This window comes from Notamacropus eugenii, chromosome 4 (assembly GCF_028372415.1).
Source record: "Notamacropus eugenii isolate mMacEug1 chromosome 4, mMacEug1.pri_v2, whole genome shotgun sequence".
NCBI lineage: Eukaryota > Metazoa > Chordata > Mammalia > Diprotodontia > Macropodidae > Notamacropus > Notamacropus eugenii.
The window spans coordinates 7,159,074-7,231,162 of NC_092875.1; the positions used below are offsets into that span (position 1 = coordinate 7,159,074).

The following is a 72,089-nucleotide window of genomic DNA, read 5'->3' on the forward strand; positions in this document are numbered from 1 at the left end:
GCAAAACTGAGTATAATACTTCAGGGCAACAAAATTCATTCAATGAAATAGAGGACTTTCAAGCATTCTTGTTAAAACTATCAGAGCTCATTTGAAAAACTGACTTTCAAACACAAGAGTCAAGAGAATCATGAAAAGGTAAACAATAAATAGAAATCATAAGGGACATACTAAAGTAGAACTGTTTACATTCCTACATGGAAAGATGATATTTGTAACTCTTGAGAATTTTCTCAGTATTAAGGTAGGTAGAGTGATTATCTACATATAGAGAGAGGGCACAGGGGAGTTGAATAGGTGGAGATTATATGTAAAAACAAAAAATTAAGGGTTGAGAAATTAATATATTGGGAGGAGAAAGGGAGAAATAGAATGGGGAAAATTATCTCGCATAAAAGAGGAAAGAAAAAGCTTTTTCAATGGAGGGAAAGAAAGAGGAGGTGAGAGGTAAAGAGTGTACCTTACTCATCACATTTGACTTAAGGAGGGAATAACATGCATACTCAAATTGTTATGAAAATCTATCTTCCACTACAGGAAAGTGGGAGGGAAGGGGATAAGCAGGAGGCTGGGGGTATGATAGAAGGGAAGGCAAATGGGAGGAGGGAGTAATTACAAGTAAACAGTTTTGAGGAGGGATAGGGCCAAAAGGGAACAGAATTAATGGGGGGGGGCAGAATAGGATGGAGCAAAATTTAGTTAGTATTTCACAATATGACTATTACGGAAGTGTTTTGCCCAACTACATATTTATAACCTATATTGAATTGCATGTCTCCTCAGTGTAGATAGGTGAGAAGGGAGTAAGGGAGAAAAGTTGGACCTCAAAGTTTTAAAAACTAGTGTTAAAATTGTTCTTACATGCAACTGGGAAATAAGATATACAACCAATGGGTTATAGAAATCTATCTTGCTCTACAAGAAAATAGTGGGCATGGGGATAAGAGAAGGGAGGGCTGTGATAGAAGGGAGGGCAGATTGGGGAAAATGGTAATGAGAATACCTGCTGCTGTCTTCGGGTGGGGAGAGGGGAGATTTGGGAAGAAAATTTGGAACTCAAAATTTTGTGGAAGTGTCCGATGAAAACTAAAAATAAATTAATTAATTTTTAAAAAGAAAACAATTCTTTGAGGTGGAGTTAAGATGGCAGTGTAGAAATACAGATCTGCTCAAGCTCTCCCCACAAAGCCCTTAAAATGTCTGTAAAAAATAACTCTAAACAAATTCTAGAGCATCAGAAGTCACAAAATGACAGAATGAAACAGATTTCCAGCCCAAAACAGCCTGGAAGGCAGACAGGAAAGGTCGATTGCACTGGGGTTGAAGCAAAGCATAGTCCAATGTGGGCTGCCTGGCACAGACAGGAGTGGAGAAGGCTTCAGGGCTCTGAATCATAGGCAACTGCTGCAATTTCCATATATCTCAATCCACAAATGCCAAAGACAACTTCAAACATCAGTGAGAAAGGTCTTTCAACTAGATGAGAGGAGAGTATGGTGGATCCTAGCCCCAGCCCCAGGGCAGCAGCAGCCACTGCTCAATCAACAGCTGCTTCTTGAGCTCTCAGCCTACAGATCCTAGGGGAATCAAGCTACTGATCTGGATCTCAGTCCTGAATGGCAGTCCTGGGGTGAGGACAAAAGCTGGTCTGGCAGAGCTGGTGGTGGCTGTAGACAGGGTATCCTATTCACAGTTTCAGGGTGGAAAAGAGTGCTTGTTGCTGCTCACAGACAACAGCACAAGCCAAAAGAGGACTAAACACCTGTCCCTTGACTATGTCACTTTGAAGTAACTGAAAACTTACAGGTCCCTAGAGGTATCTCAGAGAACAGTTGCACAAAACCTCTGAAGCCTGACGCAGTATACTTTTCACTTGACAAAGTTTTCAAAAGTCAAGTAATTGGCTAGGGATGTGCCCCAAAAGATGGAAAATGAGGCTATAGAATGTTAGTTTTTGATGAAAATGTATTTTCTTCTTTCCTTTCAGATGGGGAAGATCAAAGCATACAAATGGAGGAAGACAGCAAGATCAAGGCTCCTACATCCAAAGCCTCCAAAAAATATGAATTGGTCTTGGGCTATGGCAGTGTTCGAAAAAATTTTGGACATCAAGTAAGAGAGGTGAAGGAAAAACTGGGAAGAGAAATGAGAGTGATGCAAGAAAATCATGAAAGATGAGTTAACAGCTTGGAAAGGGAGACCTAAAAAAATGCTGAAGAAATTAACAACTTTAAAAATAGGTTAACTCAAATGGAAGAAAGAGATCCTAAAAGTCAATGAGGAGAAAAATTCTTTAAAAAGCAGAATAGAACAAATGGTAAAGGAGGTACAAAAGCTAATTGAAGAAAATATTTCTTTAAAAATTAGAATGGAGTGGATGGAAGCTAATGACTCTATGGGAAATCAAGGAATTTTAAAACAAAACCAAAGCAATGAAAAAATAGAGACAATGTGAAATATCTCATTGGAAAAAAAACTGACCTGGAAAATAGATTCAAGAGAGACAATTTAAAAATTATGGGACTACCTGAAGTCATGATCAAAAAAAGAGCCTAGACATCATCTTTCAAGAAATCATCAAGGGAAACTGCCCTGATATTCTAGAACCAGAGTACTAGAACCAAAATGAATATTGAAAGAATTCACTGATCACCTCCTGAAAGAGATCCAAAAAGAAAAACTCTTAGGAATATTGGAGCCAAATTCTAGAGTTCTCAGGTCAAGAACAAAATATTGCAAGCAGCCAGAAAGGAACAATTCAAGTCTCATGGAAATATAATCAAGACAACACAGAATTTATGAGCTTCTACACTAATAGATCTAAGGACTTGGAATATGACATTCCAGAGGTCAGAGGAGCTAAGATGAAAAACAAGAATCACCTACCCAGCAAGTATCATACTTCAGGGGGAAAAAATGGTCATTCAGTGAAATAGATAACTTTCTAGCAATCTTGATGAAAAGAGCAGAGATGAATAGGAAATTTGACTTTCAAACACAAGAATCAAGAGAAGCATGAAAAGGTAAACAGGAAAGAGAAATTATGAGGGACTTACTAAAGTTGAACTGTTTACAGTCCTACACGGAAAGGTCATATTTGTAACTCTCGAGTCTTTTCTCAGTAGTAGGGAAGTTCGAGGTATTATATTCTAGACAGAGGGCATGGGATGAGTTGAATGTGAACGGATGATATCTAAAAAAATAAAATTAAGGGGTGAGAGAAATATATTGAGAGAAGGAAAAAAAGAAGAAATAGAATTGGGTAAATAATGTCTCATATAAAGGAGGCAATAAAAAGCTGTTACAACAGAAGGGAAGATGGGTGACGTGAGAGAGACTTAATGAACTTTACTCTATTCAGATTTGGCTGAAGGAGGGAATAATGCTTAATTCGTTTTGAAAATCCATTTTAAACTACAGGAAGGTGGGAGGAAGGGGATAAGTGGAAGGGTGGGGGAATGATTGTAGGGAGGGCAAATGGGAGGAGGAGGTAACTAGAAGTAAACACTTTTGAGGAGGGATAAGGTCAAACGAGGGAATAGAATAAATAGGTTGCAGGAGAGGATGCAGGAAAATATGGTTAGTCTTTCACAATATGACTATAATGGAAGTGTTTTACATGACTACCCATGTATAACCAACATTGAATTGCTTGCCTTCTCAGTAGGAATGGGTGGGGAGATGGGAAGAGAGAAAAGTTGGAACTCAAAGATTTAAAAACAAATGTTAAAAATTGCTTTAGGGGGAAGAGCCAAGATGGCAGAGTGTGAGCAACTACTCACCTAAGCTCTTAGACAAACTTCTTCAGATATCTCTAAAAAGATAATCTGACCAAATTTTGGAGGTCCAGAATCAAATAGGAGATAGACTGTGGCAGATTCACAGCCCAGGACAGACTGGAAGGTTCACGGGAAGGATCTGTTCCATGGGGGTGAGCCCACAGCCCACAGTGCAGCATGTCCAGCACAGTGGAGCTACAGGGCCCTGGGGAAACCTGAGACAGCAGTAGGTGGAACCAGTGGAGTGGCAGTCCAGTGTGAGAGACCAACAGAGCTGAGTGAGTGACCCCTGCTGAGTCCCAGATATCAGCCACAGCAGCTCCTGAGACAACATACCAAATCTTATGGGATACTGCAAAAGCAGTTCTTAAGGGAAGTTTTATATCTTTGAATGCCTACATAAATAAAGTAGAGAAAGAGGATATCAATGACTTGGGCATGCAACTGAAAAAGCTAGAGAAAGAACAAATTGAAAATCCCCAAATAAATACCAAATTAGAAATACTGAAAACCAAAGGAGATACTAATAAAATTGAAATTAACAAAACTATTGAATTAATAAATAAAACCAATAGTGGGTTTTCTGAGAAAACTAATAAAATTGATAAACCTTTGGTCAATTTGATTAAAAAAAGAAAGAAGAAACTCAAATTACTAATATCAAAAATGAAAGGGGTGAACTCACCTCCAGTGAGGAGAAAATTAAAACAATAATTAGAAATTACTTTGCCCAACTTTATGCCCACAAATTCGACAATCTAAATGAGATGGACCAGTATGTTTTTTCAAAAAAATTGTTTTTACATACAACTGAATAATAAGATAAGCAGTCAGTGTGGTACAGAAATCTATCTCGCCCTCCAAGAAAATAGAAGGGAAGTGGATAAGACAAGGTAGCGATAGAAGGGATGGAAGATTAGGGGGAAGAGGTAATCAGAATGCACCATGTCTTGAGGTGGACAAAGGGGATATATGGGGAGAAAATTTGAAACTCAAAGTCTTGTGGAAGTATCTGTTGAAAACTAAAAATAAATTAATTTTTCGAAAAAGAAAAAAAATGATAGGTAGAACAACCAAGCAGTAACCTTTTCTTAAGGATGGACTATTCAGTGCCAGGTGCTGAGGCTACAGTAACCAAGGTAATGCAGTCTATTTCCTCAAGGACCTTCTCTTAGATTGGAAGAGATAAGATGACCCTGAATATGAGAGATGCTCTCCTAGATTCTAAGAGGACCAGGGACATCACAGTGAATATCTTGACTTTAAGGAGCTTAGAATTTACGTGAGGCAGAGTTGTCTCACTCTCTATTCCAGTGGCAGGACACTTTTCTCTGACTCCACTTCACTTCTCTTGTGCTTTGCTGTCTCCTGAAACTTTCAGAGCTTCTCCATCTGAATTTCCTTCCACAGCCATTTTTTTCTGTCCCAGTCCTTCAGCTGGCTCCCATTTCAGAGCTATGCTATCCAAACAAAAGCACTTTCTCAGAACTGTGAACCAGGTCATGGAAGTTACATATGGAACTATGAACCAAGAGATGAATGTTCCCAGCACAGGTGTCCCATTGGCCAAGACCACTACGCCAGATCAGGCCAAGAGGAAATTAATGAGACATGACGTAATTATCCAGGACTAAACTCTGAGACTTTCTTGTGTAACCGTGGTACTCCTGTCATTTTTTGAGAAATGGAACTTCTGCATGTTCTGGTTCACCTGCCCCATCCTGGGGGATGGGAGGACTTTATCCCAATTGTATTAGTTAAGGTACTAATCTCCTGATCTGCAGTTAGCCTACCAAGCCTGAGAACTTAAGAGCTAGCACCAACTGATCTGTTCATCAATTAACAATGGTGTTCCTCAGAGCTGGAGAGAGGTGGTGCTTTCTTGGAGGCTAAGGGTTTCGCACAAGTCCTCAGAAATCTCCAATGAGCAAAACTCATGTGTCTGATGCTGGCCAGTCCTAGGTGGGATAGGGACTGCTCTTGGACCCAGGTTGAGGAAAAGGAACTGCCCCTTGGGTAGGGAATCTTTTTGCCAACTTTGGGCAGCTCAACGCATCCTTTCTTAGCAGGCTGCATGCCTCTGTTTGTACGTGAAGTTGGTCTCAGAGATTTGCTTCTGTTGATCCCTTGACCACTGTGGTTTGAAAGAGGTGGAGAGAGTGGAAGGATGGGGAAAGAGGGCACCCTCCCTACTGTTCTCAGTATTTCTCCCCATTTGATCAGGTCCAAGTGCAGCAAATGGTCACAAAGGCTGTGTTTCCCATGAAGACTCTCTGACTTTCTCTAGGCTTTCTCTCTCTTTTCTCTAGGCTTTCTTCCTAGTCAACACAGCTGTCTACTGCTGGCCAGAAGGGGAAGTACTCTCCATCTCAGGTCTCTTAGAAGTGTTTCTCAGTTTCAAATAAAAAATCATATGGTTTGTTCTTTCATTGGATTCATTTCTTCGATTTATTTCCAGCAAAGAAAACAATGCTTTGTGTGGATGATCAAATGGGACGACATTTTCCAAGTGGTGTTTCAAGGACCTCACCCCCCATTGCTATGTGTTCAGTTTGGGGCTTGAGAAGAGGAAAGAGAGGGAAGAACCAAATTACCTTGAGGTATGATAGAGTTCTAGTTTCAGGATAGGGGCAGTAGTCCTGGACAATTTCTGGAGATCACTTGTTAAACCTATTACTTTGCTCTTGGCTTTCAGTGCAGGAGATGAGTGGGTGCTTAATCATACTGAAATTGTTCTTTTCTTGTTTCTGGTAATGATTTATCCTTGATGAGGGTGTTTCAGAATTTCACTATAATATTCCTGTGGGTTTTCCTTGTGGGATCTCTTTCAGGTAGTGATAGGTGGATTTTTTCTATTGCTACTGTTCTCTCTTGTTCTAATGTTTCAGGAAAATTTTCTTTGTTTCTTGTTTTATTGTGTCAAATTTTTTTTTTTTTTGATCACAACATTCAGGTAGTCCAATTATTTTTATATTTTCTCTTTTTGATCTGTTCTTCAGATCAGTTGTTTTTCTTATGGGATATTTCAATTTTCTTCTATTTTTAATTCTATGTGTTTTATGTTATCATTGCTTTATCTTTTACTACTTCATTACATTCCCCTTGCCAAATTCTAATTATCAAAGACGTTTGGTTTCTTAAGATTCTGGTTCTCCTTTTCTAATTGTTTGACCTTCTTTTCATAATCTTGCTTTTTTAAGTTTGTTTTTATTTTTTTATTTTTAGTTTTTTCCTCAATTTCATTTGATTTTTAAAGTCTTCCTAAAATTTTTGTATGGACTCTTTGTGGGCAGGTGACCTTTCTATGCTACCCTTTGGGGGAGAGGAGCATTTCTTTGCTTTAGCTTCCTCCTCTGAAGAAGAACCCTAGTTTTCTCTGTCCCCATGGTAATTCCCTGTAGTTGGATTCTTTATCTGTTCCTTGCTCATTTTTTTTACTTGTGGTAGCAAAGTTTCTGGAATTACCTCAAGCCCTGGGGCATGTAGGATGTTGCTTCTGTATTCAGGTCCTCCTTCAGTTTTTTTCCTCTACCTTGGAACAGAAACCAAGACCTCCAGGCCCCTGTAAGTGGTCACAGCTAGCAGAGTCCCTGCCCCACTACATCCATACTCAGAGCATGTACTGGTTCCTTCTCATGCCCTGCCACATCTCCACAGCCCAGTTGGGTCTGGCCTTCCCTATCAGCAGAGGTTCCCTCACTCTTCTCTAGCTCAGACTCCCCTCACTGTACCAGGGATAAAAGTTCCTGGGGCTGGGGCTGAGGCAGCCTCTGAACCCAAGGCTTGCTGCTTGTTGTTTAAACAGACCTAGCCCGAAGATATTTATTCTTCACAGGAACCAAACTTCATGTGAGGATTTTTCTTCAGTTCTCTGAGTGTCCCAGGAGGATCACACTTCTACCTTGAGTATTTTGTATTTTTACCACTCTATGTTCAGCCCAAGGTGCTATTATCATCTCGTTTGGGGAGGAAATCTGGAGAGGCTGGAAGTTTCTCACCTCTTCCACCATCTTTCCAGAGAACAATAGCATTTTCCTAATTGTTATTTTACTTAACACAAGCTTACATTGATATGACTATTGATGATTTCAGTTTCTTCTCCTGAAAACTGGCTATCTGTATAGTAGGACAATTTTTTCAATTAAATAATGGTTCGTATTCTAATAAATTAGTATCTATTCCATGTATCTGGAAAATAATACTCTAATTCCATTTTCGGCAACCATGAACAGTCTCTCTAAACATTAATGTACATAAGGGTCCTTCTCTTCCTTCCACCGTACTTTTCCAACTGTTGTTGGAAAGAGAAATTTAAGAGGAAAAAAAGAGTTGTCCCCAGTTTTAAGGACCTTGCATGCAAAGGGGGAAGGCAATAAAAAAATGGACTTTTCTCCTGACTTTCCCTGGGGCTGCCATTGGCCCTGAGGCCATCAGAGGGAGACATTGGAAAGAATTTAGGGCTGAGTTGTGCAGGAAATGCCCCCTGGAGCTCTTGGCCCCTGTGCTTCTGGTCTCCCACTATGTGGCCTGTGGGAAGCTCAGCTGATGCTGCCTTCCAAGTCCCTCCCCCTGAGGTGGAGTCAGATGCAGAGCTGCCCCACCCAATGCCCACCTTGGCAGGGGACATTTCAGAATTCGCTTAGAACCCTGTTTGAACAACATTCCCAGACACTAACAATGTGCAGAATAATCGAAGCCATTGTTGAGCATTTACTCTCTGCCTGGAGACATGATGACCATCCAGCAGCCACAGAGTTGAACTAATTTGAGAAGGAGGCAACCTGCTAGGGTGAGGTCCTAAGGACTGGGTTAGGATTCCCAAAGCCTGTCCTGTCCTTTCACCAACATACAGAGTGTGTGTGTGCATCCTTCATTGCTGAAGAAGACCATGCCATCAGAGAAATAATGACATGAGTTGCACTTGATTTTGTTTTGAGTCAGAGAGGGCTGTGCAGGACATAAGCCTCACTTCTCCACAGCCATCTGAATTCAGTGACCAGATATTCATTAGAATGACTGAAGATGAAGTGACTGAAGATGAGCCGGGATGAGGCAATTGGGGTTAAGTGACTTACCCAAGGTCACACACTTAGTGTGTGTCAACTGTCTGAGGTGAGATTTGAACTCAGTTCCTCCTGACTCCTGCACCATTTAGCCTGCACAGCCCTCCCTCACGAAAACAAAGTCAAATTTGCAAATCATGTCATTATACAGAGTGTGAGAAATAGAGAAAGGAGTTCTGTTTCCATGGAGTCAAAACTATCAGTGATGAGAGTTGATCAGTTGTGACCTAGCAGTCAGATAAAGAAGGTCAGAAACTTGTGCAAGACAGCTTATGTGTTCACAAAGGTCATTAGTCCCTAAGGTTACTAAATAAAAACTGCAGGTGGCCCTGACCAATCAGAACACAGTTAGAGGCTTTCAGAAAAAGCCAAGGAGGCAGAACTTATTCAGCTTAAACCAGCAGAAGTTACTGGCAGGACCTGGGAGAACTCACCAATGTGGGGAAGGGACAGCATGACTGGGGAGAGATGGCCCATGGGGAGAAGGCCCCAGGGCATAGGGAAGGTCCAGAAGGAGAAAACAGTTCAGTTACAGTGACAAGGCACTGGCTTGTCAGACACAGGCCTAGGGATGAATGAACATGACTCCCAGAATGTCAGAGGAGGAAATGACCTCAGGGGTCCTAATGACCTTCTCTTGCCGGAAGAATGATCTGCACTGGCTGCCGCAAGAGCCCACAGGGTCATTCAGCCATCACCTCAGTCCCCTCTTTTAAGTGTCCAGAGCAGGAGCAGATTTGCATATGGGGGCCTCCTCCCAGCAGGGACTGGGCTGGTCTTAAGGGAGCCCTGTGGGAGCCCAGTCCCAGCTGGGGAGCCTCAGGACACAGAACTCTGGAAGGAACATTTACCATGGCTTGGATCTTTCTACTGTTCTCCCTCCTGACTGTCTATACAGGTGAGGCTGCTCAGGGACTCCTCCCTGTGGCTCAGGAACCATAATGTCTCAGGTCAGACCTACTCCTGCTCTGATCTCATGCTGAAGCTTCTTGAGGAGTCAGCATCCTCTTGGTGGAGAGAGGCCCGGGCCTCTGGCTAATCTCTCTTTTCCTTCCCTTGCAGGTTCTGGGGCCTCTTATGTGCTAACTCAGCCACCTTCCTTGTCCAAAAGCCTGGGAGAGACGGCCTCCATCTTCTGCACTGGGGATGGAATTAGTAGCTACTATGTACACTGGTACCAGCAGAAACATGGCCAGGCCCCTAAAACTGGTGATTTTTGAAAATAACTGCAGACCCTTGGGGATCCCTGACAGATTCTCTGGCTCCAAGTCAGGGAACACAGCCACTCTGAGCATCTCTGGGCTCCAGGGTGAGGACGAGTCTGATTATTACTGTCAGCTGTGGGATGATGATACTGATTCTCACAGTGACATAGACTGATGGGGAAGTGAGACAAAAGCCCTGCCAGGGCCGCTCACCCTGTGCCTTCCTTCCTAGGCTGCAGAGCGATGGCTGGTGAACACCAGACAGAACCAACTGGTTGCTCAGTTCCCTTCCTCCTCTTCTCCCTCCCTATTTTTCTGCCCGGGGGTGGGGCATTCCTCTTCCCTACCCCATCTCTCCCCAAGGAGACATGCAATTTTTATGGGCTCTACAAAAACATTCTTATTGAACACATTTTCACATTAGTCATGTTGCATAGAAAAATTAAAACCAATGGGAGAAACCATGAGGAGAACAAAACAACACAAAGCATTCCAGCAGAAAAGATTATCTCTTTCATTTTGCATTTTGATTCCAGAGTTCTTTTTCTGGATGGGGATGGTATTTTCCTCAAGAGTCCTTTGGGAATGTTTTCTGGGAAGGGCCAAGTTTATCACAAACAGTTCTCTCACACTGTGACTGTTACAATGTTACAATGTTATAGTGTTACAATGTTCCCCTGCTTCTTCTCCTTTCACTCAGCATCAGTTCATATAAGTCTTTTCAGGCCTCTCTGAAGTCTTCCTGTTCATTATTTCTTATAGCCCAATAGTATTCTACTACATTCATATAACACAACTTGCTCAGCCATTCCCCAGTTGTTGGGCATGCCCTAGATTTCTAATTCTTGGCCACCACAAAAAGAGCTGCTTTAACTATTTTCGTACATGTAGGTCCTTTTCCCATTTTTATGACCTCTTTGGGATACATTCCTAGAAATATAGCTGGGTCACTTTATAGCCCTTTGGGCATAGCTCCAAACTGCTCTCCACATCCAGTTGGATCAGCTCACAGCTACACCAACAATGAATTAGTGTTCCAACTCCCCCACATCTTGTCCAACATTTATCATCTCCTGGTTGTGTCATTTTAGCAAATCTGATAGGTAAGATGTGGTGCCTCAGAACTGTTTTGATTTGCATCACTCTAATCAATAGTAATTTAGAGAATTTTTTCATGGGATTATAGATAGCATTAACTTTTTTCCTCTGAAAACTGCCTGTTCATATCCTTTAACCAGTTATCAATTCAGGAATGACTTCTATTCTTGTAAATTTGACTCAATGCTTTACAGATTTGAGATATGAGACCTTTATCAGAGACACTAGTAAAAATTCTTTCCCATGTTTCTGCTTCCCTCCTAATTTTGGATGCATTGGCTTTATTGGTGCAAAAAGTTTTCAATTTAATGCAATCAAAATTATCCATTTTGCATTTCAGAATGTTCTCTGTCTCTTGATTGGTTATAAATTCCTCCATTTTCCATTAATTTGACAAATAATGCTTCCCCATTTGTATATAGTATCAGCATTTACACCCACTTTGTGTACCTATTTGGACTTTATGCAGGTATGTGGTGTCAGACATTGTTCTATGCCCTGTTTCTACCATCCTATTTTCTAGTTTTCCCAGGAGCTTTTGACAAACAGTGAGTTCTCATCTGAGATACTGGGGTCCTTGGGTTTATCAAACAGTAGACTGCTCTTGTCGTTGACTTCTGTGTCTTGTGTACCTAACCTGTTCCTCTGATCTACCCTCTACTTCTTAGCTGGCACCATATGGTTCTGATGATTGCTACTTTGTAATATAATTTGAAATCTAGTGTGACTAGACCACCTTCTCTAGCATTTCTTTTCATTAATTCCCTCCATATTCTGGTCCATTTATTGTTTCAGATGAGTTTTGACATTATATTTTCTAGCTCATGAAAATAATTTGTTTGGGTTTTTGATTGTCATGGGATTGAATAAGTAAATCAATTTAGGTGCAATTTTCATTTTTATTTTATTATCTTGGCATACCCACAAGCAACTGATGTTTTTCCAGCTATTTAGATCTGACTTTATTTGTGGGGAAAGTGTTTTGCAGTTGTGCTCATATACTCCTTGGGCTTGTTTTGGCAGGTAGACTGCCAGATATTTTATGGTGTCTACCGTAACTTTAAATGGCATTTCTCTTTCTCTGTCTTTCCAATGGGTTTTATTAGTAATATACAGAAATGCAGATGATTTGTGTGGGTTCATTTTGCATCCTGGAACTTTGCTAAAGGTGTTTATTATTTCCTCTGAAAAGGGATGTTCCCCCTTGGCTCTTTCTGAGTCTGGTTATAAGGTGGAGATGACATCTAATTAGGTCCTTGCTTTTCATCTACATGGCATGTTTCCATAATCAAAAAAGACAGTTTAAGAAGTAAGCAGAAAGCACAATTGTAGTTTTCAGTTAATTGGGTGAATACGTATTCTGGTATCAGCTTGTGAAAGATAAAGTCCCTGAAATGGAACTTTCTTTCTGAATGTAACGGGAATGGTTAGGTAAGGAAAGAAAACCAAGGTATAAATGTGAGGTTGGATCATTGTCCCATAGAACAAGACTGGGAGTCAGAGTTAGCTGTCATTGTATGGAATTGTTGAGGTTAGGGGTACTTGGGACCCCAAAATAACATGCTGAGTCCTGCTCCAATGAATTCACCCAAGCCTTCTTTTAGCCAAAGAAGGAAAAAGCTTGTGGAGATTTCTCAATATTGGGTGGATTTTTTGGGGATCTGAGCATTTGCAATGCTAAAACAAGATGTCACTTTCTCACAGATGGATTCTGGGGAAGGAGTCTGGGGTGGCCCCAGGCAGTCTGGAGGTTCCAGGAATGGTCTTGATGAGAGTGGCCAGTAACCTGGGGTTCGGACTGATAGGATTAAGAGTGGGAAGTAGAACAGAGATTTGGGCATGGTGATAGAGAAAAGCTCATGGGCATCAGGACAGCCAGTTCAGATGGGGAAAAACAAGGAGTTTTTAAGATGAGATTTTCCAGGGACCTTTTAGACAATGGGACTAAAACTCCATTGGATTAGGGACAAAAGTCCTAACTTGGAATAAAGTCTTTACATGTTACAGAGAGCAATTGGGTAAATACAATTGACTGAACCAAGTTACTGAGACTAAATCAGAGATGCTTTTACTTTGAGGAAAAGAATTTCAGTCTAAATTTCTTAGAGGCAGGTAACCTATGGTAATATTTTACATTAATGGAGAACTTAGATGTTTGTTTTGATCTGACTTCATTTCATGAACATAAGCTGAAATTAGTGTTTGAACTTATATGTGTAGCTCATTCTTTCAGATCAAGTAGGATTAGAAAAGGATAGAGTAGTTTGGGAAACAGGTGTAAATCTATCAGAGCAATAACTTAGGGGTTTGATGGTACATTTCATTTTGTGATTGTTATTTAATCAAGAACTAGAGCATGGATAGAAAGGCATGGAAGCTACTTAAGACTTGCTGCAAACGAAGTTCCTTAGCCAATGTTAGAATATAGTCATATATGAAACTGATTATTGGAGCTTGGTATTTTAAGATTTTATAGGACGATTAACTGATTGTTCTGCTGAGTCTGCCTCCAGGTATGGATAGCAAGAAAGGCAGTCTGAGACACTGATTCATGATGCCCCTAAACCTGTGAGATGCTGGTATGAATTGCAAAAAAAGTGATCTCATGGGAAAGTTAGGAAAGCAGCTATTCAGCCTAGGCTGTGGTAGGATTCTCCTGACTCAATTTCCCCACTGATACCTGGCAGACTTGAAGCCTGGCTGAATATCAAATGACAATCTACTCCTTCCTGGAATTGACATGAAGTTAAGGGGATGCTGTTTCCCTGAAATGTCCCTACTCTTAGTGGCAAATTCCTATAATCAAAAGTTTTGTAAGATTAATACCAGATAGATTAAATAATAGACTGTTGGTAGGGGAACATCTGAGGTTGAGTCTAAAATTAAGTTATTAGTTTTAGAATTTCACACTTAACAAAAATAAGTTAGGGCCTTTAATTCTTAATAATAGTACAGAAACAATTCAGGCAAGGGCTCGTGAGGTTTACATGCATATTCATTATTATCTTTGTCTCAGGTGGTAAATGTTAAAATAAAAATGTTTTGTGGTCTATATTGTAAATGCTTTAAAAAAAGCATCGCATGACCAGAAGCTGGAATTGCTTTATGATGTGATATGTACTGTGTTAAAAATTATTATTTATATACAACACCCATTCCTATTAAAAACACTGGAGAACATAGGAATAAAGGGAACTTTCCATAAAATAATAAGCAATATCTATCTAAAACCTTCAGCAAGCATTATATGTAATGGGGATAAGCTAGATACATTCCCAGTAAGATCAGGGGTGAAACAAGGATGTCCATTATCACCACTATTATTCAATATGGTACTAGAAATGTTAGCTGTAGCAATTAGAGAAGATAAAGATATTGAAGGAATAAGAATAGCCAAAGAAGAAACTAAGTTATCACTCTTTGCAGATGATATGATGATTTACTTAGAGAATCCCAGAGATTCTAGTAAAAAACTACTTGAAATGATAGACAACTTTGGTAAAGTTGCAGGTTACAAAATAAACCCACACAAATCTTCTGCATTCCTATATATTAGCAACAAAGTCTAACAGCAAAAGATAGAAAGAGAAATCCCATTTAAAGCTAGGGTAGACACTTTAAAAGACTTGGGAGTTTACCTGCCAAAACAAACCCAGGGACTATATGAACACAATTACAAGACACTTTTTGCACAAATAAAGTCAGATTTAAGAAAGTGGAAAAACATCAGTTGCTCATGGGTAGGCCATGCTAATCTAATAAAAATGACAATTCTTCCTGAATTAATTTACTTATTCAGTGCCATACCAATTAAACTATAAGACAATATTTTCTAGAGCTGGATAAAATAATATCAAAATTCATTTGCAAAAACAAAAGGTCCAGAATATCAAAGGGACTAATGAAAAGAAATGCTTGGGAAGGTGGCCTAGTGCTACCAGACCTCAAATTGTACTATAAAGCAGCAATTATCAAAACCACTTGGTATTGGCTAAGAAACAGAGAGGTAGACAAGTGGAATAGACTTGGCACTCAAGACACAGTAGGCAAGGAATATAGCAACCTCCTGTTTGATAAACCCAAGGACCCCAGCTTCTGTGATAAGAACTCACTGTTTGACAAAAATTGCTGGGAAAACTGGATAACAGTGTGGCGGAAATTAGTCATAGACCCATGCCTGACACCGTACACAAGAATAAAGTCCAAATGGGTACATGATTTAGGTATAAAGATTGATACCATGAATAAACTGGAGAAGCAAGGAATAGTGCATTTATCAGATTTATGGAGAAGGGAAGAATTTTTTACTAAAGAAGAGATAGAAAGCATTATGAAATGAAAAATGGATAATTTTGATTACATTAAACTGAGAAGTTTTTGCACAACCAAACCCAATGCAACCAAAATCCGGAGGGATGTAGTAAATTGGGAAAGAATTTTTATGGCTAAGCTTGGGGATAAAGGCCTCATTTCTAGAATATATAGAGAACTGACTCAAATGTATAATCATACAAGTCATTCCCCAATTGATAAATGGTCAAAGGATATGAACAGGCAATTTTCCGAAGAAGAAATTAAAGATATCTATAATCATATGAAAAAATGCTCTAAATCACTTTTGATTAGAGAGATGCAAATCAAAACAACTCTGAGGTACCACATCACACCTATAAGATTGGCAAACATGACAGAACAAGAAAACGATAAATGCTGGAGAGGATGTGGGAGAGTTGGAACACTAATTCATTGTTGGTGGAGCTGTGAGCGCATCCAACCATTCTGGAGAGCAATTTGGAACTATGCCCAAAGGGCTACAAAAATATGCATACCCTTTGACCTAGCAATATCGCTACTAGGACTGTAACCCCAAGAGATCATAAAAATGGGAAAGGGTCCCACATGTACAAAAATCTTTATAGCAGCACTCTTTGTAGTTGCCAAAAACTGGAAGTCAAGGTGATGTCCATCAATTGGGGAATGGCTGAATAAATTATGGTATATGAATGTAATGGAGTACTACTGTGCCATAAGAAATGATGAACAAGAAGACTTCAGAGAGGCCTGGAAGGACTGCTTTGATCTAATGCTGAGTGAAAGGAGGAGAACCAGGAGAACTTTGCGCACAGCAATGACCACAGTGTGTGAGAGTTTTTTCTGGTAGACTTGGAATTTTGTAATAACACAAGAACTTTTTTTTTTATTAAATTTTTAATTTTGGGTTACAAATTTTCTCCCCTTTTTTCCCCCTTCCCCCCCCCAGACCCAAGTTTTCTAATTGCCCCTGTGACCTATCTGCTCTCTCCTCTATCCTCCCTCCCTGCCCTTGTCTCTGTCTTCTCTTTTGTCCTGTAGGGCCGGATAGCTTTCTTGACCCCTTAACCTGTGTTTCTTGTTACCCAGGGGTAAGAACATTACATTTGGTCCTAACACTTTGAGTTCCAACTTCTTTAGCTCCCTCCCTCTCTACCCCTTCCCCTTGGAAGACAGGCAGTCCAATATAGGCCATATCTGTTTAGTTTTGCAAATGATTTCCATACTAGTTGTGTTGTATAAGACTAACTATATTTCCCTCCATCCTGTCCTGTCCCCCATTACTTCTATTTTCTTATGGTCCTTTCCCTCCCCGTGAGTGTCGACCTCGTATTGCATTCTCCTCCCCATGCCCTCCCCTCTATCCTCCCCCCCTTCCTGCTTGTGCCCCTGTCCCCCACTCTCTTATGAGATAGGTTTTCCTATCAGAATGAGTGTGCATTATATTCTTTCCTTTAGTGGAATGTGATGAGAGTAGATCTCATGTTTTTCTCTTGCCTCCCCTCTTTATCCCACCACTAATAAGTCTTTTGCTTGCCTCTTTTATGAGAGATAATTTGCCCCATATAACTTCTCCCTTTCTCCTCCCAATATTTCTCTCTCACTGCTTGATTTCATTTTTTTTTTTTTTAGTATATGATCCCATCCTCTTCAATTCACTCTGTGCACTCTGTCTCTCTGTATGTGTACGTGTGTGCATGTGTGTGTGTGTGTACTCCCACCCAGTGCTCAGATACTGAAATGTTTCAAGAGTTATAAATATTGTCTTTCCATGTAGGAATGTAAACAGTTCAACTTTAGTAAGTCCCTTATGATTTCGCTCCGCTGTTCGCCTTCCTATGGTTCTCTTCATTCTTGTGTTAGAAAGTCAAATTTTCTTTCCAGCTCTGGTCTTTTCATCAGGAAAATTTGAAAGTCTTCTATTTCATTGAAGGACCATTTTTTCTCCTGAAGTATTATACTCCGTTTTGCTGGGTAGGTGATTCTTGGCTTCAGTCCTAGTTCCTTTGACCTCTGGAATATCCTATTCCATTCCCTTCTATCCCTCAATGTAGAAGGTGCCAGACCCTGTACTATCCTGATTGTATTTCCACAATACTTGAATTGTTTCTTTCTAGCTGCTTGCAATATCTTCTCCTTCACCTGGGAACTCTGGAATTTGGCCACAATGCTCCTAGGAGTTTCTCTTCTTGGATCTCTTTCATGCGGTGTTCTGCGGATTCCTTGAATATTTATTTTGCCTTCTGGTTCTAGAATCTCAAGGCAGTTTTCCTTGATAATTTTGTGGAGGATGATGTCTAGGCTCTTCTTTTGATCATGGTTTTCAGGTAGACCCAGAATTTTTACATTGTCTCTCCTGATTCTATTTTCCAGGTCAGTTGCTTTTCCAATAAGATATTTCACATTATCTTCCATTTTTCGAATCTGCGCGGTATGTTCTGAGATATCTGTCTTTCTCGAAAAGTCCAAAGCTTCCATCTGTACCAGTAAAGATTTGAGAGATCTATTTTCTTCAGTAAGCTTTTGAATTCTCCTTTTCCATTTGGTTAATTCTGCTTTTGAAAGCATTCTTCTCCTCATTGGCCCCTTGCACCTCCCTTGCCAGCTGAGTTAGGCTAGTTCTCAAGGTGCCAATTTCTTCAAGATTTTTTTGGTTCTCCTTTAGCAGGGAGCAGATCTGTTTTTCATGCTTCTCCCTTATCCCTCTCATTTCCCTTCCCAGTCTTTCCTCCACCTCTCTAACTTGATTTTCAAAATTCCTCTTGAGCTCTTCCATGGCCCGAGCCCATTAGGTGGGCTGGGGCACAGAGTCCTCGATTTCTGTGTCTTTGCCTGATGGCAAGCCTTGTTCCTCCCCATCAGAAAGGAAGGGAGGAAATGATTTTTCTCCTATAAAGTACCCTTCAATAATTTTATTTCTTTTCCCGTTTCTTGGCATTGTCTCCCCCTAGTGGCCTGACCTCTGAATGTTCTCCTCACATCCACCTCGCCTCCTGGTCCTCCCAGCCAGCGTTTGGGGACTGAGATTCAAATGCTGCTTCCTGCCTTAGGATTTTTGGCGGGGTCAGGGCTGTTATTCAGTGTTAAATTAGGCTCAGGTGCTGAGGTCAGGGGCAGGGTCGCCTCTCTGGCTCAATTCCCTCAGGGGGTTTATACACAGACCTTCCACAATGGATCCAGGCTCCCGCTCGTTTGGGGAGCCCCCGCCCGCAGCCTCCTCTTGGCCCCCACCTCCCGGGGGGGGGGGCCGAGCTATGGGGCACCACGCTCCCCTCTCAACCCGCCAAAGAGACTCTCTCACCTACCCCCATCAGTCACCTGTTGGTGGGGGGCCCATGCAGCTGCTGAAGATCCCGCCTCCGGATCCCTCTCAGAACTTTGTCTCTCGGAGCCGTGGCCGCCGTCGCCGCCGCAGGTCCGGGCTGGGCACCATGTCTGCAGCGCAACGGACCTTTTGCGAGAGGTTTGCAGGTCCCTCTGTGGGTGGGGGGACGTGCGTGGCCGCTGGATCTCTTTCCCACGGTGTCGCTGCCCCGGCAGGGCTGCTCTCCTCTTCCCGCCCTGGTGCCCAGTCCCCGGCACGAAGGTCCCCCCGTGAGAGGTTTGCAGGTCTCTCTGGAACAGAAATCTCCCTCGCTCCAATATTCCGTGGTCTCTGGGTGCAGAATTCGCCCTGGGTTGGTCCCCTCTGCCGTTCTGTGGTTTGTGTGTTCGGAGCTATCTGTATGAGCGTCTTTCTACTTCGCCATCTTGGCTCCGCCCCAACACAAGAACTTATTAAAAAAAAATCCCAGTGGTGGTTTTCTAAGGCAAAATCCCTTCCACACTCAGAGAAAGAAATATGGAAGTCATTCACAGAATGTAGCAGATCATGTTTGTGTGTATGTGTGTTTTTGTGTATCATGTTTTGATTTGTTAAATGATTCCTTCCATTCATTTTAGTTTGACTACATAGCATGACTATAGTGAAAATGTACTCAATAGGAAAGTATATGCAGAACCTATACAGAATTGTATGTGGTCATGGGGAGGGAGGGGGGTAGTGCAGGATAGGTATGGCGGGGATAAAATCTTAATTTTATAGCAGTGACTGTTAAACATTAATAAATAATAATAATAAAATAAAATTTAAAAAATGATTATTTATTGCATTTATGTAAGTACTGGAGCCTGTTATTGAATGCTTAGTGAAATATCATCCTCCTGATGTGGGAAATGAACAGTGAATTAATGTAAAATGTAAAAACTGGGTTCTAATGTGAATTTCTTAAACAAGACAATTGGCTAAAGTTCAAATTTTGATTTTGTATGAGTGATAAGTTTATAAACCCTAGGGATGGTCATCTAAAATTGTATCAAGGTCAGTTTTGTAGGAGCATGAACACCTGAATTTCAACAAAACGATAAAGGAAAGAAGATGCAGAGATGCTGTGCTGAAGACGACTTGCACGAGCATCCAGACCAGAAAACTGCATCAGATGATGCTCCTCCCCAAACTGTTGTATTAGATGGAACTTCTAAATGGACAATTCATTAATTTTCCTGTTCCTTTTGAATCTCTCTATCTGTACTTATGAAAGGGAACTGACCCCTTGCAATTTGTCAGTGTGGATCAGCTTTGCTCCCTTCCCATATTTAAATAAAGGAGAGATAGATGAAGGGGAAAATTCACAGGGGAAAGAATGTGAGGAGGTGTTTATTGATTGGATTTAGGTGTGGAAACAGAAATTTTAATAAAGAAAAAAGGGGGATTTTGTGGCAGACAAGAAAGTCCTGTTTTCCATATTCCTAGGTGACAGAGGTTGTGACCCAGCATAGACAGGGGAGAGGTCAGAAACTAATGTGCATGCCCAAGTTGCTGTGTGAAGAAAAGCCTATCAGAGATGAGAACATGGAGTCACAAGGCAAAGGGACATTATTGTGGAAGACCCAAAGTTCAGAAGACAGTATAAGAACTCAATCTTTCTGCATTTGTTGTATTCGTCCTGTAACCTTAGTGGGGAGGCTAACTGTCCATTCAGGGGGAATAGATGTAAAGAGTAATAAAAGTTTTCCTGATTTCAGAACGGGCATTGTTCTTTATTCAAGATGAGCATGTTTCTCACTGTGGGGGCTTGTTAAAGGGGCTCACTTCTAACTCTATTTATTCCTCTCTCTTTAGGAATTTTGTCTTTTCCCCAGTCCCCGAAGTCACTTAACTCTGAAATCTTGTCCAGCACCTCAGGAAGAGGGTGCCCTATTTCTCTAATTTTTAGTGCTTATTGAAAAGCATTAAATGTTTACAAATTAAGTGCTAGTAAACAGAAGAATCTGTCTTCTCAATTATATTTCTAGGGTAAACTGCAAAGGCAGTATCATAGCATCCATCCGCATTTCTGATCATTATGGCAATCATCATTAGCTCCTCCTTTAACTTTCTTTTTTTTATTTATTTTGTAAATTAAATTATTTTATTTGTTTTCAGTGCTTCACAATCACTTCCATGTACCTTAGATGTTTTGCCACTCCCTCCCCCTTACTCTTCCCCCTCTCTCCACTCCCTCCCTGAGACAGTCTACAGTCTTATACAAGTCTGACACGTGCCAGGCCTAGAGGCCTGAGGGCTACCCGAGTCTTACCTTACCTCTATCGCAGGTCTTCGGCTGGCCAAACCGGATAAACGTATGAGAGAAGAGACTTTCCAGAGTCGAACAAGGGTTAAGCTTTATTCAGGGTCCTGGTTACAAGTGCAGGGGAAGCTCTTCCTTAGGAGGGAGAGAGGAATCTCCCAAGGAGGCAAAGATCTTACGATAAGAGATTGGAAGCAGAAGTGTAAGTGGGGAGAGAGGGGGAGGGGAGAGTGAAGAGAGGAAAAACGGAGCCCTCTGTCCTGTAAGGGCCCGTCCCGAGCTAAGAGAGCCTTCAGGCTTTCCTGACCCTAATTAAGCTCTCCAGCCACATAGTTTGCACCTGAATACTGTGCCTGTTAGATAACAATAGGTGTGCCCAGATCCGGGACAGTCTCGAGGGGGATGCTCCTCCCATCACGTTTCTCACGGGAAGAGGCAGAAATACACGAGATTGCTCGGTCTCACTCCTCGATTCCCTGGTGTTTTATGGGGGGCCTCATGAGAACTCTAAGATTTAGAAGTTCCCACCTTTACCCACCCGAGACTGTCCACATGGAATTGAGCTTCCATCCCCAGCAGACATGGACATTCCTATTAAATGCATGTTGCATAGAAGAATTAAACTGAATGGGGGAAACCATAAAACATGACAAAACATAACATAATACAAAAGAAAATGGTCTGTTTCTGTCTGTGATCCAATTCCATAGTGCTTTCTCTGAAGGTGGAAGGTGTTTTACCTCAAGAGTCCATTGAAAATTATTGAAGTCCATGCATGTCAATGAAGTACCAAGTCTAGCAGAAAAATTCCTCGAACACTGTGGTTGTTGCTGTGAACAAATTTCTCCTGGTGCTGCTGCTTTCACACAGCATCAGTTCATACAAGTCTTTCCAGGCTTCTCTGAAGTCTTCCTGTTCATTGTTTCTCATAGCACAATAGTATTCTATTACATTCATATGCCACAACTTGTTCAGCCATTCCCCATTTGATGGGCATCCCCTTGATTTCCAGTTTTTGACCACGACCAAGAGAGAGGCTGTAAATATTTTTGTACGTATGGGAGCCTTTCCCATTTCTATGATGTCTTTGGGGTAGAGTCCCAGAAATGTATTGCTGGGTCAAAGAGTATGTCCATTTTTGTAACCCTTTGGTATAGTTAGAAATTGCTCTCCAGAATAATTGGAGCAGCTCACAGCTCCACCAACAATGAATTAGTGTTCCAACTCTCCCACACCTACTGCAACATTTATCATCTTCCTGTTTTACCATGTTTGTCAATCTGATAGGCGTGATGTGGTACCTCAGAGTTGTTTTGCTTTGCATCTCTCCAATCAATACTGATTTAGAGCATTTTTTCATAGGATTATAGATAGTTTTAATTTCTTGCATTGAAAATTCCCTGCTCATATCCTTTGACCATTTATCACTTGGGGAATGACTTCTCCTTTAACTTCCTTATACTGTCCCTAAGTGAATACCAGGTTCTCTCTCCTCTAGGCTACATACAGTCAGTAAGATATGGGCTACTGCAACCTTCTGCAGCCAAAGCTAACAGATTAGTAGTATTTTTACCTCCTTGCATATTGTAACCTGTAAAAATTTTCTGTACAAAAGGATTGTCATAGCTATAAAATTTAAGCTATCCTCACTATCTATAAATACTCCTCTGGCCCCTTCATCACTGACGCTCATCATCCAAGATATTAATGCTTCTCCCATCCACTGGGAGAACTGACTCAAAATATCTGTGACCTCCTGCTGAGTTAAATCCTCAATCACTTCCTTAAACACTGTTCTACCTCCTTGGTTCTCCTGTTTCTGCCTCCCTATTGGGCATGCTTCTGCCTGAGAAACTTTTCCTTCTAACATTATTTCACTTTCTTGCTCTGGCTTCCTTATGACACAGTGGTAACTGGACTGGGTCTGTGCAAAGGTCACAATGAGCACTTCTTTTGTCAACCTTCAGCTTCTTCTGAACTAAATGAACAGTCTAATCTTCCATTTGAGACCTGCCTAACCCCAGCCTGATTTTTTAAAGGAGAGCCTGAAGGCTGAGAAGTCCATGCAAAGTGGATAACTCTTTTTCCATCTGAATGCTTTCCTTCAGTAACTCCTCTCTGTTTTCACACATAATACTGTAACCTGTTAATAAAATTCACCCTCTCCTCCTACCACTCCTTTCCTGGGGTACTTGGAATTTCTTGCAAACACTTTTCCAAGTCTCCAGGTTCCCCCTCCTATATCCTTGCTTCCCAGTTTTCACAGGGTGCAATGCTTTGAAACCATTCCCTAGTGAGTGGAAAATACGTTCAGTCATCCCAACCTGGGATACTAGTTTCTTCCTCTAATTTCTTTCTGCCTACAAAAAGAGATTTTATACTCTGAGATCCTGTTCATGACCCCAAATATATCACCAAGGCAATATTCACAGCACTGGTGGTGACTAGGAATATGCTGGCACAGTTCTCAGTCATGATGTATAAAGACACTCCATACAGAAAGAAGAAGAAAAATATTTATTTAGGCAGTAGGAAGCCAAATTCCAGAAGCAGAAAGCAAAATCTGTCATGGTGACCAAGAATTTACAAGAAGCACATGATCACCACTGGAAGCAAAGCCATTCTCAAGCCTCCACCAACCCTCTGCCAGGGCCTTCTCATCAGTAAACACTCAAGAGACAGAGTCTTGCCATGTCTGCCTGCCTCCTTGTGTCCCCTCTTCTCTGCCTTCGGGTTGTTCATTCACTTCTTCAAGGTTCTGCTCCAACTTTCCTGTTCCACTTGTTCAGCAAGCTCCTCCCACCACATGTGTCTTATGCCTCCAGGTGATTCAAACAGGTCACATGGGCCCATTAATGAATGACAAAGACCTTTCCATTTCAATTGCCATTACAGTCATGAGAGCAGTCAGAGCTAGGAAGGATGCAGGCAATCAGGTTTCTGGCTAGTGTAAGTGTGAGATTGTGATTGTGTTTAAGAGAGCCTGCTTGAGATTTGTTTAATGGACCTGGTGTTGGGAAACCTAGCAGGGGGAGGCTTGGGAATGGTGTTGTTCTCTGCATTGTTATTGTGTATACATTTTTGTTACTGCCATGGATTTGTCTTTCTGGTGTCTGAATAAATATTTTGGTTCTGCTTCCTTGTGGAGAGTCTGTGGTATTGTGCCATTCAGAATTGTGCCAGGATATTCAGGGCTGAGGTAGGCTCTGTGAATGTCACATTGTACTTAGGTGATGTAGTGAATAAAGTAACGGGCCTGGATCCAGGAAGATCCAGGTTCAAATCCTGTCCCCCACAAGTACTTTTACCTCTCATGATAGCTGTGAAGATAAAATGACACGATGCTTGTAAATATCCCTCAGAAAGAGCTCTTTCAGACAAAAAGGGCAAAATATCAGATAGAAACAGACACGGAAGCAGCTGATTGAAGAAGGTCTCAATGAGAGCAGTAGAAACTTAATGTTTGTAATTTTCTTAAATATGAACTAAGCAAAGAAAAAGAAACAAACTTAAAAGCCAAAGTGAAAACAACAAAGAATGAGGAAAGAAAAAAATTGTAATGTGCACAGCAGAATGTGGTAGACGATTCAAAATAAGCAGCAAGAAATTTCCATTTCAAGAAAGCCTGTATAATAAATGCTATGCACTGCACTGAGAGCTGTCCATCTTTTCTTTGTTCCCTTGTAATTTTTCTTGTGTTCTCAGCTGTGAGCTTTTTAATTTGTTCTTTTCACCCTCCCACTCCAGAAGGCATAATTAAATGCAGACAAGTACATATATACATGTATATAAACATACATACATATATGCTTATATATACACATACTGCCATATACACAGGAAGACATACAAATACACATAAACACAGGCACCTGTGTACATACATATACTTACGCATACATATACTCAGATATCAATAATCATACTCATGTATACACATTTGTATTCAAGTGCATCTATGTAAGACTGCACTGTACATATTAACCCTCTGTTTCTGTGAGGGCCAATAACATCTTCTTTCATAAATCTTAGTTTTTCCACATTTTTCCAAGTCGACAAATTCATCATTTCCTCCACCACAACAATATTCTCAGGGACTGGGAACTCTGGATTCTAAAGACATTTTCACTTTCCACTGTTGTTACTCCACTAACACACATGCTTCTGTCCTCTCTCCTCTGATAATCCTAATCTGTATTGTCTAACTGGAACCACAAACCACATCACTGAGATCTCCTGAAAATTCATTCGACTTCGTCCTTACCACTGGACTCCAGTGTTGGTTGTTTTTTAGCCCTGAGAATCTTTTTGAGTCATTCACCAGGCTCATTGGTTCCCAATATCTTTGTCAAAAAGGTGTAAAGATTCTCCACAGTCTTCTAGGAGGTGAAATCCTAGCTCATTTGAAGTCCTCCAGGAATCTCCAGCTGTCTCAGCCTTGAAAACCCCAGGCTGCTCGATTCTTCTATGCTGTTATTTTTTTTTTTCCTAAGTAATATTACCTGGCATTACACTCCCATAGGAGGTTGAAGATTACAGGAATGTACTTCTCTGAAGAAGCAGTACTTACTGACCTTTGCCTGTAGAGGGCACTGTTGGATAAAGTGGAGTTTTTCCCAACTGAGCCAGGAGCTTATGCCCCAGAGTCCCTTCAGCCTCTGCTCTGGTGGAAGCCAAAGAGCAGCTCACAGGCACTCAGAAGAGATTGAGGTATGGTAAGTTTTGCATGCTTGTGGCCCGTGAAGGATAAGAGAGACTGTGGGTACCAGCTCCAGCTGTGTGGTCCTTGGAAGCTCGGAGTTGGGCTGTCAGCACCCCCTGGTGCTCTTGGCCCTTGAGCTCCTGGTCTCCTGCCCTGTGTCCTGGGGGATGCGCAGCTGGCCCTGCCATACCAGTCCCAACTCCTGAGTTGGGGACAGATGCAGAGTTACCCCTCCCAATGCCCCACCTCTTTAGGAGACACTTCCCAAATCCCCTAGGCCCTTACTTTTGGCTCCCCAACGATCTCAGTGTTTGGAGTCTGTGGTGAATTCCAGATGAAAACAGAACTTTTGGGCTTGACCATTTAAGACCAGAGATGGTAGGGAAGTTGTAGACCCTTAGGTCCAATTGCCCGCATTTTACCAATAGAGAAGTGGGTCCCAGAGTGAGGAAGTGCCTAACTTCCTTCCTCCTCTTGGGAGGCCTGAGCAGCAGAAGTCCCAGGGACATAGGGGCAGAAACTGGGCCCACTCACTGTTACAACTCTTCCTTTGGATGATCATGAGGCAGTTCTGGATTAGAGGCCAGGCAAGGCAACAGGTATTTCTTAATCCCTTCATGTGTCAGGCCCTGTGCTTAGGGCTAGTGATTCCAGTGTCTTGATGGAGCTCACATCCTAATAGGAAAACACCTACTGAAAGGAGACCACAGTCATGGGGGAGAGAAGACCCCACTCCCTATGCTCCTGAATCCTCCAGAGTCCCAACCACATCTGGAGGGGAGGAAGTCTGGCTGTCCCCAAGCAGTGCCTGGGGGAACTCACCAATGGGGGAAGGGGCAGCATGGGGGGGGGGGTCCATGGGGAGAAGGCTCCAGGGTACAGGGAAGTTGTAGGAGGACAAAACAGTTCAGTTACAGTGACAAGGTCCTGCAGCATCATACATAGTCCTGAGTAGGAAGGAACCTGACTCCAAGAATCCCAGAATCTCAGAGGAGGAAATGACCTCAGGGGCTTTTGTTACACTCCCCTGCCAGAGAAAGGACCTGCCCCCTGTGCCTCAGGAACCCACAGAGTCAGTCAGTCACCACCTGAGGCCCCTCTTTCAGGTGTCCAGAGCAGGAGCAGATTTGCATGTGGGGGCCTCCTCCCAGCAGGGCCTGGGCTGGTCTTAAGTGAGCCCTGGGGGAGCCCAGCCCCATCTGGGGATCCTTAGGACACAGAGGCTCTTAACCATGGCTTGGATTTCTCTGCTGTTCTCCCTCCTGACCGTCTACGCAGGTGAGGTTGCCCAGGGACTCCTCCCTGTAACTCAGGCCCCACAGTGTCTGAGGTCAGCCATACTACTGACTTGAGCTCATTCTCAAGCTGCTTCAGGGGTCAGTATCCCCTTGAGGGAAAGAGACCCCTGCCTGTGACCAATCTCTTCTTTCCTTCCCTTGCAGGTTCTGGGGCCTCCTTAGTGCTGACTCAGCCTCCGTCAGTGTCCAAAAGCCTGGGAGAGACGGCCTCCATCTCCTGTACTGGGGATGGAACTCTTGGCAACTATGTACACTGGTACCAGCAGAAACCTGGTCAGGCCCCTAAGCTGGTGATATATGATGTTAACAAAAGGCCCTCGGGGATCCCTGACAGATTCTCTGGTGCCAAGTCAAGGAACACGGCCACCCTGAGCATCTCTGGGCTGCAGGCTGAGGATGAGGCTGATTATTACTGTCAGCAGTGGAGTAGTAAACACAGTGACATAGACTGAGGGGGAAGTGAGACAAAAACCCTGCCAGGCCTTCTCCCCCTGTACCCTCCCCTCTAGGCTCCAGAGACGTACTTGGTGAGCACAGGACAGAAACAACTTCACTTTCTGGCCCCTTCCTCCCTTTCTCCCTCCCTGCTCTTCTCCCTGGGAATCCCTTCCCCAATGACCCTCTCCCTCTAAGTCTCCCGTTCCTCAGACCCTCACCTGCTCCCTCTTTCCCTGCCTCCACATGCTCCCCTCTCATCCTTTGAGTTGTGCTGCCCCCGTGAAGGGCTCTTTCAGCCTCTTCCAAGCTTTGGAGGCTATTTTGGTGCCAGGATGGAGAAGAGGAACCCTCTGAAGTCCTCCCCAAGTTTCCTCCAAAAGAAGTAAAAAAACTGACTCAGTCTGATCTAGGAGCAGGGAAGCAGCTTAGCAGCCAGGCAGAAAAGGTTTATCACACTGGGCTGGTAGGAGAACAGGGTCTAAGAGCAGAACCAGCACCGTCCACAGCAGGAGGCCTGCAGTAAGGCTGCAAGTCTGGGGCAATTCACACTCCTGCAATTCAGCAGTCTCCCAGTAAATGGAGCAATCTGTGCAGCTCACAAGGCCACACCCCAATGAGCCTACCCTTACCAGAAGCCACCAGGGAGCCCTTGACCTCAGTGATCACCAGGAGTGAAGTGGGACTGGCCAAATAAGCCTGTGTTTCCAGTGCAACCCTTGCAGGTAAATAGCTAAGCCCAGTGCCAGGTCAGACCCACAGGGACATCCCACTGCCAAACCACCCGGGAAATCTGCCCTCCAGAGACAGCAGGCAGCTTAGCCCAGATTGCCAGGGAAGGACAGCAGCAAGACCCAAAGCCCCAACACGAAAAGCTTGGGCAGTGTACAACCAGAGCCCAGCTCTCCCTTAAAAACACCATGTCCCAAAAAAGGCAGAAAATATGAGCAAACAAACAAAAAACCTTGAGTATAGAAAGAGATTCTTGTAATACGAAGGGTCAAGGCGTCAACTTAAGTGAGGACAATAGCATCAAAAGGGCAGTATGCAAGGCTTCAAGGAAAAATCTAATGTGGTCTCAGGTCCAACAGGAATTCCTAGAAGAGCTTAGAATTGATTTAACAAATTAGAGAATTAGAAGAAATATTGGAGAAATAAATGAGAGTAGTAGAAAAAATAGTAAGTAAAAGAGTCCATTGCATGGCAGAAGATACACAAAAATGTGCAGAGCAAAAGAATTCCAAAAAAATCCATAGGACTGACAAAATGGGAAAGGAAGTACAAAAGCTTGCTGAAGAAAATAATTCCTTAAAAATTAGAATTTAATAAATGATGACTAATTACTGTATGAGACATTCTGTGAATGAAGCTCTGGTCTATACTGAACTTGGTGATCTCAAGTTTGAGCCTCACTAAAGAAATTTGGGATTACCAAGGGTAGAATAAGGGACACTGGGGCTGGAGAAACAGGGGTACTCTCAGGCAGGGATTGAAAGAGAGACACATCTGAGTATCTCTAGCACCTGGCCCAGAAAATAGAACATAGTAGCTGCTTGGTCAAGGTTACAGATTCACTGATGGTTTCCTAAAGAGTCAGCCTGTCCCGAGTTCCATAAACTCCCTGGAGAAAGTTACAGACTTAAACATTGAATTTGCAGGATCCTACCTTCACAGAACTGAAAGCTTTCATTTTAAAGACGTTGCATTAGATTAATAGGGGAAAAGCAGGTGACGTAACCCAAAGACAATCAAGAGTCTAGGTAAAGGAAATCCTTACTCATATGGTTAGGTAGTGGAATCTTTTCCACAAATAGTGAAATGTCTTTGGGAAGCTGAAAATCTTTCTTGGCCTCTGACTGAGGGATGTCAAATAGTCCTCTCTTAAAACTATGATTCCATGCATCATATTTAAGTCAGAAGAGGCTTATATTAATGGAAGACATGTTTCAGTTAATCTAAATGGTAGGAGGAATGAATGTAAGTCCTCAATAGTAGAATTCAGTGAAGGAAAATAAAAATTCCCCCCAAAAGGTTAGAGAATCCTCAGAACAACCCCTTCCCTCATGAAGTTACATAGTCCAAGATCATTCCCTGAATCTCTACAAGAGGGTCTGGGAAATTCCCTGGCCATAAGAAAGACATAGAAGGAAGGGTCAGTTCTGGGAGGGCAATTTCACTGAGACCAGCAATCCCAGACACAGCTGAGACTAATGAGGAATGTTCCAGACAATGGAGAGGGTGTAGTTTCTGTCAGTTTTGGAGGAAAGAATGAGTGCTCTGAAGGCAGAGGATGTGTACTGATGGTGGTCGGGTGGGTGGGAGTGAGGAGCCTCAGACAAATAGAAGGCTGATCTGCTGAAAGATTCTTTGGCTTCTGTTTTCTCTGCCCCCAGCAAAGACCTTTGGCCTGAAAATGTTGGAACACAAAATAGTCCATTGAGAGTTAAGAATCTACAAAACTAAGCAGAGAGTAAGCCGCTCTTGATGAATACATACTGCCTGACTCTTAAGCTACAAAAATATTCCAAAGAATAAGGACAACAAATAATAGCCATTTTTAAGGACTTCTCCTAAGTGCCAGATGGTGAACCTACAGTAACAAAAGTAAACCAATCTCTTCCTTTTGATTGGAAGAGATACGATGCCCTTGGGAAATTCTTTCTCGCCAAGGCAATGTTCACAGCACTGGTGGTGACTATGAACATGATGGTGAAGTTCTGAATCACAAAGTATAACAGACTCTCCACACAGAAGAAAAAGAAAAATATTTATTCCAAAACAGGAAGCCAAATCCATTATAAGAACCAAGAAGTCAGTACACATTAGCATTGTAGAGAACAAAGCCATTCCCAAGTCCTGACACACACACCCTCCACCACAGCCTTCCCACAAGAAAATGCTCAGAAGACTATCTGTACCTGCCTGTGTCCTCTCTCCTCTGCTCTAACTGCTCTCACCAACTTGCTCCCAGCTCTGCTCCACCCTTCCTGTTCTACCAGTTCAGCAAGCTCCTCCCACCACTTGTGACTTACACTTCCATGTGATTTATGCAGGTCACATGAGCCTATTAATGAATAGGAAAGACCTTCCCATTTGAATTACCACTACAAATGCTGTCCTCATTTCTTAGAGGCTCAGTGCCATCATGGGTGATGTCTTGACTTGCAGGAGAATATGATTTAAGTTAGGCACAGGTGCACAGAGTTGTCTCACTCTCTTCCAGTGGAAGGACAAAAGTCAGGATGACCGTCAATGTCATGAGATGCAGAGGATGACCTAGGTGTCTTTGCTTTTTTGCCAGTCTCTGAGTGTTCCACAGCACCAATTCAGCTCCTTTCAGGAACCCCTGTTGGATCTTGTTGCATTTGGGGGGTTAGGATCATCTTGGGAAATAGACCACTCTGCCTCCTCTTTCCCTACCTTCCAGGTTCTATGGCTTTCTATGTGTTCCCTCAGCCACCTCTGGGTCTTAGACTTCAGCCAGTATGTATCTATTGAGGATGGTACGGAGAACTGCTTTGTATCCTGGTATCTGCAGCAATTTTGAAGGTCTCTCCTGTTGACCTAGGATTCTAGAGACTAGTCCTTGGGGATCCCTGCCCAATTCTCGAATTCCATTTGTGGAAAGAGGGAGGGGCTCAAGGACTCAGGCTCATGACTGAGGATGAGGCTGATTACTACTCTCTCGCATGCAAGAGTGATAACTATGTTCACAATGACAAAAGAAAAAGAAAAACATGAGAAAGGGATCCCTCCATCCCTTTAGAATTTCATTTCTTTCTGATTTAGAAGACTTTTATACTCTTTCAGATATATATCATATGTATTGTTCCCTCTTGAACCCATTCCCAATGAAACTAGGTTTCCAGGACTACCAGCTTTCCTCCCCCATCTAATTCCTCTGTGTTGGATCTTCCTTTTGAACTTCTTTTGTATGAGATAATTATTCTTTTTAGGTGTTCCTCAAGGGTTTACTTTTTGAACTCATATCATGCTCACATCTACCGCCAATCTTTCCATCTATCTACCCAATTACTAATGACAATCTTAGACATACACTTTATGTACATAAAAGATGAGTTGTCTGTCCTTATTAAGTCCCTTGTAATTAGTGTTTGCTATGTATCTTGTATCTCTCTTGGCTCTTGTATGTCAAATCTTCTCTTAAGTTCAGGTCTCTTTTCTTTTTTAACAAAGTCTGGAAAGTCTGACATTTCATTAAATGTCCATTTTTTCTTTCACTCAGGATTGTACTCAGCATTGATGGTAGGATATTTTCAGCTACAATCTCAGTTCATTTTCTCTTCAATATATATTGGGCTCCAAGACCTGTGGTCTTTTAGTGACACCACCAGTAGGTCTCATGTGATTATAATTGTGGCAAAATTATTGAATTTTTTGTTTAATTGTTGCTCATAATATTTCATACTTGAGCTGGGGTTTCAGAATTTTACTCTGATATTTTTATGGGTTTTTCACATTTTTCCAATCACCACCTTTTCGATGGTGATTGGTAGACTTTTTTTTTCTATTTCTACTTTCCCCTCTTGTTCCAATGACTCAGGGAAATTTTCCTTTATTATTTTTATATTACTATCAACATTCCTCTTGATATCACAGCTTTCTTGTAGTCCAGTTATTGTTATGTTTTCTCTCCTTGGTCTGCTCTCCAGATCCATTGTTTTTCTTGTGAAATGTTCCTTATTCTCTTCCATTTTTTCATTCTTTATATTTTGTTTCATTGTATATGTATCATAATTTCATTAGCTTCTCCTGATTCACTTGTAATTTTCAAAGACTCATTTTGTTCTTTAATATTCTGCATCTCCTTTTGTAATGGGTTGGCATTCTTTTCATAATCCTGTTTTTCTTAGACCATTCTTGTATTGTTTGATTTTTTTTAGTTTATCTTGGTCTCTCTCTTTTGAATTTTGAAGTTTTTTTAAAGTTCTGCTTTGAATTCTATTTGGGCAGGCGACCATTTGACATTGGGGTAGAATGATTTTTATTTCCTTCAATAGATGAACCACAGTCTTTTCTTTCCCCATAGTAATTCTCTATAGTTGAATGTTCTCCTTTGTTTTTTACTCTGTACTAGATATGTTTTTGTAATCAGCTCTATTCCTAGCGCATGGGGGATGGTGCCTCAGGCCTCAGCTCCTCCTTCAGTTTTCCCCTCTGTCCTGGAGCCAAAACCAAGACCTGCAGACTCCTGTATGTGCCGAGAGCTAACTGAGTCCCTGCCCCACTGCTTTTACACTCACAGCATCTGCTGTTTCCTTATAACCAAACATGTCTTCAATCACAGCACGGTGTGGCATTCCTTGTCAGCAGATGTTCCCTCCTTCTTCTCTGGAACAGACACTCTACTCCCCTAAATGTTCCAGGGGGAAAAGTTCCTGTGGCTGGGGCTGAGGCAGTCTCCCCACCCAGCTAATGTCAGGGCTTGCTGCTGGTTGTTTAACCAGACATCACCAGAGGAATGAAATTTCTTCTAGGATATTTCTTCATGTCTTCCCTGATTGTCCCAGGAGGACCACATTTCTTACCCTATTATTATTTATTTTTGGTTCTCTATGTTCCCTCTGAGCCTACAATTATTATATCACTTCTTGAGTACATCTAGAGAGCCTGGGATTTTCTGACCTATTCTGCCATCTTCAGAGAGCAGAAACTTTTTTAAAAATATTTTGTTGTAGCGGGAGCCAAGATGGCGGAGTAGAAAGACGCACATACACATAACTCCGAACCCACAACACATAGAATGGCTACAGGGAAGTAACTCACTGCGAATTCTGCACCCAGAGGCCACGGAACATTGGAGCGAGGGAGATTTCTGTTCTGGAGAGACCTGCAAACCTCTCGCGGGGGGTCCTTCGCGCTGAGGACTGGGTGCCAGGACTGGGAGCTGAGTGCAGCCCTGCAGCGGCTGCGGCACCAAGAGGAAAAGATCCAAGCGGGCTTCAGGGATGGGATCTCCAGCGGTCACGCGGGTCCCTCCACCCACAGAGGGACCTGCAAACCTCTCACAAAAGGTCCCTCGCACTGCAGACGCGGAGCCCAGACCAGACCTGCCGCGGCAGCAGCCGCAGCACCAAGAGATACAGATCTGAGCAGGCTTCAGGGAAGGAATCTCTAGCGGCCTCACAAATCCCTCCACCCACAGGTGACGGGGGTCGGTGAGAGAGTCTCTTTGGCAGGTCGAGAGGGGAATGGGGTACCCCATAACTCAAGCCCCCCCAGGAGGTAAAAGCTGAGAGGCAGCTGCAAACCAGGGCTCACCAAGGGGGCAGGAGCCTGGATCCATTGTGGAAGGTCTGTGCATAAACTCCCTGAGGGAACTGAACCTAAGAGGCAGCCCTGCCCCGACCTGAGCATGGGAACTTAATCTCACACTGAATAGCAGCCCTGCCCCCGCCCAAAGCCCTGAGGCTGGAAGCAGCATTTGAATCTCAGACCCCAAACACTGGCTGGGAGGATCAGGAGGTGAGGTGGGTGTGAGGAGAATATTCAGAGGTCAAGTCACTGGCTGGGAAAATGCCCAGAAAAGGGAAAAGAAATAAGACTATAGAAGGTTACTTTCTTGGTGAAGAGGCATTTCCTCCCTTCCTTTCTGATGAGGAAGAACAATGCTTACCATCCGGCAAAGACACACAAATCAAGGCTTCTGTGTCCCAGCCCACCCAATGGGCTCAGGCCATGGAAGAGCTCAAAAAAAATTTTGAAAATCAAGTTAGAGAGGTAGAGGAAAATCTGGGAAGAGAAATGAGAGACATGAAGTCAAAGCATGAACAGCAGATCAGCTCCCTGCTAAAGGAGACCCAAAAAAATGTTGAAGAAAATAACACCTTGAAAACTAGCCTAACTCAATTGGCAAAAGAGGTTCAAAAAGCCAATGAGGAGAAGAATGCTTTCAAAAGCAAAATTAGCCAAATGGAAAAGGAGATTCAAAAGCTCACTGAAGAAAATAGTTCTTTCAAAATTAGAATGGCACAGATGGAGGATAAGGACTTTATGAGAAAGCAAGAAATCACAGAATAAAGCGAGAAGAATGGAAAAATGGAAGATAATGTGAAATATCTCATTGGAAAAACAACTGACCTGGAAAATAGATCCAGGAGAGACAATTTAAAAATTATGGGACTATCTGAAAGCCATGATCAAAAGAAGAGCCTAGACATCATTTTTCATGAAATTATCGAGGAAAGCTGCCCTGAGATTCTAGAACCAGAGGGCAAAATAAGTATTCAAGGAATCCACAGATCACCGTCTGAAAGAGATCCAAAAAGAGAAACTCCTAGGAACATTGTGGCCAAATTCCAGAATTCCCTGGTCAAGGAGAAAATATTGCAAGCAGCTAGAAAGAAACAATTCAAGTACTGTGGAAATACAATCAGGATAACACAAGATCTAGCAGCCTCTACATTAAGGGATCGAAGGGCATGGAATAGGATATTCCAGAAGTCAAAGGAACTAGGACTAAAACCAAGAATCACCTGCCCAGCAAAACTGAGTATAATACTTCAGGGGAAAAATTGATCTTTCAATGAAATAGAGGACTTTCAAGCATTCTTGATGAAAAGACCAGAGCTGAAAAGAAAATCTGACTTTCTAACACAAGAATGAAGAGAACCATGAAAAGGTGAACAGCAAAGAGAAGTCATAAGGGACTTACTGAAGTTTAACTGTTTACATTCCTACATGGAAAGACAATATTTGTAACTCTTGAAACATTTCAGTATCTGGTTACTGGGTGGGATTACACACATACACATGCACACACGCACACATACATAGAGACAGAGTGCATAGAGTGAATTGAAGAGGATAGGATCATATCTTAAAAAAAAATTAAATCAAGCAGTGAGAGAGAAATATATTGGGAGGAGAAAGGGAGAAATTTAATGGGGCAAATTATCTCTCATAAAAGAGGCAAGCAAAGACTCATTAGTGGAGGGATAAAGAGGGGAGGTGAGAGAAAAACATGAAGTCTACTCTCATCACATTCCACTAAAGGAAGGAATAAAATACACACTCATTTTGGTATGAAAACTATATCACAATACAGTAAAGTGGGGGATAAGGGGACAAGCAGGGTGGGGGGGATGACAGAAGGGAAGGCATGGGGAGGAGAGTGCAATTCCAGGTCGACACTCATGGGGAGGGATAGGATCAAAAGAGAATAGAAGTAATGGGGGACAGGATAGGATGGAGGGAAATATAGTTAGTCTTATACAACACAACTATTATGCAAGTCATTTGCAAAACTACACAAATTTGGCCTATATTGAATTGCTTGCCTTCCAAAGGGAAGGGGTGGAGAGGGAGGGAGGTAAAGAAGTTGGAACTCAAAGTGTTAGGAACAACTGTCGAGTAATGTTCTTGCCACTAGGAAACAAGAAATACAGGTAAAGGGGTATAGAAAGCTATCTGGCCCTACAGGACAAAAGAGAAGACGGAGACAAGGGCAGAGAGGGATGATAGAAGAGAGAGCAGATTGGTCACAGGGGCAATTAGAATGCTTGGTGCTTGGGGGGGAGGGGATAAAAGGGGAGAAAATTTGTAACCCAAAATTTTGTGAAAATGAATGTTAAAAGTTAAATAAATAAATTTAATTATTAAAAAAAAAGATAGTGAAGGCTTACAAAGGGAGACACAGATCTTCCCACAGAGGCATTTTTCTTGACTGTTTATGGGCTCAGGTATGAGTCTTTTGGGCTGTTAGGCTCTATGCTAGACTCTGGGGATATAAAAAGAGACAGAAGACAGTCTCTGGCCTTCAGAAGCTTTCATCCTAACTGGGGAGACAACATGCAAACAGATAGATGTAAAGCAACCTATATATAGGCAGTAGGTGGCACAGTGGATAGAGCACTGGGCCTGGAATCCGACTCAGATACTGACAGTCTGTGTGACCCTGGGCAAGTCACTTAACCCTGTTTGCCTCAGTTTTCTCATCTGTGAAAACAGCTGAAGAAGGAAATAGCAAACCACTCTAGTAACTTTATCAAGAAAACCCAAGTGGAGTCATGAAGAGTCAGACATGACTGCACTGACTGGACAACAACAAAATGAATCTTTTGCATTTGCCATTGAGTTAAATAAAATCTGCCCTACATTTCAAAAAAAAAAAAGTAAAAATATTTTGTTGTATATAACTCAAGCTTACATTTACATGACTACTGATCATTTGGGTTTCTTCCTCTGAAAAATGGCTATTCAAATATTATGACCATTTTTTGAACTGGGAAACACTTCCTATTCTGATGTGAATCTATTCCATGAATCTGGAAAATGAGATTCTGATCCCATTTTTGACTCTATGAAGAGTGTCTCTAAACAATGGTGAACATAAGAGTTCTTTTCCTCCCTCGACTATGCTAATTACTAATAATATAAATTCAAGCAAAAGGAAACACTATTCTTCTTTTCAAGGACTTTCCATTCCAAAAGGAAGCCAACAAAATAAATGACCTTCGTTCTCACAATCCTTGGGGCTCCCATTTCCCTTTCACGACCAGAGAGAGACACTGGAATGAGTTTGGGGCTGAATTAGGCTGCTAATGGCCCCTGGGGCTCTTGGCCGCTGAGCTCTTGGTCTCCTGCCCTGTGGCCTGGTGGGGAGGGGAGGGCTCAGGTGATGCTACCTTCCCAGCCCCTCCCCCTAAGCAGAGGGCAGATGCAGAACTGCCCCTCCCAATGTTCCACCTTTTTAGGGGGCATTTCAGAACTCTCTTAGTCCCCAGAGTGTGAACAACATCCTCAGCTGCTAAAACAACATCCTCAGTTGCTCAGACAAATACAACTATGAGCCGTTGCTCAGAACTCACCATGTGCCAGGCACTATGCCAGGTGCAGGGGGCACAGCAACAAACAGCAGCAATCTGTTCTCAGGGTTCCTTCCCTTCTATTAGAGGAACCCAGATGCCCCTGAGTGAAAAAAAGACAACACAGAGACATCCTAGGTAGGTAAAGTTGGAGGGAAGTATTGGGAGGATGTGGAAAGGTTTCTGACAGAAGAGAAGGTTGAAACCAGAACCTCTAGAAAAGGCCCCCTACACTCCCCCTCCCCACCTCTCACTCCATTCCCAGGTTTTTGCCTTTTTACTTTGTTTTACCCTCCTTGAATCAGATCAGAGAGAGTATATCTGAAATAATACTCATCTCCCTCCCCTCTTTTCCTCTAATGTAATATATTCTTGTGTCTCTTCCTGTGACGAAATTTATTTTTTTTCTGCCTCCTCCTTTTCACATCTCCCATTACAATCTTTTCACACCCTTGAATCACATTTGTTGTCATCACATCCTTGAATTTAAACCCGCTACAACTGCCTATATTTATCCCTTTTACATTGCATAATACATGTACAATTCTCAAGACTGAAAAGTATCATCTTCTCTTGTAGGGATGTAAACAGTGTGCCCATATTGAATAACAATTTTTTCCCCCTATATACCTTTTTATGCCTCTCCTGAGACCTACGTTTGAAGATCACATTTTCTATTGAGTTCTGGCCTTTTCATCAGGAAGGTATGGAAATCCCTCACTTCACTGAATGTCCATCTCCTTGCCTGAAATATTATGCTCACCTTTGCTGGGTAATTGATCATTGGTTGTCATCTCATCTCCTTTGCCTTACAATATATTACTTTCCAATTCCTTTGATCTTTTACTATAGAAGCTACAAGGTCCTGTGTGATCCTGACTGTAGTTCCTCAATATTTGAATTGTTTCTTTCTGGCTGCCTGTAGTATTTTTTCCTTTATGTGATAGTTCTGGCTGACAATGATATTCCTTGTTGTTTTCAGTTTGGGTCCCTCTCAGGAGGTGAAGGGTGGATTCTTTCAATGCCCATTTTGCTCTCTGGGTCTAGGACTTCTGGGCAATTTTCCTTGATGATTTCTTGGATAATATTGCCCAGGCTCTTTTTTTCATCATGGTTTTCTGGTAGACCAATAATCCTTAGATTTTTCTGTCCTGGATTTTTTCCAGGTCATTTGTTTTTCTAATTAGATATTTGACTTTTTCTTCTATCTTTTCACTCTTTAGATTAGGTTTGACTGCTTCTTGATGTCACAGAGATTCCTTTGCTTCTACTTGCCCCATTCTATTTTTTATCAGATTGTTTTCTTCAATTAACTTTTGCATCTCCTTTTCCTTCTGTCCAATTGTTCCTTTTAAGGAGTTATTTTCACTAGTTGGCTTTATACTTCTTTTTTCATTTGTTCAATTTTCCTTTTTAAGGAGCTGTTCTCTACAGTAAATTCTTTTTTCATATTTTTAAAATCATTGGCCAATTTGTCTTCTATTTCTCTCATTTGGGTTTTCAAATGCTTCCAGAACTCTTCAAGAAGTTCTTTGTGCTTCCGACCAGATCATATTCCCTTCTGAAGTTGCAGATTGCGGTACAGTCTCAATGCTGACCTTTTCGGTATTTGTGTTTTGGTCCTTGTGCCCATAGAAAGATTCTAAGTCTTTTCTTTTCTGCTTTGCTTCTTACTGATGATAATAACCCATTTCCTGGATTTCAAAGTAGATCTCTGATTCTGTGGCACAGGGAGCTCTGTACCACAGTTCTTGTGCCTAAAATTTGAGGCTTTGTGTGTTGTGGCTTCTGGTTCTTCATACAAACCTGAGATTGTATCCATATGTGTGGGAAAAGCTTTGGATAAAATACAACACTCATTTCTATTAAAAAAAAGGACAGTCATAAAATAGATTTTTCCTTAAATTGATAGAAAGTATTTATCTAAAAGCATCACCAATTACTGTTGGTAATATGGATAATCTAGACTCTCCTGTCCTGCCTTATCCTGTCCTCTCCTCTGCTTTCCTTTCCCCTGATGACCTTAAACCTTAAACCTACTGCACTCTGAAGCCCATAGACTGCCTTCCTGACCAAACTCCACTTAAGTACTGTGTCCTCGACCCCTCTAGGCTAACTCGTGATTATTAGTTGTAACTGTTTCCCTTCCCTTCCCGCTTGATTTCCTTATTTTGTTTTAAAGGTGCCACTCCCTGACTACTTTTCAAACATGTCCATTGACTATATGGGCTTCATCTCACCCTGAGTACCTGAATAGACACAAGGCCAAAGAATCCAAGGTCTCCCATTACATCCTCAGCCATCTCCAGTCATCTTGATGAATATCTGGTCACTGGATCCAGAGGACTCAGTAGAAAAAAGTGAGGCTTTTGCCCTTACACAGCTCTCCCTCACTGAAAACAAAGTCAAGGGCAAGTCATGTCATCATTTCTCTGATGTCAAGGTCCTCTTTGAAAATGTAGGACAAACACAAGAACAACACAATAATTCAGGCAGTTAAATCACATATTTGAGGGGTTTAATCAGATAATCCCTGTTCAGAGACATCTTGGCAATCAATTGAACCTGACTATTCAGAAGGTGCTGCCTGTGTACCTGACTGTCTGCTGAGTATGAGAAAACACATGACAATTGTCCTTTCATTGGAAAATCTCTAGATAAATGGTGGCAGGTGAATGTAATGAAGTCTCATTATGCTCTAAGAATGAGGGGATGGAGAACTAGAGGAAAGTGTGAAGACATTTATGCACTGAAGTGCAGCAAAGTGAAGAACAGATAGAGAACAATCGAGAGAGTAATTAAAATATTCTAGAGAAAAGCAACTTTGAAAGATTTCAGAATTCAGACCAAGATAATGATAAAACTAGGAGTCCCAAAGAAAGAAGATTAGATGTGTCAGTCACTTCTAGATGGACAGAAGAACTTTAAGTGGTGAGACAAACAAGGAGTTGGGCACAGCTAGTGGGGAATTTGTTTCTCAAGAATATGCAGCTGAACAAAAGGAGGAATGAAAGCGGTCAGGGATATTTTGAATTAAGTACATAACTGAGAGGGAACAAAGAAAGAGGAAAAGAGGGGTGGAAAAATGGGATAACAGTACAAGGAAGAAAGAATAAGCAATCATGGGGGAAAACTCTAAAACTTGGGGAACATTTAAGGGTAGAAGGAAAACAATGGAGAGTGAGAAGAGGGTCTGGAGACTAATGTCTCCTAAATGTAGATAATGGAATAATGATTGTGAGGTAAAGTGTTGTTTCAATAACTTAAGGGGAACAAAAAAAACCCCATAATTCAGAGAAATATTAAATACAATAAGAGTGGAAAATATACACTCAATCCTTATAATTTTAAATTTCAATGAATTAAAATATCCAGTGATGTGACATGGAGTGATGCTTGATTAACAATAGAAAAAGCTCCAAGATATTGATTTAAAAAAGCATAATCAATCAATAAGTAATCAATCAATAAACACTTAAGAAGTGCCTCCTATGTACCAGGCATTATGCTAAGCGCACTGTGCATCTATAAATAAAGCTAGGCATGACTAAAAAAGAAATGAATACACTATAAAAAGCTAGGACATGATTTACCATGTATGCAGTGAGTCTAGAAAGCAGAAGATTCAGTCGTGCTATCAGAGGAAAGAAAGATAATCACAATATAATCAGAGAAAAACAAATTAAATTTGGCTAAAAGGAATCAGAGACTACAACCAAATGCCAGCATTAACTTTGTACAATCCAAAAGTCTAAATATGTAAATTTATAAAGCAAAAATTAATAGAATTTCAAAAATAGTGACTTAATAAAAGTAGGAGACTTTAAGATCCCTTTCTCAGAATTAGATAACACCAACTGAAAGATGACGAAAAGAAAAACAGAAAATGGAAGAAATGTCTTGTAAATTACAACTAAAATCTGATAACATTTTCTCAGTTGGACTGCTAAAGAATGTATGTTTTTTCAACATCGTTTATAAACTTTATAAAAATCAACAGTATTAACAGGACACAGAAATATTGCAAATAAATGTTGATGATCAATTAAGATCATGTGAGCCCCAGTAGGGGTCAAAGCCTGAACTAGTGAACAAGAAGGTGAACCTTGGCCTAGTAGACATGCCCCTCTTTGTTCTCTGAGTAAATCCAGAGAATACCTCTTCCTGTGTCAACAACTGCAAAGCCAGAAGAAGCAAAGAGCATTCTCTGTTTGTGTCCATTAACAATAAGGAGCCTTAACCCAAGACATTATCTTGAATAATGGAACTTTTCTTATCTTAGTATTTTATGGACATATACTATGTTTTGCCATCTTAATGGTAAAGGAACACAAATGCCCTGTCTTGTAATTTCAGTTGACAATTTGTCCACATTCTTATTTTATTGTATTTACAATTTATTCAGTGGGGAAAACTCCTTTCTCATGCTATGGTTAAACATACATGGAGAGCATAAATGTCAGTCACAGACATCCTGAGTTGGGATAAAGTTCTAATTCTTTTAATCAGACAGAATTAATATCTTGCTCCATGCACATGCATGTGCACTAGCTTTGCTAGCTTTAAGGGAATAAGCAATACGAATTGATCTACCACCCAGTCTGTTTGCCTCTTTTAACCAAACTTTCAGGCTGACAATGTTAAAGGGCAGAAATAGCAAACACATATTTTATATGTCGTCATGAAAGAAAAGACACAGACTCAGTTCCTACAGTGCTCAAGTCTCAAAAGCTTTTACCCTTCACTTTATATCAGTTCATGTCTTTCCAGGTTTTTCAGAAATCATCCTGCTTTTCATTTCTTAGAGCACAATAATATTCCATTACAATCATAATTGATTTCCAATTCTTAGCCACGACAAAAAGAGCTTCTGTAAACATTTGTTTCTATGGGCCATTTTCTTCTTGCTTTGGTCCATTTCTTTGGTACTTCAAGTTCCTGTGGTGCACCACCATGTATGTTCTCTGTTCCTTCCCTTCTCCTGGACTTCAGCTGGACAGCTCAGCCAGTGTACTTCCTGAAGATGATTCCTCCTCTATGATTTTCCTCACCCTGATCTTTCCTCCTTCTGTGGATTTGCTCCCTGCTTAACCCAAGGTGCCACTGTCGTTCCCCAGCAGGCCCACCACAACAAAGTTCCTGGGTGCCCAGTGCACTGGGCATGTTCACACATGGGCTGGTGTGCTCAGGTCCCAGGGGCACTATTCCTTTAAAATGACAAGGTGCCAAGCATTCATGAGGTGCAGACTCTGCCTCAGGCACTGGCTAACATCTGGCAACATAAATTCAAGTCAAAAAAAACCACTTCCTGTTTCTATGGAGCCCCCATTCCAAAGGAGAAGGTAAATAAAAACAGGACCTTCCTCCTGACATTCTCTTGGATGGCTATTGTCCCTGTGACCACCAGAGGGAAGCAATGGGATGAGTTTGGGTCTAAGATGGGCTGCTAATGCCCCCTGGAGCTCCTAGTCTCCTGCCTTGTGCCCTGAGGGAGCCTCAGCTGGTGCTGCCTTCCCAGCCCCTCCCCTGAGCTGGGGGCAGATGCAGAGTTGCCCCTCCCAATGCCTCACCTTTTTAAGGGACACTTCAGAATTCCCTTAGGCCCCAGAGTGTGAACAACATCCTCAGCTACTAAAACTGTGCAGACTAGTCCAACAACTAGCCATTGTTCAGCATTACCCTGTGCCAGGCACTGTGCCAGGTGCAGGGGGCACAGTAACAAATAGCAGCAGTCTCTGTTCTCATGCCCCTCCCTTCCATGGGAGGAACTCAGATGCCCCTGCATGGGGAAGGACAAAACAGAGAAATGCTAGGGTGTTGGGGGAAGAGGAGCCCTCTCAGCTGGGGGTTGGGGGAATGAAGAAACGCCTCAGGCCGAAGAGGAGATTGGAGAAAGAACCCCTAGAAAATGACCCCTCCCCACCCCCTCCTCTCCCTCTCCATATCTCCCTCCATTACTAGATCTTTTGATCTGCCTGAGTGTGGGAGTGGACCCAGGCCCAGAGGGACAGCCAGCATGGAGTATTTAATGGGCACTATGTGGTCTGCAACACAATGACATGTGTTAGGTCATTTAGACCTCACTACCTGCCCTGGGAAGTAGGGGCTATTATGTTCCCATTTTACACATACATGAAAACAGAGACCCAGACAGGTTAGGTTGACTTGCTCAGGGTCACAGAGCTCACAAACTTCAGAGACAAGAACTGAAAGCAGGGCTTCTTGTCCCAAGTTCCAAGCTCTTACCACTGCACCACGAAGCTGCAGGATGGGTAGAAAAGTGAAGCATAGTACAGTGGGGATAATTTCAGGAGGACTGAGTCCCAGAATGAGATGTGGCTGGGAAGGGAAAAAAAGGACAAAGGAAAAGAGCAACAGAGAACAAAGCAGGAAGAGGATCACAGTTCCCTTCTTTTTTCCTTCTCAGTCAAAGAACGGTGTCCAAAATCCACACTTGCTTACAAGATCAAGTATAACCTATACATGGAGTTCCGTCTCCATTCACATACATCTCCATCCTTCCCTCTTTCAGGATGGAAAAGGGAGATTGTCTCAGGAAGGAGGATCTCAGGGGGACTGAGTCCCAGAACAAATTGTGGCTGGAAGGCCATCCCCAGACCTTCTGAGGCTCAATATATTTCATAGGTTTGCAGTCTAGGTGGTCTCCCTGTTTCACATGATGAGTCTCTTGGGGCACAGAGAGAACTCCTATTCCCCACCTGGCCTGAAGCATCATTCCCAGAAGCCTGGGGATAAGACCGAGTGAGAGGAAACCCAGAACACTGAGAAAGTGCTCACCTGCAGATCTCCGATGCTCTTGACTATTTGATTACTAAATTCAAATAAACAAACAAATCAATAAAATTTATTTCCTTAAACCTCACCCACCTTTGACTTCCTGAAGTTCTCATTCTCTGGGGAATTTGCTCAACATCTTGAGACCCTCTTTGTTAGGTAAGTGAAAAAGCTGGAAGAGAGGTATCACTCTCATTTTTTTTTAATTTTTTATTCGCATTAAACTGCTTTAATGGTCTCAAAACTCTGTGACAGATTTTTGGCCAAGTAGTTTCCATTTAAAAATTACTGATTTTGAAAACTAATAACTTAAAATGCCACAAAACAAATGGTCCACAAAAGCATTCCTTTCCTCCTGAAGCTTTTACAATGCATTGTAATCATTAGCCCATCTTTTACTTTTAAACTGAAATGGTCAATTGAGACAAACAGTTCTGAGACCGTTCTTCCACCCCTGATTAAGACTGGGAGGGCAGGTGTTGTACAGAATATTCATTTTGCCTTCTGGACCTTCTGGGCAGATTTTGTGACCTTACCAGCTCCAGCAGCCTTCTTGTCAACTGCCTTGATGACACCAACTGCAACAGTCTGCCTCATATCATGAACACCAAAACAACCCAGAGGAGAAGACTCAGAGAAACTCTCCACATACATGGGCTTGCCTGGAATCATGACAACGAAGGCAGCATTGCCAGATTTTGGGAATTTAGCACCATCTTCCAGCTTCTTACCAGAACGCTGATCAGTCTTCTCCTTCAGTTCAGCAAACTAGTGAGCAATGTGAGCAGTGTGACAGTCCAGAACAGGTGCATAGCCAGCACTGATTTGGCCTGGATGGTTCAGGATAATAACCTGTGCAGTGAAACCAGCTGCTTCCATAGGAGGGTCATTCTTGCTATCACCAACCACATTACCACAACAGACATCTTTGACAGACACGTTCTTGACATTGAAACCAACATCATCCTCTGGCAGAGCCTCACTCAAAGCTTCATGGTGCATTTCGACAGACTTTACTTCAGTTGTAACAATAACTGGAGTGAAGGTGACCACCATGCCTGGTTTTAGAGCACCAGTTTCCACTCGGCCAACAGGTACAGTACCAATACCGCCAATCTGGTAGACATCTTGGAGACGTAGACGAAGGGGCTTGTGAGGTGGCAGAATGCAAACCAAAGCTTCAAGCAGTGTAGTTCCATTAGCATCGCCATCCTTGCGAGTGACTTTCCATCCCTTGAACCAGGGCATATTAGAGCTAGGCTCCAGCATGTTGTCGCCATTCCAACCCGAAATTGGCACAAAAGCTACTGTATAGGAGTTGTAGCCAATTTTCTTAATATAGGTACTGACTTCCTTGACAATTTCCTCGTATATCTTCTGGCTGTAGGAGGGTCTGGGGAATCCTTTTTGTTTGCACCAACAATCACTTATTCCAGAAAGGCATGGTCATGGGTCTGCCCATTCTTAGAAATGCCAGCCTCAAATTCACCAACACCAGCAGCCACAATCAGGACAGCTCAGTCCGCCTGAGATGTGCCTGTAATCATGTTCTTGATGGAGTCTCTGTGTCCTGGAGCATCAATAATGGTCACGTAGTATTTGCTGGTCTCAGATTTCCACAAGGAGATATCAGTAGTGATACCATGCTCATGTTCAGCCTTCAGTTTATCCAAGACCCAGGCATATTTAAAGGAGCCCTTTCCCATCTCAGCAGCGTCCTTCTCGACCTTCTCAATAGTTCTCTTATCAATTCCACGACATTTGAGATGAGGTGACCAGTAGTGGTGGACTTGCCAGAGTCTACATGTCCAATGACGACAGGGTTAATGTGAGTCATTTCCTTGCCCATTTTCGTGGAAGCTTAGCGATGGTTTTCCCAACACCTGTGTTCTGGCTGCAAACCCTTTGAGAGAAAGGTCACTCTCATTTTAATAAGGGAGAACTGAGGCCCGGAGCGAGCATGTGCCTGGCTTCCTTCCTCTGCAGCCTCTTGGGATGCCTGAGCAGCAAGAGTCATGTGTAAGTGGGGGCAGAAGGTGGGTTCACTCACTGTTATAATTGATCCTTTGGATGGTCCTGAGGCAGTTCTGGATTGAAGGCCAGGCAAGGCAAGAAGCAATTTTCAATACCTTCCTGTGTGCCAGGCCCTGTGCTAAGTGCTGGAGATTCCATGGGAGATAAACAGACAGTCCCTGCCCTGATGGAGCTCACGTCCTAATAGAGAAGACATCACTGAAAGGGGCCTCCAGTGATGGTGTAGAGAAGGCCCCATTCCCCTTGTGTCTGAATCGTCCAGAGTCCCAGGCACAGTTGGAAGTGATGAAGTCTGGCTGATTCCAAGCAGGGCCTGGGGGAACTCAGCAATGGGGGAGGGAGGATCCATAGGCAGAAGACTTCAGAGTATAGGGAAGGTCCAGGAGCGGTTCAGTTTCACTGACAAGGTCTTGGAGCATCAGACACAGGCCTGGGGAGGAATGAACCTGACTTAGAATCCCAGAATCTTAGAGGAAGAAATGACCTCAGGGCCCATGATGACCCTCCCCTGATAGAAGAAGGACCTGCCCCCTCTGTCTCAGCAGCCCACAGGGTCAGTCAGTCATCACCTGAGGCCCCTCCTTCAGGTGTCCAGAGTAGGAGCAGATTTGCATGTGGAGGCCTCCTCCCTGCAGTGCCTGGGCTGATCTGAATATAGCCCTGGGGGAGCCCAGCCCAATCTGGGGAGCCTCAGCACACAGAGCACTGGGCTCAACTTTTACCATGACTTGGATCACTCTGCTGCTCTCCCTCCTGACTCTCTGCACAGGTGAGGCTGCCCTGGGTCTCCTCCCTGTGGATCAGGTCCCACAGTGTCTCAGTGAGCACAGGTCTAGTCCTGCCCTGTGCTCATCTTGAAACTGCTTGAGGGGTCAGTATCCCCTCGGGGTTGAGAAGACCCTGCCTCTGCACCATCTCTTCTTTCCTTCCCTTGCAGATTCTGGGGCCTCCTATGTGCTGACTCAGCCTCCTTCAGCATCCAAGAGCCTGGGAGAGATGGTCTCCATCTCCTGTGCTGGGAATGGACTTAGCAAAAATGTATACTGTGTTAACTTGAAAACTTGGTTAAAGAAAAGACAACAGACTAAAGGCCTGTGATACTTATTAATTAATTCCCTCTTAAATGTAACAGTCATAGTGTTACAGCATCAGAGGTTAATCTGACTGCCTGGTACAGTAATAGTCTGTCTTAAATACTTTTTGCCTTGAGAAAGCAACTCTCTTGGTTGAACAAATCATAAATTTAGTAAGAAAAGACATGGAACAAAATAGTGTCAGTTGGGATTTATGATTATAAGCTGTGTAAATTTCCTCTCTGTAGTATATGTCTCTGTGACATATGATAAGGAAAAAATCCCACCACTCTGATGACAGGCATCCTGTCCTAAACAGGTCCTTGAAATTGCTGACCCAGGAAAGGGTACCTTTACCAAAGTTGCAATTGAAATTACAAACTAGGATATCTGTGTTTTTCTTTATCACTAAGAGGCCAGGAATAGGGTCTCCTAAGGAAGTTACTAAGTCAACCCTATTTATTTTGCTGACAAAAGGCATTCTATGAGTTTAGTTAAGATAGCAAGGGAGATTATTAGGTCCAGGCTCTTCTTAATTCAAACTCTGGCCTTCACAAAATCTAAAGTTTATGTTAAAGGATTATCAGCTGATACCAGCAGATATCTGGCCAAGCACCCAAGCTGATGACTTATGGTACTTCCAGCAGGCCCTTGGGGATTCCTGACAGATTCTCTGCCTCCCAGTCAGGAACATAGCCACTTTGACAATCTCTGGGCTCCAGGCTGAGGATGAAGATGATTATTATTGTCAGGTGTGGGATAGTGGTGCTGTGCATCATGACAGAGACCCAGAGGGGGAAGTGGGACAAAAAGCCCTCCCAGGTCTGCTCCCCCATGCCCTTCCCTCTGTGCTCCAGAGAAGTTCCTAGTGAGTTCAGGACAGAAACAGCTTCTTCCTCAGCCTCTTTTTCCTCTCCTGCTTTCCTGCTCCTCTGACTGGGGCTGGGGGAGGGAGGAACCTTCCCTCATCTATCCGTCACCCTCTAAGGTTCTTTCTCCCTCCCCACCTCATCTGCTCCTTCCCTCCACCTGCTTTCCTCTCATTCTCTAAGTTCTGCTGCCCCCTTAAAACCTATTGTAGCCTCTCCCCACCTTTAAATATTGTCCAAGTACAATGAGGGCAGAGTAGGGAAGGAACCCCCTGAAGCACTCCCAAACAAACAAACAGAAAGCACCACACAACAATCTCAGAACTGATCTAGGAACAAGGAAGCAGCTGACCAGAAAGGAAAAGTTTGTCTCACTGGGTTGAAAGGGGAGAGAGGGCCAAGGGGTGCATCAGTAGCTAGCACAAAGAGAGATGCCATCAATATTTTTGTACATGTGGGTCCCTTTCTCATTTCTATGATTTCCTTGGGATACAGATGTAGAACTGTTATAACTGGATCATATGCATACAGTTTTCGTGCCTCTTGCATATAGTTCTAAATTGGTCTTCAGTATGGTTGCATCAGTTCTCAACTCTACCAAGAATGAATTAGTGTTCCAAATTTCCCACATCGTATCCAACACTTCGAATTTTCCTTTTTGGCCATATTAGCCAATTTTTTAGGTGTGAGATAATGCCTCAGAGTTGTTTTAATTTGCATTTCTCTAATCAATGGTGATTTATAGCATTTCTTTTACATATGATTATAGATAGTTTAAATTTCTTGATCACAAAACTGCGTGTGCATATTCTTTGACAATTTATCATTTGGGGGAAAGACTTGAATTCTTATAAATTTAGCACAGTTCCTTATACATTTGACAAATGTGGCCTTTATCAGAAACAATGGAAGTAAAAATTATTTCCGAGATTTCTGCTTTCCTTGCAATATTGGTGGCAATGATTTTGAGCAAATCCTTTTCAGCTTAATGTACTCAAATTATGCATTTTGCTTTTCATAATGTTCTCTCTCATTTGGTCATAAATTCTTCCCTTTTCCATAGATCTGGCAGGTGTACTATTCTTGCCCTCCGAATTTGTTGTAGTATGATCCCTTATGTCTAAATCAAGTTACCCATTTTGACCTTGTCTTAGTATGGAATATGAGATGTTAGTCCATGCCTAGTTTCTGCAATACTCTTTTCCAAGTTTGCCAGCAGGATTTGTCAAACAGGGAGTTCTTATCCCAGAAACTGGAGTCTTTGGCTTTTTAAATGGTAGATAGTGATAGTTATCGATCATTGTGTCTTCTATTGTATGTATGTTCTATTGTATGATCATTGTATATAATCTATTCCTCTGACCCACCACTCTGTTTCTTAGCCAGTACAAAATAATTTAGATGACTGTCAATTTAGTTTTAATTTCTGTTTATTTAGAATTTTATTTTTTCCCAGTGTTATGTAAAAGTAATTATATCTCTCATCTTTAAAACTTTGAGTTCCAAATTTTCTCCCTTCCTCCCTTCTTATCTACCTCCCCATTAACAAGGCAAGCAATTCCATATAGAATATATATATATATGTAAAGTTTAGATTTGATTGTGCAACATGGGAGACACTGGCACAAGACTGCTCAGCAAGGTGCGCCCACATCAGAAAGGGTATTGCGCTCTATGAGCAAGGCAGAATTGAAATAGCACAAAGAAAACATGGAATTCACAAATTTGGTGTATCCCCTCCACAAGATAACATGTACTATCTGTGCCAAATCTGTGGTAGAGCAATGTGAACATGTATTGTTCTGATCAGCCAGTCAGACACACTGAAAATTCACTTTATCATGGTGATGTCACTTTGAGTCTCTTCAAGAACAAAGGACAATAACCAATCTTTACATGTGTATTCATGCAAAAAGTATTCATGTGGTGAAAGAAAACATAGACAAGAAAAAAGTTCAAGAAAAATAAAGGAAGAAGCATGTTTCCTTCCTCTTTTCATGATTCAGACACCATCAGTTCTCTCTCTGGGGATGGATAACATTCTTGATCATAACTCCTTCCTATTTGTCATAGATCACTGCATTGCTTGCTGAGAATAACCAAGTTTTTCACAACTGATCATCTTAAAATACCACTGTGACTTTGTACGCAGTACATTTCACTTTGCATCTGCCCATTCAAGTCTTTCCAGGTTATTCTGAGAGCATTCTGCTCATCATTTCTTATAGTATAATAGTATTCCATCATAACCACATATCATAATTTCTTCAGCCAATTCGCAATTGATGGGCATCCCCTCAATTTCTAATCCTTGAGTACCACAAGTAGAGCTGATATAAGTATTTTTGTACATATTGGTTCTTTATCAATTTTTATGAAAGTTTCTTTGGTGTGTAAAGTTCCCAAACAATGAAACTAGTTCATTGAAAATTTATTACTGTATATGTGTGATTTAGAAATGAGTTCTAACCTTCAGCTTGAAAACAAAAGGAAAAGAACTAGAGAACATTAAGTGAAATTTCTTTAAATATTTCATTCCTAGTAAACTTTAATTTCTCATTGGAAATCCATGACAAGGGGAGGTGAAGGCAAGATGGCAGAGGAGAAGGGTGGACCTGCTCTAGCTCTACCCCATGTAATACCTGTCAAAAATGACTATAAATAAAATCTAGAGAAGCAGAAGCCACAAAATGGCAGAGCGAAAGAGATTTCCAGCCCAAGACAGGCTGGAAGGCCGATAGGAAAGGTTTTTCCCACCAGGTTCATAGCAGATCACAGACTGGTCTTGGCCACCTCGAGGCTCAGACAGCACTGGAGCAGACTTCAGGGAGCAGAATCATAGGCAGCAGGTCTGGCTCCCAGATTTCTTAATGTAAATGAATTGCCAACCCTCAGCTCTCTTGGACGGCATACACCAATCACGGCTCAGGTAATCGGAGGGGAGATTGGTAAGGCATGAACTAAAAGGCGCTGGGAGGAAGGGTTCCGCCCCTGTTCACCACCAGATACTTCCTGAAACGTGGCTGGAAAGCAGTAGCAAAACTTGCTTAAACTAGTTTAATCTTGCTTGTGCTGCTTACGTAACTAAGGCGTACGTGATACTATATAAGTGCCTGAGCTAGTTTGAATAAACAGAGTTGCCTCACATCTTTGTCTCCCACCTCATCCGTTACTCACAGCGAGCTCCTTCAGGGTCGACAGCCCCTGCTGGTCAGATAAACCTGTCGGCTCGGGGTAAATGGCCCCGATAAATCCCATTCATCTTAATCCACAAATGCCAAAGACAGCTTCAAAGGTCAGTGAGAAAGCACTTTCATGTGGGTAAGAGGGGGTCATGGGCCTGTCCCAACACCTGGCCCCAGAGCTGTGGAATTCACTGCAGCAGCAGCATTCCCTTTTAGAGCCCTCAGCCAAAAGACCAAGGGGGAATCAAGAGGCTGATTTGGATCTCAGCCCTGAGTGGATGTTCTGGGATGAAGATCTATGGTGTGGTGCAGCTGGTGGTGAAAGTGGAGAGGGAACCATACTCTCAGATACTGGGCAGAACAGAGTGCTTGCTGTTCCTCACAGACAAGAGTGAAGACCAAGAGAGGAGTAAACTCCCCTACCTTGATTGTGCCACCATGGAGGATTTGAGAACTTACAGATCCCTAGAGTATAGCTTTCACTAGAAAAGGGACTCAAAAGTCAATTAACTGGCTGGGAAAATGCCCCAAGAAGGGAAAAAATAAGAATATAGAAAGTTACTTTCTTGGTGAAAAGGCATTTTCTTCCATTCTTTAGGGTGAGGAAAAAATGCATACCATCAGGCGAAGACATCCAAATCAAGGCTTCTACATTCAAAACCTCCAAACAAAAATATGCAATCATCTTGTGCCATGGAAGAGTTCAAAAAGGATTTTAACAATCAAGTAAGAGAGGTGAAGGAAAAATTGGGAAGAGAAATGAGAGTAATGCCGGAAAATCATTAAAAGCAAGTCAACAACTTGCTAAAGGAGATCCAAGGAAATGAGGAAGAAAATAACAACTTTAAAAATAGAGTAACCCAAATGGCAAAAAAGACCCAGAAAGGTAATAAGAAGAATGCTTTAAAAAGCAGAATGGATCAAATGAAAAAGGAGGTTCAAAAGCTCACTGAAGAAGATAGTTCTGTAAAAATTAGAATGGAGCAGATGGAAACTAATGACTTTATGGGAAATCAAGGAATTACAAAACAAAACCAAAAGAATGAACAAATGGAAGGCAATGTGAAATATCTCATTGGAAAAAGAATGACCTAGAAAATAGATCCAGAAAAGATAATTATAAAATTATTGCTCTACCTGAAAACCATGATGAAACAAACAGCCTAGACATCATCTTCCAAGAAATTATCAAGGAAAATTGCCCTGATATTCTAGAACCAGAAGGTAAAATATAAATAGAAAGATTTCACTAATGACCTCCTGAAAGAGATCCCAAAAGGAAATTCCTAAGAATATTATAGTGAAATTCCAGTGTTGCCAGGACAAGGAGAAAATATAATAAGCAGCCAGAAAGAAACAATTCAAGTACTGTGTAAATACAATCAGGTTAACACAGAATTTAGCAGCTTCTGCAATAAGGGATCAAAGGGCTTGGAATATGATATTCCAGAGGTCAAAGGAGATAGGATTAAAACCAAGAATCACCTACTCAGCAAAAGTGAATATAATACTACAGGGCAAAATATGGGTATTCAATGAAATAGAGGACTTCAAAGGATTCTTGTTGAAAAGATCAGAGTTGAAGAGAAAACTTGGCTTTCAATAGAAGAATCAAGAGAAATATGAAAAGGTAAACAGGAAAGAGAAGTCTTAAGGAACTAATTAAAGTTGAACTGCTTCCATTCCTACATGGAATTTTTCATTATTAGGGTAGCTAGAGGGAATACATACTTACATATATATATATATATATGTACACATATGTATGTATTTGGGTATGGGTATGTATGTATCTGTATATTGTATATGCGTAGGTATATATATGTACATGGGTGTATGTGCATATGTATACATGCATACATAGACACATACATAGACAGAGGGCACAGAGTGACCTGAATATGAAGGGAGAATACCTAAAAAAAAATAAAATTTACTGTTGGATGGAATGTACTAGGAGTAAGAGAAAGAGAGAGGCAGAATGTAGCAGATCACCTCACATACAAGTGAGAAGAAAGAGCTTTTACAATGGAGAGTAAGCGAGGGGGAGATGAAAGGAAATAATTTAGCCTTACTCTCATGGGATTTGGTTGAAGTAGGAAGTAACACACACTCCACTGGATATGGAAATCTATTTTACTGTGCAGGAAGGCAAGGGGGAAGAGGATAGGAGAGAGAAGATAATAGAAGGGACAGCAAATTGGGGAAAAGGATAATCAGAAGCAAACACTACTGTGGGAGGACTGGTCAAAGGAGAGAATGGAATAAATGAAGGGCTAGTTAGAACAGAGAGAAATGTGGATAGTCTTTTACAACATAACTATTAAGGAAGTACTTGGCATTGTTACATTTGTATAACCTATATTGAATTACTTGTTTTCCCCATGAGGGTGAGTAGGGAGGGAGGGAGAGAATATAGGACTCAAAACTTTAAAAATGAACTTTAAAAATTGTTTGAGCATACAACTGGAAATTAATCTATACAGGCAATGGAGAATAGAAATACATTCTGCCCTACAAAAAAATGGGAGATAAAGGGAATGGAAGAAGGGTGGGTCATAGAAGGGAGGACAAACTGGAAGAAGGAGTGGATGCAGTGCATGGTGTCCTGGGGTACGACATGGGGAGAGATAGGGAGAAAACTTTGAATTTGAATTTTTTTGAAAGTGAATGTTAAGAACTAAAAATAATCCATTTATACATTTAAAAAAATCCATGAGAGGAAAAATAACTGTATTCAACCCTAAGTTGTGGGTGGTGAAACTTCCCATTTGAGATAAAAGCTCTTGGAATTGTCACTACTTTGTTTGAAGGTTTGAAATTTTTAAATGAATTTATTTTTAGTTTTAGTTTTAAATATTCAGTTTCATAATATTTTGAGTTCTCAATTTTCTTCCATTCTCTTCACTCCTCCCACTCTAAGACAATGTGCATTCTGACCACCCTGTCCCCTAATCTGCCCTCCCTTCTATCACATCCCCCCTCTTCTCTTATCTCCTTCCCCTTTATTTTCTGGTAGGGTAAGATAGATTTCTATACCTCATTATCTCTATTTCTTATTTCACAGGTGCATGTAAAAATAATTTTTACACTCACTTTGAAAACTTTGAGTTCCAACTTCTCTCCCTTCCTCCATCCACATCTACTCCCACTGAGAAGCCCATCAATTTAATATAGGTTGCCAGTTCTGGGGCCTCCTTTGTGCTGACTTAGTCACCTTCAGTGTCCAAGAGCCTGGGAGACATGGCCTCTATCTCCTGGGATGGGGATGGAATAAGTGGTAAACTTTTTCAGTGGTATCAAGAGAAACCTGGCAAGGCCCTAAGCTGTTTCTTTATTACACTAACAGGAGGCTGATCCCTAACAGATTCTCTGGCTCCAGCTCAGGAAACACGGCCACCCTGAACATCTCTGGGCTCCAAGGTGAGGATGAGGCTGATTGTTCAGGTGTGGGATAGTGGTGCACCATAACACAGACTGAGGGGGAAGCTAGACAAATAGCCCTCCCAGGCCTGTTCCCCCTTTGCCCTCCCCTGTGGGCTCTCAAGAGATACCTGGTGAGCACAGGACAGAAACAGCTTCTCCCACAGGCCCCTTCCTCCCCTATTCCCACCTTGCTCTTCTGCCTGGGGGCCCCCTCCCCCTCTCTGACTCTCTTCCTCTAATGCTCCTTCACCCTGCCTAGGCCCACTCCCCTTTCATTACTTCAGTTCTTCTGCCCCCACCAAAAGTCTGTTCTGACCCCTTCCCAGCATTGAACATTGTTCCTGTGTCAATATGGTGGAGGCAAGAAGGAATCCTGCCCCCAGACTCCCCTCCAATCACCAGAGAGCATCCTCAGAATTCATGTCAGAGCAGGGAAGCAGTTAACCAGCCTGGCAGGAATGGTCTTTCTCACTGGGCTAGGAGGGGAGTGAGGACCAAGGACAGACGCACCAGCATCACAACAGGGGGCCTGCAGCAAGGCTCCAAGCCTGGGACAAGGCACCAGTGAGGACAGACTCTCCTGCAAGCCAGCAGCCCCCTAGGCAAGGGAGCAGTCTGTGTAGGTCAGCAAGCACTAAACCTCCAATGACCACAGCCCTAGGACAAGCCACCAGGGAGTCTTTGACCCCACTGATGACCAGTAGTGATACCCCACCCCTTGGCTGCCAAACAGACATCAATTCTGTGTCTTACCAGCAAAGAAGCTCTGTTTCCATAGTAACCCAGGAGTTAGACCCAACCCTGGTGCAGGCAACAGCTAAACCCCACACCCAAGGAGACCAACAGGGAGACTCATTCCCCCAGTACAAGTCCGATGGAAAATCTACACTCCCTGAAGCCTAGTGAAAGCCAGCAGTAAGAACCCCAGCACTAACAAGTTGGGACAGTGCACGACCAAAGTCAAACTCTCACATACAAACACCAAGTCACAAAAAAAAAGGCAGAAAAAATGAGAGAATGGCAAAAGGAGGTTGACTATAGAAAGTCACTACGATGATAAGGAGGATCAAGGCAGAAACTTAGAAGAGGACAATAGTGCCAAAATGGCTACATATGAAGCCTCAAAGAAACATGAGATTTGGTCTTAGAACCAAAAGGAATTACTGGAAAATCTTAAAAAGTATTTTTGAATATTAATTAGCGAAGTAAAAACAAACTGGGGAAAGGAATGAGAGGAATACAAAAGAAACAAGAAAAAAAGAAGAGTCAATTCCCTGGAAAAAAGATATACAAAAATTTCCCTATAAAATAGCATGGACCAAATGGAAAAGGAAGGACAAAAGCTCACGGAAGAAAAGAATGACTCTGTGAGATGTCGAGATAAGATAAAAAAACACTAAATTAAAAATTAAAAAAAAAGGAAAAATATGAAGTTCCTCATTGGGAAAAAAAAACAGTCCTAAGAAATAGACACAAGAGAGATAACATCAGAACTACTGGACTACCTTGAAAGCCATGATGGGAAAAAAAAGCCTGAATAATATCTTTCAAAAGTTTTTAAATTTTTTTTGTTTTCTTTTTTTTCTCTTTATAAAAATTTACTTTATTTTTAAACATTCAACTCTATAAGATTTTAAGTTCTAACTTTCCCCCACTCTGAGATGGCGTACATTCTGATGTAGGTCTTACATGTGCAATCATATTAAACATATTTCAACATTGAAGAATCTGAACAGAAGCAAAAAAACACAGGAAAGATAAACCAAAAAACTACCAGAGAAGTTGAAAGATTGCGCTTCCATCTGTACTGAGACTGCATAGCTCTGTGTCTCGATGGAGTTGGAATTTTCCATGGTGGGTCTTTTGGAACTGTCCTAGATCACTGCATTGCTGAGAGGAGCTAAGTCTGTCACAGTTCATCAGGGCTCAGTGTTGCTGTTTCTGTGTGCAGCATTCACCTAGTTCTGCTCTCTTCACTCAGCATCAGTTCATATAAGTTGTTCCAGGCTTTTCTGAAATCTGCCTGCTCCTCATTTCTTGTAGAACAGTAGTATTTCATCATATTCATATACCACAATCAGTCATTCCCCCACAGTTGAGTTTCCGCTCAATTTCCAATTCTTTGCCACTACAAAAAAGAGCTGCTATCAATAATTCTGTACATGTGGTGCTTTTTATTTTTTAGGATCTCTTTTGGATACAGACATAACAGTGATGTTTTTGGATTGAAAGGTTGGACAGCCCTTTGGACATCTTTCAAAGAACTCTCCAGACCGGTTGCTTCAGTTCATAAATCCAGTAACAATGCATTAGTGTTCAAATTTTCAACATTTATGATTTTCCTTTTCTGTAATATTATCCAGTCTGATAGGTGTGACATGGTACCTAAAGATGGTTTAATTTGCATTCCTCTAATCAATAGTTATTTAGAGTATTTTTTCATATGACTATAGATACCTTTAATTTTTTAATCTAAAAACTGCCTGTGCTTATCCTCTAACCATTTATCAATTGGGGAATTGACTCGAATTCTTATAAATTTGACTCACTTCTCTATATACTTTAGAAACGAGGCCTGTAACAGATACACTGGCTGTAAACATTATTCACAGCTTTCTGTTTTCCTTCTAATCTTGGTGACGATGGTGCTGATCGTGCAGAAACTTTGCCATTTAATGTAATCAGAATTATCCATTTTGCATTCCATAATGTCCTCTGCCTCTTGTTTGGTCGTAAATTCTTGACTTCTCTGGAGATCTGACAGTTAAACTATTCCTTGCTCTCCTTATTTGCTTATGGTATCAGCCCTTACATCTGAACCATGTATCCATTTGGACCTTATGTTGGTATAGGGTGTGAGATGCTCGTCTATGCCTAGTTTCTACCACGCTCTTTTCCATTTTCCTGGCCACTTTTGTCAAATAGTGTTTCCTTATTCAGAAGCTGGAGTCTTTGGTTTATCAAACAGTAGCCATAGTCATTGCCTACTGTGTCTTTTTTACCTAACCACACTCATACAAGATTGCTGTCTATTTCTTCCTACAACTCACTTAACTTCTCTAAAACTTTGGATGGTATACCGCTCTGTGCGTGTATGTTTAGTGGTGATATTACTTCATTGTCTACGGTACTTTTTAGCAAGATATAATTTTGGTTACTTATGTCTTTTAATTAGATGCATTTTTGCTTTTGTTTTTCTGTAAGTTGATTTTTTTCTCTGTTTTACAGGATTTATTCATAGATATCTAAACTCATTTATTAGTTCTGGAGGCCATATATCATTCTCTTGTTAATGCTTTCCCTACTGAGTTTTCTACTTACCTTCAGAGTGTTTGGGTGTTCTCTTTATAGATTTCTATCTTTTTTCCTCTTATATTCCCTCTTGCTCACTTTCTGAATCCCTTCCATTGGAAGGTGGTTTTCCTAGGGGATTCATATCAAACTTTTCAGCCTTTTCCCGTGCTGGGGATTTCACTGTTCAGTAATTCAAGTCTCTGCCCCAAGTGATTTTCCAATAGGTTCAACTGACCTCAACTGGAGGCTGAGCTATTTCCCTCAGGCAGAGTGGAGTGTGGCACGGCCTCAACACACTTCTTCAGCCTGTAGCCATCTCCATGGCACTGAAAAGAAAGAGGAGAAATCAGAGCAAAGGGCTAGCATTTGTTACAAGCTCCTATACTGGGTTCTTGTGCCAGCTCGTGCAGCCTGGCTGCTGGTAGCATGGTAGGTGGAGAGGAAAGAAGTGAGTTCAGAACAAATGTCAGTTCATTGTTTTTCCTTTACTTTCCTTTTGGTTGTAGATTTCTAAACCATGGAGAGAGCTAAAGTTGCTTTATTTTGTCAAATCATTTCTGTTTTGGAGAAACTTGAGAGGTCATAGGTGTTAGAGGAAATGTCTAGTCCTCCTACTTCATGGTTACATGACTGGGAAGCGGACTCTTCTCACCAAGCTGAAGGAGTTTGTGGCAAAGTGAGCCCTGGGTTTTTGCCGGAGATGATATATTGCTACAGGACTTGAGGACTTCTCAGTCAATGCCTTAGCCTTCAACTATTATTTTCCTACTACTACTTAAGAAAATGCCCCAGTAAGGTCCCATGATCTATGGATCTAGGAGTTCAACAGAGAACTTGGAACCTTAGGGGATTGCCTCCTAAGAGAAAAAGTTTCCATCAGTCAGTCAATGAACAGTCATTAAAAGTCTACTGGTTGCTATTCCCTGGGAATATAAAGAAAGTCAAAAAACAGAGTCTGCTCTCCAGGATATCACAGTCTAATGACGAGACAAAGTACCAACAACTATGTGCAAATACATTACAGACAGGAAACAAGGGACATAATCAAGAGATGGAAGGCGTTAGAGTTAAGAAAGATCAGGAAATCCTTCCTGTCCTGGGTGGGATTTAAACTGGGACATGAAGGGCATCAAGGGAGATGGAGGAGAAAGGGGAGGGTTAGTGCAGATCAGGGATGGTGAACTTGTAGAGTCAAGTTCACATGTGGCCCTCTAGTTTCTCAAGTATGGTCCCTTGACTTCATCCAAACTTCTTGAATAAATCCCCTTAATAAAAGGATTAGCTCTGTAAAATTCAGTTAAAAGTCCTCACCCAGGGATCTAGAGGATCACATGTCGCTATGAGGCCACAGGTTCCCCATCCTTATTTCAGAGCATATGTATGCACTGTGAATGTTCAAAAGGGCTTCTCAAATTTTCTACTATTGTAAGGATTCACCAAGGGCTGGACGGTAGTATTTTTGCTTTTAATTTCAGACTGTCATTAGGCAGTTTGAAATGTATTTCCCTCACACTGTGATTCAGCTTTTCAGAGATTCATATCTGGGGGAGGTTGGACCCTTTCTTCATGTCTCCATGTAGACAGAGATGCCCTCCTAATTCCGTGCCTTCTGGTGAGGCCAAGTCTCAGGCTCTGGATCAGCCTAGCAGTCCACAATGCGTGGGGGGCTGCCTCTTCCCCAGTGTAATTGGTAGCACGCAGACCTTCCTTTCTCTCTTGCAGAGAGGAACAATTTTTTCCAGTAACTGAGAGGCCTCCCTTACATTGTATGTTCTCAGTCTCCTTCATTTTCTTGAAGAACACGTCTCTCTTGGAGCACAGGTCCTACTGAAATTGAATCTTTCAACAAGGGACTGGGGATCCTGGATTCCAAAGACATTTGAACTCTCCACTATTCTTACTCCACCTATTCACATGCTTTTGTCCTCTCTCCTCTGATCTTCTTGTCCTTCTTAATCCACATCTTGAATTGTCTAAAGGAAAACCACAAACCAGGCCAATAAGAGCTCTTGAAAATTCATTCAACTCCACCTTTATCACTGTATCTCAATGCTTTTTTACTATTTTAACCCTGAAAACCTTTCTCAGCCTTTCACCAAACTTGTTGGTCCCCAAGGTCTGAGTCAAAAAATGCTTAAAATTCTCCAGTTTTCCAGGAGATGAGATCCCAGCTCGTTTGACCTCCTCCAGGAACGTCTAGCTGTTTCAGGCTCGAAAACCCCAGGCTGATGGATTCTTCTGGGCTATTATTATTTTTTCTAAGTAACTTTACCTGGTGTTACACTCCCACAGGAAGACGAGTATTACAAGAACATACTTCTCTGAAGAAGCAGCATTTCCTAGCCTTGGTCACTGGAGGGCACTGCTGGACAAGCTGAGGTCTTTCCCAACTGAGCAAGGAGCAAATGCCCCAAAGTCCCTTCAGCCTGTGTTCTGGTGGAAGCCAAAGACCAGCCCACAGGGACTGAAGAGACTGAGGAAAGGAAAGATTTGCATGCCTGTGGACCGTGAAGGGTAAGAGACCTTGTGGTTGCCCGTCACCTCAGCTTGGGTCAAAATGTCTTTCTCTTGATTGGCCAACCCAGGTTTTATGCCTTTCTCAGGTTCTGGGGATTGAAAATGGTTTGGGAAGTGATCTACAGTATCTAATCCCATTTTTGGTTACCATTGGGTTAAACATTGATGAACATAAGGGTCCTTTTCATCTTTCCACTGGATTAAGAGCTGGAAATAAAGATTCATGCAAAAAGGACAATCCCTGTTTTCAAGGACCTTCCTTTCCAAAATGGAAAGGCAGTAATGAAGGACCTTCTCCCTAACCTTCCCTGGGGCTGTCATCCACCTTGTGGCCACCAGAGGGAGACTTTGGAAAGAGTTTGGGACTGAGTTGGGCTGGAAATGCCCCCTGAGCCTCCTAGCCTCTGGCCCTGTGACCTGGAGGAGGCTCAGCTGATGCTGCCTTCCCAGGCCCTCCCCCTGAGCTAGGGCATAATCAGAACTGTCCCTCCCAATGCCCCACTTTTTTAGGGGATGCTTCAGAATTTCCTTATGCCCCAGAGTTTGAACAACATCCCTAGGTGATAAAAATGTACCAACCAGTCCAATGATTAGACATTGTTCAGCACTTACCCCGTGGCAGGCGCTGTGCCGGGTGCAGGGGCCACAATCAAAAACAGCAGCAGTCTCTGTTCTCTCTCTGTATCCTTCTATGAAAGGATAGCAGATGCTTCTGAATGGGGAAGAACAATACAGAGAAATGCCAGGGAGGTGGGGAAGGAGGGGCCCTCTCTGCTGGGGATTAGGGGGCTGAGGAAAGGTCTCAGGAAGAAAAGGAGGCTGGAGCAAGAACCCCTAGAAAAATCTCTCCACTTCTCCACCCCACGTCTCCCTCCATTCTCAGATCTTTCTGACCTGCCTGAGGGTGGGAGTGGGCTCATTCCCAGAGGGATGGCCAGTATGGAGTATTTACTGGGAACTTTGGTGTTGGTAACACAATGACATGTGTTAGGTCATTTAGGTCTCACTACATGCCCTGGGAGATAGGGGCAATTATGCTCCTATTTTACCCACACATAAGAGCAGAGCGCCACAAAAGTTAGGTGACTTACTTAGGGTAACACAGCTCATAAGCTTCAGAGGCAAGAACTGAAAGTAAGTCTTCTTGACTTCAAATACCAAATTCCAACTCTTGCGGTTCGAGGTTCTAGGGGATGGCAAAATAATGACATGCCAGTTCCTGCTTGAATGAATTTCTCACAAGCCTTCTTAAAGCCAAAGGAAAACAAAATTTATTAAAGACTTGCCATACTGGCTTGACTCTTAAGGAGTATAAGCTTTTGTAACGTTCATATTGATAAGCTGGTCAGATAGAATCTCAGCTAGACAGAGACTGTGCTGGATTCAACCTAAGCCTCTTCTTGGCGGTGAGATGCTACTTAAATACAGAAAAGACCGACAGAAGAATCCAGGTATTGCCAAGTAGTCTGGGGTCCCAGGAAAGGTCTTGATAGATCAAACCCAGGGAGAATCCTGATGGACCTGGCTGGTAGTCCAGACAATCCACAATCCAGGCTGGGCACCTTGGACTTCAAGAGAATGCTAAGTGGTGGGGAATATCAAAAGGATGTTAGGATCAATGCTAAATGGTGATAAGATAGGGAGTATCTGAGGTGGGAGAAATGGAAGGGGAATCCAAGGAGCTCCCCCAAGGCCAGACTTTCTAGGGCCCTTCAGACCAATGGGACAAAAGCCCTCCTGATCCAAGGGGAATAGGTCTTGGCTTGGGCTTGTACCCCATCCTAACCACTACACCACAAAGCTGCAGGATGGGCAGAGAACTGTGGCCTGGTGCAGGGGGGACAATATCCAGGGGTCTAAGGCCCAGAAGGAGCTAAGACTGGGAATTGTTGTTGTTTCTTTGTGGTTCTAGAAGAGAACGAATGACATCAGGAAGGTGATGCCTTGAACTGCAGCAGGGCTGTGTAAAGTTGCCAGCCTCACTCTCCCCTCCAGAGTCATTGGGCCCAGTGAGGAAGAAATCAAAGGACAAGGGAAAGGAGGAAAGACAGAGACCAAAGGAGAGAGAGGATCAGGGTTCAGGCTGGAGGGGAGGATGAGCTGACATCAAAGAAGAGGCAAAGCTGGTTCTTTCTCTCTCTCTTTCTTTCTTTCCTTCTCAGGCAAAGACCAAAGTTGTTCAAAATCCACCTTTGCTTACAAGATCAGTGTTAACCTCCCTGAGGACTTTCTTCTCCATGCACACACATCTCAATCCCTCCCTGCTTCAGGAAGAAAGAAAAGGGAAATCCAGCCCAGAGAGGACTCTCAGGAAGTTTGAATCCGAGGATGAGCAGAGGCTGAGAGGACGTCCCCAGGCCCTCTGAGGCTCAATATGTGTCACAGGACTGGGATCTGGGTGGCCTCCCCAATGTAAAGATGGGTCTCTGGCAGTCCAGAAAGATCTCCCATTCCCCTTCTGGTATGAAGTATCATTCCAAGAAACCAGGGAATGAGGCAATTCAAGAAAATACCCTGAATACTGAGAAAGTGCTTGCCAGTCAATCTCTTGTTTTCTTAAACAGAAAACAAATTTTGAAATGTAAATGAAAAAGTTAAATTTTCTGAAACTTTTCCCCCAACTTTGGTTCCCTAAGGGCCTCAAGGTTTGGAAAATCTGCATGAAAACAGGGCCTTGAGGCTTGATGACTGCAGGCCACAACTGGATGGGAAGTTAAAGACCCCCTTTTTCAATTGCTTGATTTAACAATGGGAAAGTGAGTCCCCAAGTGAGGATGTGCCTAGCTTTCTTCTTCTTTAGCTTCCTGGGAGGCCTGAGCAGCAGGAGCCCTGAAGATGTCGGGGGAAAAGCTGCTCCAGTAATGGTGAAGAGGGAGCTTTGAATTGGAGGCCAGGCAAGGCAACAAGCATTTCTTATTTATTCCCTTCCTGTGTGCCAGGCCCTGTGCTGAATGCTGGGTATTCCAAAGCAGATAAACAGACAGTCTCTGCCCTGACGGAGGTCACATCCTAATCGGGACAACGCCCCCTGGAAGGGGCCCACAGTGCTGGAGGAGAGAAGTCCTCATTCCATGGTGTGTCTGAATCCTCCAGGGTCACAGGCACAGCTGGAGGGAATGTAGGCTGGCTGTCTCCAAGCAGGGCATGGGGGAATTCACCAATAGGGAGAAGGTGGTAGCATGGGTGAGAGAAGGTACATGGGGAGAAAACCACAGGGTACAGGGAAAGCCCAGGAGCAGAAAACAGTTCAGGCAAAGTGACAAGATCTTGGACCATCAGACACAGGCCTGGGGAAAAACGAATTTGACTTCCAGAATCCTGGAATCACAGAGGAGGAAATTATCTCAGGGCTTATGAAGCCCCCTCCCTGCCAGAGAAATGACCTGCCCCCTCTGCCCCAGGAGCCCACAGGGTCAGTCAGTCATCACCTGTGCCCACTCCTTCAGGTGTTCAGACCAGGAGCATATTTGCATGTGGGGGTCTCCTCCCTGCAGGGCCTGGGCTGGTCTTAAGGGAACCCTGTGGGAGCCGGGCCCCAGCAGGGGAGCCTGAGGACACAGAGCTCTGGGAGGAAGCTCTACCATGGCTTGGATCTCTCTGCTGTTCTCACTCCTGACTATATACACAGGTGAAGTTGCCCAGTGTTTCCTCTCTGTGGTTCAGACTCCACAGTGTCTCAGGCCAGGCCTAGTCCTGCCCTGAGCTGCTTCAGGGGTCAGGATCTCCTTGAAGGGGAAGAGTTCCCTGCATCTGATCAATCTCCTCTTTCCTTCCTTGCAGGTTCTGGGACCTCCTATGTACTGACTCAGCCTCCTTCAGTGTCCAAGAGCCTGGGAGAGATGGCCTCCATCTCGTGTGTTGGGGATGGAATTGGTGGTAAATATGTAAAGTGGTTCCAGCAGAAACCTGGCCAGGCCCCTAAGCTGGTGATTTATACTGATAGCCACAGGCCCTCGGGGATCCCTGACAGATTCTCTGGCTCTAACTCAGGGAACATGGCCTCCCTGAGCATCTCTGGGCGCCAGGCTGAGGATGAGGCTGATTATTACTGTCTAGCGAGTAGTGGTATTGCTCCACACAGTGACACAGACTGAGGGGGTAGTGGGACCAAAACCCTGCCAGGCCTGCTCCCCCTGAGCCCTCCCCTCTGGGCTCCAGAGAGGTGCCTGGTTAGCACAGGACAGGAACAGCTTGTCTCTCAGGTCCATACCTCCCCTGATACCTCCCTGCTCTTCTGCCTAGCGGACCCCTACCCCTCCCTGGCCCTCTCTGACTGAGGCTTCTTCTCCCTCCCCAGGCCTTCATCTGCTCCCTCCCTCCATGTGCTTCCTTCTCATTCCTTCAGTTCTGCTTTGCCCCCAAAGTCAATTTTGGCACGTCCCAGCCTCTGAAGCCCTCCTCAAATTACTGCCAAAAGAAATAGAAAACTGACTCAGATTGGTCTAAGAGCAGAGAAGCGGCTTAGCAGCCAGGCTGGAAAGGTTTGCAACAATGCAGTGTGGGGAGACAGAGTCCAAGAGAAGAAGCTCAGAAATAGCAGCCATGCTCACAGCAGGGGGCCTGCAGCAGGGCTGCAAGTCTGAGGCAATGCCCCAGCAAGGCCCCACCCTCCTGCCATCCAGGAGCCCACAGTAAGGGGAGCAGTTTGAGCAGCCCATAAGGCCACTCCCCAGTGAGCCTACCCATAGCACAAGCCACCAGGGAGGCCTTGATCTCACTGATCCCCAGTAATGATGTCCTACCCCAGAACTGGCCAAAAACAACCTATGTCTCTGTTTAAACCCCTGCAGGTCAACAGTTCAGCCCAGGGCCTGGTGAGACCCACAGGGAGGTCCCACTCCAGGTACAATCTAGAAGGGAAGTCTACCCTCCAGAGAAAGCAGGCAGCTTAGCCCAGATGTCCAGTGAACGCCTCCAGTAAGACCCAAAGCCCCAACACTAAAAGTTTAGGACTGTGCAGGACCAGAGGCCAGCTCCTACTTAAAAACACCAAGTCCCAAAAGACTCCAAAAATATGAGCAAAAAAAGAAAAGAAAAGAAAAGAAAAAGCTTGTCTCTAAAATGTTATTGTGGCAATAGGGAAGATCAATGCCTAAACTTAGATGAGGACAATTGTATCAAAACAGTTACATGCGAATCCTCCAAGAAAAATTGAATTTGGTCTCAGACCAACAAGGAGTTCCTGGAAGACTTTAGAATGGATTTTACAAATTAGAGATATAGAAGAATTGCTGGGAAAAGAAATGAGAGTAGGAGAAGAAAAAATGAGTAAAAGAGTCAATAGCACAGAATAGCATATACAACAATTTGTGGAGGAAAGTAACTCCCTAAAAAGAACATAGAATGGGGCAAATGAAAAAGGAAGTACAAAAGCTTGCTTAGGAAAATAATTCCTTAAAAATGAGAATTTAGCAACTGATAACTAATTACTCTGTGAGATACTCTGTGAATGAATCTTTGGTCTAAGCTGACCTTGATGGTCTCCAGTTTGAGCCTTACTAAAGAATTCTGGGATCATCAAGGGTACAAGGAGAGATACTGACGCTGGAGAAATGGGGGTGGTGTTAGGCAGGGACTGAAAGAGAGTTTCATCTGAGCATTTCCAGTGCCTGGTCCATAACCCAGCACATAGTAGGTGTGTTTAACTGATTAACTGATGAATACCTAATGAACCAGCCACTCCCAAGTTCCATAAACTCTCTGAGGGAAGTTACACATTTAAACACTGAGTTTGCAGAATCCTCCCTTCACAGAACTGAAAGTTTTCATTTCAAAGAAGTTGTAATGGATCAATGGGGAAAATATGTTAAATGTCCCAAAGAGAACCAAAAAGGTAGGTTAGGGAAATCCTTACTCATATTGTTAGGTATTAGAACCTTTTCTACAAACAGTGAAACCTCTTTGGGAATCTCAAAATCCTTCTTGGCTTCTTAGCTGAGGAACATCAAATAGTCCTCTCCTAAAACCACGATTTCATGCATAAGATTTTAGTCAGATGAGGCTAATATTAATAGAAGATATGCTTCACTTAATCTAAACGGTAGGAGGAATGGGTCAAAGCCCTAAGGACAAATTAGAACGTCAGTGGAAAAACACCTGTGGGAGTTCTGTGAGAGAGGGGAGTGTAGAGTGGTCTGACTCCAGCCCCAGGCTGGAGGAGGGAGTGGAGGAGCACTCTGAGGAGGAGCCCACAGTGACAGCAGAGGCAGGGGCAATGGCAACGGCAGTACCTTTCCGGAACTGTAGGCCCACAGATTGGGGGGAGATCGAGTGGCTTACAGGACACTCCCCTCCCCCACTGAAAGCAGAGAACGATCTTGACAAAGAACTCAAAAGTCAAATAAATAGCTGGGAAAATGAACAAAAGTCAGAAATACAATCAGACTATGGAATCTTCCTTTGGTGACGAGGAAGACCAAAGTATACAAGCAGAAGACAACAAAGTCCCAGCTCCTGCATGCAAAGACTACAAGAATAATAGTGATTGTCCTCAGGACATGGAAGAGCTCAAAAAGGATTTTAAAAATCAAGTAAGAGAAGCAGAGCAAAAATTGGGAAGAGAAATGAGAGTGATGCAAGAAAATCATGAAAAACGAGTCAATCGCTTGCTAAAGAAAACCCAAATAATGCTGAAGGTAATAACACTTGAAAAAACAGATTAACCCACATGGCAGAAGAGATCCAAAAAACCAATGAGGAGAAAAAGGCCATGAAAGGCAGAACTTGCCAGATGGAAAAGGAGGTCCAAAAGTTCACTGAAGAAAATAATTCCTTAAACATTAGAATGGAGCAGATGGAAGCCAATGACTTTATGAAAACTCAAGAAGTTATAAAACACAGTCAAAGGAATGAAAAAACTAGCAGATAAAGTGAAATATCTCATTGTAAAAACAACTGACCTGGAGAGTAGATCCAGGAGAGAGAATTTAAAAATTAGTGGACCTCTTCAAAGCCATGATGAAAAAAAGAGCCAAGACATCAAGTTTTAAGGTATTATCAAGGAAAATTGCCCTGATATTCTAGAACCAGAGGGTAAAATGGATGTTGAAAGAATCCACCAATTGCCTCCTGAAACAGGTCCCAAAAGGAAAACTCCTAAGAATATTGTAGCCAAATTCCAGGGCTCCCAGTTCAAGGAGAAAATATTGCAAGCAGCAAGGAAGAAACAATTCAAGTGGTGTGGAATCACAATCAGGAAAACACAACATCCAGCAGCTTCTACATTAAGGGATCAAAGGCTAGGAATATGATATTCCAGAGGTTAAAGAAAATAGGATTAAAACCAGGAACCACCTACCCAGCAAAACTGAGTATCAGGGGGAAAAATTGTCATTCAATGAAACAGAGAACTTTCAAGGATTCTTGTGGAAATGACCAGAGCTGAATAGAAAATTTGACTTTTAAACACAAGAATCAAGAGAAGCATGAAAAGGTGAACAGGAAAGAGAAATCACAAAGGACTTACTAAAGTTAAACTGTTTACATTCCTACATAGATCATATTTGAAACTCATAGGACTTTTTTTTAGTATTAATGTAATGGGACAGATTGTCAACATACAGACAGAGGGCACAGGGTGAGTTGAATAGGTAGGGATGATATCCAAAAAATAAATTAAGGAATGAAAGAGGAATACATTGGGAGAACAAAAGGAGAAATAGAATGGGGCAAATATCCTCACATAAAAGAGGCAAGAAAAAACTTTTTCAGTGGAGGGGGGAAAGAGGTAGGTGAGAGTTGAAAAGTGAACCTTACTTTTGGCGCATTTGGATCAAGGAGGGAATAACATACACACTCAATTTGATATGAAAATCTATCTCACACTCCAGGAAAGTAAGAGGGAAGGAGATAAATGGGAACTTGCGGGAATGATAGAAGGGAGAGCAAATGGGAAGAGGGAGTCGCTAGAAGTAAACACTTTTGAGGAGGGATAGGGGCAAAAGAGAGAATAAAAAAATGGTGGGCAGGATAGGATGGAGGGAAATATAGTTAGTCTTTCACCATATGGCTGATGTAGAAGTGTTTTGCATAACTACACATGTATAACGTAAATTGAATTGCTTGTCTTCTCAGTGGGGATGGGTGGGAAGGGAGGAAGGGAGAGTAGTTGGAACTCAAAGTTTTAAAAACTAGTGTTAAAAGATGTTTCTACATGCAACTTGGAAATAAGATATACAGGCAATAAGGTCCAGAAATCTATCTTGCTCTCTAAGAAAATAGAGGGGATGGGGATAAGACAAGGGAGGACTGTGATAGAAGGGAGGGCAGACTGGGGGAAGGGGTAACGAATGCTCTCTTTGGATGGGTGGAGGGGAGAGATAGGGAGAAAATTTGTAACTCAAAATCTTGTGGAAGTGTCTGTTGGAAACTAAAAATAAATAAATAACATAAAATTTCATGGGATCCAAGGAACAATGAAGAGCCGCATACCTGAAAATCAGTTTCAGTACATTAGTGATGCTGACTTGTACATAAAACGTAGAACAAAAGACACTCTATGGGAAAATGTATGATGAGGGTGAGGGATAGGCTAGCTATGTGTGAAAAGTCCAATGAAATGTCTTCTTCTTGACCACTCAAATGACCACTTCAGTGGCATATATTCTTTCACACTGAAATTCTGTGCCCTTTTTCCAACAAGTTTCCATACCCTGACACACAACCATGTCACACACACACACACACACACACACACACACACACAAGAAAACTAAGCAAAGAGTAAGCTTCTCTTGATAAATTCAAAGTACCTGACTCATAAGCTAAAAAATATTCTAAAAAATAAAGGAAACAATCAAAAAATAACCATTTCTTAAGGACCTGCTCCTAAATTCCAGGTGGTGAAGCTACTCTAACAAAAGTAAAGCAGTCTCTTCCCTCAAGGACCTTCCCTTCCTTGGAAGAGATAAGATCCACAGGGATATGGAAGATGGTGTCCTAGTTTTTAAGAGGACCAGGGACATCATGGTCAATGTTTTGATTTGCAAGAGAATAGGATTTAATTGAGGCAGAGTTGTCTCCCTCTCTTTTCCAGTGTTAGGACAAAAGTCAGGAGTACTGGCCATGTCATGGGATGCAGTGGATGACTTAGGTATCTTTGCTATTTTACCTGGCTCTGAGAGTCTCCAGCACCAGCTCAGCTCCTTTCAGGGACCCCAAGTTTACCCTGTTGCATCTGGAAGGTCAGGATCTTCTTGGGAAACAGAACCCTCTAGCCCTTCTTTCCCTTTCTTCCAGGTTCTCTCTCTTTCTCTGTGCTCACTCAGTCAGCCTCTGGATCTCTATGGTATTGAGGACGGTACTGAGAGACGGTGCTTTGTATCTTGCTGCAGTAGAAACCTTGCCAGTTCTCTCCTGTTGACTTAGGATTCTAGAGACTGGTCCTTGGAGATCTCTGCCTAATTCTCTAACTCCGACTCTGGAAACAGGGAGGGATTGAATGACTGGGACTCCCTGCTGAGGATGAAGTTGATTATTATTCTGGGTGTGGAACAGTTATAATTATATGCACAAGGACAAAAGAAAAAGAAAAACATGAGAAAGTGAGGGTGGAAAAACCCATACTCTTATCATCTCTTCTATTCCAGGATCAGTGAGGTGAGAGATATGGAAATACTTTCCCTTATGTTTCTTTTCTCCCACTGCACTTCAGTTCTCTTGTGCTCCAGTGTCCCCTGAAACTTTCAGAGCTTTGAGAAACTTCCCTTTCCCTTCTACCTTTCTCAGAAAACCAAACATGGTGTCTTCCATGAGGAACTTGTTTTCTGATCATAACAGACACATTGAGGCTTTTTGCCGGTTTCTGGCTAATTCCATGGAGCACCAGGGCATGCAGAACTTCATTGAGGAGAAACTTCCAGGCGTTATAGCAAAGGATGAGAGAAACAAAACCAGAAATTACCATTCTAAGCATAGGTGGTGGAGCAGGGAAAATTGACCTTCAAATTCTCAAGTTCAAGCTCACTACTCAGGAAGTCACATCAACAATGAAGCAGTTGAAGCAAATGCTGAACAAATGCAAAGAGCATGTAGCCACAGCATCAAACCTCAAGAACATAAAGTTTGCTTGGCATCAGGAGGCATCATTTGAATATCAAAACAGAATGACAGAGAAAAAAGAGCTTTGAAATGGAACTTTATTCACATGATTGAGATGCTGTATTATATAAAAAATATCCCAGCTACTCTGAAATTTTTCCACAGTCTCCTGGATACCAAGGGCAAGATACTTATTATTCTTGTGTCAGGAACCCGTGGTTGGGACAAACTGTGGAAAAAGTATGGATCCCACTTACCCTCACATGATCCCTGCCTCTATGTGACATCCTCCAATATCACTCAAACTCTGGAAACTTTGGAAATTCAATGTCAGTGCTTTGACCTTCTGTCCCCAATGAATATATCAGATTGATTTGTTGTAAGTAATGAAAATGGAGAGTTACTTCTGGACTTTTTAACAGAAACCTGTCACTTCAGCAAAATTGCTCCACTTGATCTGAAAGCTGAGATTATTGAAGACCTTCAAAGGCCAAGATTCAGTATGTGTGTCTTCATCCTTCGTTGATGAAGAAGACTCTGCCATCAGAGAAATGATGACATGACTTGCACTTGACTTTGTTTTGAATGAGAGACGGCTGTGCAGGACGTCAGCCTCACTTCTCCACAGCCATCTGAATTCAGTGACCAGACATTCATCACAATGACTGGAGATGACCCAGGATGAGGCACTTGGGGTTAAGTGACTTACCCAAGGTCATACACTTAGTGTGTGTCAAGTGTCTGAGGTGAGATTTGAACTCAGTTCCTCCTGACTCCTGCACCATTTAGCCTGCACAGCCCTCCCTCACGAAAACAAAGTCAAGTTTGCGAATCATGTCATTATACAGAGTGTGAGAAATAGAGAAAGGAGTTCTGTTTCCATGGAGTCAAAACTATCAGTGATGAGAGTTGATCAGTTGTGACCTAGCAGTCAGATAAAGAAGGTCAGAAACTCATACAAGACAGCTTATGTGTTCACAAAGGTCATTAGTCCCTAAGGTTACTGAATAAAAACTGCAGGTGGCCCTTACCAATCAGAAAACAGATACAGGCTTTCAGAAAAAGCCAAGGAGGCAGAACTTATTCAGCTTAAACCAGCAGAAGTTACTGGCAGGACCTGGGGGAACTCACCAATGTGGGGAAGGGACAGCATGACTGGGGAGGGATGGCCCATGGGGAGAAGGCCCCAGGGCATAGGGAAGGTCCAGAAGGAGAAAACAGTTCAGTTACAGTGACAAGGTACTGGCTTGTCAGACACAGGCCTAGGGATGAATGAACATGACTCCCAGAATGTCAGAGGAGGAAATGACCTCAGGGGTCCTAATGACCTTCTCTTGCCAGAAGAATGATCTGCACTGGCTGCCCCAAGAGCCCACAGGGTCAGTCAGTCACCACCTGAGGCCCCTCCTTCAGGTGTCCAGAACAGGAGCAGATTTGCATGTGGGGGCCTCCTCCCTGCAGGGCCTGGGCTGGTCTTAAGGGAGCCCCAGGAGAGCTGAACCCCAGCAGGGAAGCCTGAGGACACAGAGCT

General features: G+C 42.6%; 2 pseudogenes and 1 gene segment (V, D, J or C); 2 read left to right on the forward strand and 1 right to left on the reverse strand.

The window, feature by feature from the left end:
* Positions 1–26,899: 26,899 nt before the first annotated feature.
* Positions 26,900–27,532, forward strand: LOC140498042 (immunoglobulin lambda variable 3-25-like). The segment is given in 2 exon segments: positions 26,900–27,045; positions 27,210–27,532. Coding segments are annotated over 2 exon segments (354 nt in total).
* Positions 27,533–44,339: 16,807 nt separating this feature from the next.
* LOC140498873 (elongation factor 1-alpha 1 pseudogene) lies at positions 44,340–45,994 on the reverse strand (annotated as a pseudogene).
* Positions 45,995–70,256: 24,262 nt separating this feature from the next.
* LOC140498878 (histamine N-methyltransferase pseudogene) overlaps positions 70,257–72,089 on the forward strand; it is a 3,582-nt pseudogene continuing 1,749 nt past the window's right edge.